Source organism: Equus przewalskii, chromosome 1 (assembly GCF_037783145.1).
Source record: "Equus przewalskii isolate Varuska chromosome 1, EquPr2, whole genome shotgun sequence".
Classification (NCBI taxonomy): Eukaryota; Metazoa; Chordata; class Mammalia; order Perissodactyla; family Equidae; genus Equus; species Equus przewalskii.
The window spans coordinates 28,954,768-29,026,856 of record NC_091831.1 but is presented as its reverse complement, the minus strand read 5'-3'; the positions used below and the strand labels follow the sequence as shown (position 1 = coordinate 29,026,856).

Genomic DNA, 72,089 nt, shown 5'->3' with positions numbered 1-72,089 from the left:
AAGCTTTTGTTAGCGTTATGTGAGCCTCTGGTGACAAGGGCCCTGAAACCCAACTCGACTAAACTCATAAAAGGGGTCACTGTCTCTTTAATTAAAGTTCCCTGTTTGGAGGTTAAAGACAAACCCGTTTGATGGTGCAGGTGTGTGGAGGGGGAGTGGGGAAGAGGGGTGGAGGGGGCTGGAGGGAAATGGAATTCTATCCCTGGAGGGGAGCAGGGAGGGGCTTCACCAGGACCAGACTGGCTGACCATGGAAAGTCTGATGGGGGGCCCTGAGGTCCCCAGTGCGATGAGGGTCACAAGGGGAGAAATCAGCAGGAAGGGGGAGGCCAGGGGCCAGTGCAGCCAGCTCTGACTCCCCTGCCAGCACGCTTTCACATAGTGCCTGCCCTCAGCCTCCCCACCTCCATTGCACCTGTGGACCACTCCTCTTGTACACTCCCCAATTCCTCCTTTTCCACCCTAAAAGTTCTCTGTTAAAAGACAGCCCAGGGCCTAATCCTATCTCCTCATAGAAGCGACTTCATCACAGTTTAACATAAAAAGATCAGCTGGTATCGACCTGTAATTTGGACCCACGCCACGCTATTGGCAGGAAGACAGAATAAGTTAGGGTGGCCATGTTTCAAAAATTCTCTGTGTGCACTCAATCACGGCCCAGGGAAGGCGGGCGGGTGCGTAATAACCCAGGCGCGCTCTCCATTTCCCCTGTAGATCAATGCTAATACCAGGAGGCCCCGGAAGATGGATGGAACCGACAGGAACCTTGAAATCCCGACACAGGGGCTGGTGCCTCAACCGATAAAGGATTTTGCTGCTGCTGGGGCTGGGACATTGAAACCCTAGGAGCCACGGGAGACAGTCTGGTGGGGGGCAAGGAGGTGGGGAAGAGGGAGCAGCCTCTCTTTCATGCACACACTCATGTCCTCACTGACACCCACAGTCACTCACGCAGCCACTGACTGATGCACACTCCAGAGTCACTGACACGCACACCAATGGCTGGCACACACCATCACTCACACACTACCCAGCCGGCAGCACTAACACCTCCCCAAGAGGCCTTGACTCCGAGCGGCCACTCACACAGGTCCTAGCATGCACATGCACACACAGGCACACACACACAAACTCAAACCTACATACCAGAATCAGGGTCTCTGGCACAGACACTCACACGGACATGTTGAGAGGCAGACACACCCACCCACTAGCATCCACACACTGCCACGGTGAACCATAAAGATACATGCACCCATACATGTATACCCATCCCTGTCTTTCCTTTCTTTCTTTCCATCCCATCCCTTCTTCTTGTTGCCTCGATCCTGTTCAGAATCTTGCTGGTTAACGATCAGTTGGGGAGTTTCTCAGGACCCATTGGAAGTAAATCACAAAAACAGAAGCATACCAGACACACAGCCCTGGAGACACACCCAGACAGGAACCCACAAACACAATAGGCTAGAAGGCAGGAGACCTGGGTTCCAGGGACAGCTCAGCCATAGACTTGCCATGTAGCCTTGGGCAAGCCACTCGCTCTCTCTGAACCTCTGTTTCCTCATCTATAAGACAAGGTATTGACTGGGAGATTTCTAAGTCCCCTTTCAGGTCTGAATTTCTCTGTCTGTGGCAGACACAAATCCTTGCAAAAGGTCACACACAAACACAGGCAGCCCCAAGCAAGCACACCCGGCTTTTGAGAACTCAGCCTATGGTGGCCTGAAGCCACACCCACACTGACACATGCAGGACCACATATGTGCGCTCTGCTCTTCCCAATAAGGGTGCCTGCAGCAGGGGCAGCAGCTCCCCATCCTTCCCAGAGCTAGATGTCAGGGAGCTTCAGAACCCACTCTTCTGGGAGCAAAGAATTGGGGCAGAGCAGAGAGATGGAGCATTGCTGAGTTTGGGAATAAGGTGGAGTGGGAGGGCAAGGGTTGGGACATGCAGAGGGGACAGAGAGAGAAGCACAGGGCTGGTTGCCAAGATCCCCCACTCCCATCCCTTGCAGGCTGCTCTGATTCCTTCCTTTTGAGCTCAACCCCAGGACAGGAGCCATTTCCACGGCCTCACACTGACATCTTGTGGCCATCTCCAGGATTGCAGGTATCTCAAGGAAGTACTCAGTCCCTGGCAGAGAAGCACTGCCCTACCTGTAACCCAGAAGACCCTGGCAGGACAGTGGTCTGATCCCTGGGTGCCCTGTCCCATGCTCAGCAGCCAGGGAAGGCACAGGGGACTGACATGTACCTTGAAGAGAGACAGGTGGAAGAATAGGAGGCTGCTTTGGGAAAAGGCTTCAGGGTCACTTGGTGACAAAAGGGACTGGAGAAAAATAAATTGTAAGAGAGCTCCATTCTGTTGTAGAGATGTAGCCCTGTCCTCCTGCAGCCCCAGTCTGGGGTGGGAAAACATGACTCTGAGCCAGGGGGCTGCATTCTGATGGAGGAGATACAACCTCTCCCCAGGGATCCCCCACCTGCAGGCAGAGACTCAGCTCTGCCTCACAGAAGCACAGTCTGATAGGGAGGATTTGACCCCTTCACAGAGAGCCTAAGTCTGGGGGGTGGGGGCTTGAGACATGGCTTTACCCTAAGGGAGCCTATAACCTTGAGGAGGGAAAAACCCCAGCCCCCATCAGGGACCCCAATCTTATCCGGGAAGCAGGCATTTTGATGGTTTGGAAGCTCCCAGCTATTCCAGCCTCCCAATCAAAACCCTAGTCTGGAAGTCTGAAAGGAACATGATTTCTGTGTCTGAATCAGCATCCTAGGGCTGGGAAGAGGGTTGGGGAAGAAGTTTGGAGGAGTTGGGCCCTCCAGAGCCAATTCCATCCATTCTGAAGAGGGATCATGAGGGATGTCACGACTGAAGTCCCCGGCCTATCCCAGGACTTCCCTGGACCAGTTCCTTCTGCGAGAGTCTCCTGCCACTTCTGCCACGGTGTCAGGCCTCTGGAGATGACAGATCACACACACACAAGGCAGAGGCCATTGGTTCCCAGCCTGAGGCCAGGGAACCCTGTAGGTGCTAGGCTGATGAGTTTGTTATAAATTAGAGACTCATTAAGAGAAGGTGAGAAGAGCTCAGTCACAGCTTTCGGGGCCCATCTTTTCGATTTCTTGTTTGGTTTGTTTATTGCGATTGTTCCTGTCTCATAAGCTTATTGCAAAACCAATAAAAATGATCTATTCAGAGAGGGGAGCCGCTCTTTTGACTGGTAAGCTGCCGCTTGGTCCTGGACCCCTTCCCTCCCCCTCCCCATGGCTGCAGCCCCAGCCTGGTTGACCAGCTGTCTTCCGCCGCGGGGTCAGCAGAGGGTGCCAGATTACTGCTCACTAGAAACTGTGTCCACCTGCCATGCAGCCACCCTGGGCTGGCCTCAGGCCTCCAACCTGGCTCCATAACCCCAGTGACTGCTGTACCCCAGCCCTCCAGCTCACCTCAGATGGACACACCAGTCTGAGCTGGGCATATGTCAGGGGTTAGTTGTAGGGAGATGAGAGGCCAGGATGGGGATCCAGAGACAGTCACTGGAGCCTGGAATTTCAGGTGGGATTTTGGCTCAGTTTCCTCTCAATGCCTCAGTGAGGCTGTGTCTTAGCATGGGGTCCCCTACCCTGAGGTAGCCCAAGGGCTGGTGGATGGAGCAGAGGAGGTCCCAGAGGTTCCCTAGAACCTGAAGTCCTGGCTTTGACCTTGATGACGGAACGGAGGCGCCTGGCCTCTTGCACACCCAGCAACCTTGTCACAATTGAGGTCAGGGGTCCAGGAACCCCTCTCCTCGGTGAGATGGTTCTCATCCCATTCTTGTTCCACCAGTGACATCAGTTCCATTTAGTGACTGTAATATTCCTGAGACATTATGGGTTTCCTTAAGCTGCTGGCGCTTGGTTTCAGAGCCTTTTGGATGATGATTGTGGGGAGCGCAGGATTGAGGGGAGTCAGAGAGAAGCCAACAGACTCCTTCACTGACCACACGGAATTTCAGAGTGTCCGAGCCGGGAAAGGCTTCTGAGATCACTCTGTCCAACCGCTTCATGTCTCAGATACAGAATCAGGGTCAGAGACATGAAGTGACTTGGCCAAACTCCCGCAGCTAGTGAGTGGCAGAGCGGGGATGGGAACCCAAGGTGACAGACCCTTGCATCGTTGCTCCGTCTTCCTTTGTCTATCCCGCTGCTGTCAGCGAGCTCTGCCTCATATGTCAGTCCCCGCAGCCCACACTGGTAACAGGGCTTCTTCCCTTCTCTCCCCTCTCTGTAACAGGCTCATTTTGTCGAAAGCACAATCATTGTCTTTCCTCAAGGCCGATGCACAGCTCTCCCCCGAGGGCCCAGAGGAAGGGAAGAACCTTGCACGGAGGCCTTTGGAGTTTCTCTGTCATTTCAAAGAGCTGGCATCAATCGACTCTTCCTTTGTTTATTTTGGACAAGAGGAGAAGGTGGGTAGGAAAGAGCAAAAGTGTTCCGGGAGCGAGCGGAGCATCTCAAGGTCCTGGCACATCTTCAGAGAGAATCACATCAACATTTTTCCTTGATCTCTTTGCATTTATTTATTTTAACAAACAATATAGCACTTACTAGGTGTCAGGCACTGTTCTGTGTTTTACATATTAATTTAATTTTGTATTCATTTAATACATATCACATATTAGTTTATCGAATCCTCTTAATAACCCCATGAGGCAGGTACTACTACTCCCACGTTACAGAAGAGGAAACCAAGTCACACAGAGGGAAGCAGCCAGCCCAAAGCCTCAGATGCAGGAAGTGGCAGCGCAACCACTCAAAGCCAGGCAGTCTGGCTCTTGTCCCCACCCTACGTACCTTCTCTTTACAGAAGCCCCAGCACACAGCTGGTGGGGCCCCTGTGACCTGTGGAGGAAGGAAGACTGAACATTCAGAAGGGATAAGACCTCCCCCGGGACCAGCGCACTGCCTCCTCAAGTCTGTCTCTCATTAACCACCATCCTGGCCACCTCTGCCCTTAGCTCATTTAAAGGCCAATGTTTTATGGTTGGGGTGGCCGAAGGAAGCATAGGCAGCCTGGAGCATGGGTCCCTACCACACCAGCCCCATCTCAGGCAGCCTTCTGCTGGATTCCTGAAGCCAGGGCTCTGGGTGTAGCGCCAAGCACCCACCTCCCAGATGCTCGCAGAGCCTTGCTCCCTCCCACACAGCCGCCTGTCCTGACATCTCTGAGAGGGCCTTTGATTAAAGAGACAAGTGACTTTGCCCATTCTATTGATCAGAATAAATTACTAGGAACTAATTTATGGGCCTCCCCACAGCCGATGACATGGTGGATTGTGCGCTATTGGTCAGTAAATTGGATTGTCAGGCTAGATTATTGGTTCGTATACAGTTATCTCTCATAGCAATATCAGGCAGTCCAGGTAGAGGAGCAAAATCCTTTCTCTGCTGCCAGATGCCAGGATGTCATGAGGCCTTCTTGAGGGCTGGTGGAGAGGGGTGAGAAGGGGAGAGGGGGGAGAGGGGAGGAGAGGCGAGGCGAGGCCTCTGTGCAGGATGCTTATTAATTAGTGCAGCATCACAGCATTAAAAGAACATTAGTGTGGAATCGTCTGCAGAGTGATGGGGAAATGACATTGTGGGCCTCCTCCTGATTCTCCAGCTATGGCTCTGCTGGGTAGAGGCAGGGAGGGGGTTGATGAGCAGACCGGGGGATGGGAAAGATAAAGGGTAGCGGGGATAAGGGTCCAAAAGGAAGGGAAGGGAAAGGAGAGGCCACATTTGCTGGGAGTTGCAAGCAGAGCAGGTCTGCTAAGAGCCAGCATTGCTGAGCCCCACGCGGGGGAAATGGAGCTGCTGTTCTGCTCCGTACATCACAGCCAACGATGAAAAGTTCTAGAGCTGGGATTTCTCAGGCAATTTGGCCAGTGATGCATGGGGCAGTAGATCCTCGCGCACTCTTCCGTGCTTCTGCCAAGCCAGCAATAACAAAAACTTATTTTTTGCCAGGGAAACGGATATGAGTCAGGCAGCCCATCAGGAGTAAGGGGGGCTTTACCACGCCGCTGCGATTTGTACCGCTCCGCTGTTTCCCCGAGCTCTAAAGACCTGCCAGGAGGTGACAAAGGCGAGACAATTTCGAGTTCACAGTCCTGTGTCCTCGAAGCATAACAGCATGCCATCGACGGGGACTCTCAGAGGCTTTGGGCTGCAAAGTCAGCGGTCTTTTCCCCCAGGTCCACTGAGGAGGGGGACATGGGGTGAGCAGGAGAGCAGCAGAGAGATGAGGCGCTGGAGAAAGCAGCAGCCCTTTCCCCAGCTGTGAATTCCTAAGAGGATTCACCCACAGCTCCCTCCTCACACCGGCATGGCATGTCGGCAAGGGGCCCAGGGGCGGGAGGCAGGCTGTGCTGGAGTGCCAAGCTGGCCATGGGGATGAGAGCATAAACATCCCAAGTGAAAACCCTTTGTGCCCTCCTGCCATGGGCTGCCAGGGTCTTTGCCACGCACGCAGACCCTGGGGTGAAGGGTGGGTATGGAAAACCCATTTGGTATTGTTTGTCGCTCTCACTGTTGAGGTGTGAGCCCTGAGGAGGCCTGCACTTCCTCTGAGGCGTGAGCAGGAACACAGATAACCTGTTCTTTGGGCTGCAGGCCTCGGGGGAAATGTTCAGATGGAGCGCTGAGCCCTTCTGACTCCAGCTATCACTCATCTGACACTGCCAGTAACCCTGCAAGTAAATACCCACTGGCAGGGACCCAGGGACACCAGCTCACTTGAGTTGCTACCGAGAACAACAGCAAGGAGGTCTCATCAGCGTCACAAAGATGCCAAGATTCCCCCCCACCTCCCTTGGTGCTGCTTAGCAGACAGGGGGCACGCAGATGTGAGTCCTTGGAAAAGGTCTAGCATTATGGACTAAAAATATTTTGCACATTCCAAAAGATAAAAGTCAGAGGTTTGAAAGGTGAAAAACCCCTTCCTCCAGCCTCTGGATGCTTTTCATGCCCACCCCTGGTCACTTTGCTCTCCAAAAAAGTTACACTGTGGCCTTTAGCCATTTCGGCATGAGTTTGTGTCCTAGTCACTTTCTCTTTCTTGCCTCTCATTGACAAACATGAAATTAGAAGGGGGCAGACCCTCCAAGTTAGAGGAAACAGGGCTGGGTCCAGACCCCCAAGCCCCAAGGCAGTGCCACCCCCTCCTGTCTGGCACTGCTGTGCCCTGGCTTCCATTACAGCAACTGTGCAGAAACAGGCACACAGCCCCCAGAGCGCCCGAGCCTCTGAGATGGAAAAGTTTGCAAAGCTTGGAAAAAGAAAAGTGGGCCTGCTGGTGGGTCCATAAATTAGAGACTCATTAAGAAGAGGCAGGAAGGGCTTTGGGGGCCTGTGCCTTTCGATTTCTTGTTGAGCTGGTTTATTGCTATTGTTTCTATTTCATACGTTTATTGCAAAACCAATAAAAATTATCTATTAAGAGCAGGAAACTCATCTTTTGACTTGTTGGTTGAGGTTTCTACAGAATAACCTTTAACTGGTCCAACATGTCTGCAGGAGAGGAGCAGGCCCATGCAGACACCTCCAAAGGTCAACCAAGCAGAGCGTTAGGAATGCCTAGTCCTTGGGGGAGAGGAGGACACCCCCTCCAGAACCCGAGCCAGCGGGGAACCATGCTGTGCTTCATTCACCTCACATTTAAAAGTTTTTAATTTGTTGAAAGCATTTAAATTTTTGGACTTTTCACCAAAATATGCTTCTTATCTGGGTTCTCTTCGAAAATGGGGAGGTCAGGGGCTGGCCTGGTGGCATAGTAGTTATGTTTGCACGCTCTGCTTTGGTGGCCCAGGGTTTGCAGGTTTGGATCCCGAGAGTGGACCTACACACCAGCTCATCAAGCCACGCTGTAGTGGTGCCCCACACTCAAAGTAGAGGAAGATTAGCACAGAAGTCAGTCCAGGGCCAATCTTCCTCGAGCAAAAAGAGGAAGATTGGCAACAGATGTTAGCTCAGGACCAATCTGCCTCACCAAAAAAAAAAACAGTGGGAACCATACTGGGCCTCATTCTCACGTGGAAACAAGTGTTTCCAGCAGGGAGACAGTATCTTGTCTTCACAGAGCTCGTACCCTCCTGCCCCACACAGTGTTCAGCTTCTTGCTATATATTTACTTGCCTGCCCCTGTAATCATGTAAGTTTGCAACTCCTACTTTAGAAAAGGACTAGGTTGGAAGGGGGACAGCTAAACATTTCATTTATGGAATTACTCTTGAAATAAAGTTTTGTAAAAATGCATCCAAATCAGACTGATAAGATTTCTCTTCCAAGATCCCAGAAGGAAAGCCAGGGTCTTGTCCCAGCTGGATAGGAAGGGAGCTAAGATGGGTTGCATGCCTGTGTGCCTGGCTCAGCACTCCTTTTTTCATATGCATTATCTATTTCCATTTCACCTAAAGGACAACTGAAGCTGGAAGATGTCAGTGATGTGCCCAGGGGCAAAGGATAATATAACCCTCAGCCCGAGAACACCAGTCCTAGAAGAACCCCGTAACCATCTCTCCAGTTTTGAAGAAAGAACAGGAGGTCCACAGTGTTATTCTCCCAGGCCCTGAGAAGATGCCCTTAGGGAAGATTCACAACCAATTGAGGGAAAATCCACCCAACTGTGACTCAAGTTAGAACTTGCCTCCGGAGTTACCAAAACCCCTAAATCTAGTGAAAGGGAACCACAGGGTCTTTAATAATCACTCTGTCAGGTCACGGGATGGTGACTAATGGGCCTAGAGGAGGAGACGGTGAAAAACACTCTAGGAAATAAATTTGGGTGATTAAATTTCAAGGCAGTTCATGGAACAGCAACCTGAGGCCTAAACTAAGCCATCAAGTTACCAAGAGAATCAAGATTTCAATTTAACCACTGCTGCCCAGGAACCAAGCCTGAGTCTGCAAAATCGTAGTGGGTTAGGAAAAGGCAGCCCCCCAAAACCTTTCTGAGTGACTCTGACACCTTCCTAACTCCAGCCATTCCTTCCAAAAGGCCAGCTAGCAATAAGTGGAAGAAATTATCGCCTTTCCCTGGTTATTACATAATTCCGAGTCTTTAAGTAAAAAAATCTCCCCCGAGTAAGGGAGATGGGAGTGGGGGAGGTCCTCCAGTCGGGCGCGGGCTAAAGCGTGCACAAGCCTCTGAGAGACTCTCAGTTTACTAAACTAACAGGAGAAGCCCAAATTCCTCCAATTCTCTGCTCTTTCAGTAGAATGCCTGTACCCTGATTGGATCTCATCCGCCGACAGTCATGGTCTAGTGTCTGGGGCATAATCCCCCTCTAGCTGAATCACACCCCAGGTGCTGTTAAGCTTTACAGGTGAACATACCCTGAGCTCTAAGGTAAGACCCCTAGGTCTGATTCCCTGTCAGATACTATGCATGCCCACTGCTTATAGTCCCCGGGGCGTCACTTTAACTTGGTTGTTTCTTTTTGAGCAAAACCAGGGAGCCAGGGCAGGCCAATGAGACGGAGGAGCCCAGGCAGGAGGGCTTAGTAACTGCAGCTGCTCGTGTCTCGCTCCCTTTCTCAATCTCCCCCTCTCTCGAGGTTTCACCTCTCTCTGCCCTGGCTCCACCAGCTGCTTCCTGCAAATCCACCTGAGACAGCTGCTGGCCCACCATGCTAAATTTCCAGGGGCCCTGGAACCCCTGAGTCTCTTGGCCCAAATGTGGGCAAATCTCAGGCATCCAGACAAGGCTGAGATTGTTCAAAAAGCACTTCACTAGGAAACTGGGGGGAAAGCCAAAAAAGTAAATTACAAAAGCAGAGCAACAGACAGCTTATAGAGCACAGATTCCTTCTCCCAGAAGGACTCCAGTCCCAGGAAAATTTGTTGCAAGAATAAGTGAATAAGAAGGAAGGGAGGGAGGAAAGAAAAGCTAAGGTTGCTGGACACCCACACCCTTGCTTCTCTCTTCCTTAATTCTTTAAGGTCTGGTTACAGAACAAAGATGCTCACAGTTTAGCCAGAGATAGAGGTTAACACCAACGCCATGCCAGATTGAGCTCTTAGTTGCTCTCAGAACCTGCCACCCAAGTCCCTGCCTTGATCTGGGTTGTGTGGCATGTCTGCTCCGCCCTGTGGTAGGGGCTCCTGACCAGGCCCCTGGACAAGGAAGGCACTCTTCTCTCGCCTTCTCCTCACAAAGGCTCCAGGCTGCCCCTTCCAGAGAACTCAATGAATGCCATCTTCTCCCCAAGGCTGCCTCTGCCTTTCCTTAAAGTTAAGATCTTGGTCTCTTGGTCTGGTTAGGTGCGGGGCCTCTTGAGTTGGGGGCTGACTGGCAAGACAGTGGTGGAGCCACTATCTTAGGAGCCTTTTTCCTCTGAGCTCCCAGCCCTGGCAATTCCCTCAGGTGCCCCGTCCTACCCCATTCAGATGCCTATCCAGCCCAAATGAACTTTCTGCATTCTATCACTACAGTGGACTGAAAAAGCACAAATATTTCTCCACTATCAATAAGAACTTAGAAGTTGTTCTCTCAGAGCACTTCCAGAAGATGTGAGGCATATGCTAGTTGATGCCACTCTCTGCCATCTCTAGATCTAGGCTCAGCAGAGTTCCATTTCCACACATTCCATCGCTTATAGGAAATTTCCATCTGGTTGATTCATCAGCATCTCAGTGTCCATTATCCAACTCACCTCCAACCTAATTTGTCATCTCACCATTGCCAGGTAGCTGGGATCTCTTAGTCCAACTGTGAGTTTGGGGTTCAAACCCTGGTTCTGTCACCTATTAGCTGGATAATCTCAGTTATTTTAACCTGAACTGCTTTCTTTCTGTGAAATGGGTTTGACTGTTTGTAGCTCCCTCTCATGGCTGATGTGAGAAATTAATAAAATGACATCTGTAAAACATCTAGCATTTTGTAGTACATCTAGCAAATTGTAAGAACGTTCAAATAGATATAAATATAGAAATACTCCCTTTCCTATGCAAACTGATGCTCCATAGCAACTCTCCAATATCCTTCAGCAATGCCATTGTTTCCAGAAAAGTCTGCCTCCTCAGAGAGACGGTGATGCCTGCAGGAGTATCCTAGATCCATGTGACAGACTTCTCATTATAAATTAATAAATTCACATTCTGGTTTTAGGCATTGGTCTTTCGAGCCTGATGAATATGCTTTTATTACCAGGACAAGGTTCTGTTTCTGGTGGCAGGTAAGATGACTTTTCAGAGCTTGTAAGGCTGAGGGTCAGACCTTGGACCAGAGAAAAGTCTCCAAGTTAATGGCTGGCCCCTGAGAAACCCCCCCCCCGCCCCAGGAGACAGCCGGCCCCCCACCCCCCAAGACAACTGCTCACCTCTGTGTCTGACACCCCAGTTTGCTGCCTCTTCTCCCATTTGGAACTGGTCTACACTGGGCATGGGGGTTCACATATAGTAGGTGTTTAGGACCCACTTGTCTTGTCAGCATATGGCTAGGTAGACGGTTGAGTGGGTCACCGGGAATTTGTGCCTCTTTCTGAGGCAGGGAAGAAGCAGTGGTGGCCTAGCAACAGGGGAATCTGCCTAGCAACAGGGGCAGGAGGCGGGGCCTGCTGGAATCCTGCAGAATGGCTGTCGGAAAGGAGACTTTTCTGGATCTTGTCAAGCTGGGGTCTCAGGCCAAAAAGAGAAAGCAGGGCCAGAGAGACCAGGAGAGAAGCGTGGGAGGCAGGACAGGAATAGAGTCAGCATATTTGGAAACGTTCAAACCCCAACTGCAAAAAGCCTCGTGCCTTTCCCAAAGTGTGCTGGAGCAAAGAGGAGCCCTACCCCACCCCTACCTGAGTGAGCTGATGCCCCAAAGTGGCCAAATTTGAAGAGCATACCACCTTGTCTGCCCTCCAATTTGCAAGGGTCTATGTTACAGGATACGCTTTCACATAGGCTGTCAAGTCTGGGATTTCTTCAACTCAGAAAGCCACAACCCCTCGGAAAGGATGAAGACCTATATTCACTTATAATCAAGCCAGAGGCAGAGTAAGCAACTTTCCAACCCAGTCTGTCTAGGGCAAGGAACCATTAAGAACTCGGGACTGGTCTGGCTTGAATCACTTCCCTCCTTCGCTCCTTTTCACCCATCACAGGACAAGGGCTTGGACATCCCCTCCTGTGAACTTCCAAGACCCTCCCCTGAAGAGAAGAAAAATTGTCATCAGCCTTTGACCTGATTAATAATTAAAACTGCTGAGTCTGAGCTGCCCCTAACAGCGAGGTGCTCCAAAACCCGAGCAAACTTTAACAAATAACCAGCCCGCTTGGGGGAGAGAGGAAGCTTTTTTCACTAGACAAACTGACAATTAGCCGCTATTCAAATCCCCCTCTAGTCTTAGCATATTGGTTCTCCTTTGAAAGTGGCTCGGCATGGGGTAGAATTTTTGGCCTTGAGTTTAGAACTACTGTGCATAAAATCAAAGCAAGGAAGCCAGCAGTTGAGAGAACAGAGGCTATTTGGGGATTAGTGATTTCGGAGTTAGATTTCTAATAACTTGGTGAGTGGTGGGTTAGGAATGTCCTCCAGGAGCATCAGGCAGTCAACACTGTGGGACATGTCCTCACATTGAACTGGAAAGCAGTGAGTCACTACCCTAGAGGGCGGAAATACACAATGGCATGAAATAACTACAACTCAGCTGCACTGCATGGTAATCTGCCTTTTGTAACCACTGCGGGCTGCAACCAACGTTAACAATTTTGGGGTTACATGTGAACCCCAAGTTTGGCTCAAAGTTTTCTCCCCAAAGAGCCGCAAATGCAGGCACCCCCACATCAGCGAACCATTTATGGAGAACAAAGGGAAGAGAGTGGGTGAGATGGGAGAAGGGAGAAGGAGGGGGCATTCAAACTGCTCATTTCCCCCTAGGAAGCATAAGGCCCAGCCATCACGGTGGGTGAGCAAAGCAAATTGGTAATGGGGGATCCAGATTGCATCGCAGAGTCTTGCCTGCTTTCCAGGCACTTACTGAACTTTATAACTCTTTTGGGGGTAAGGCACAAAAACCTAGGGTTTCTTATTGACCAGTGGGGGAGACGGTGTTTGAGCTGGCTTGTCCAGGTCTGCTGCTTTTCCACAATACTGTGCTGTATTCCATCAAGAGATGTTTTCAAATATATTTTTTAAAAAGCGGGGAGGGCTCTGGAAGAGCGTGACATGAACAGCAGCTGCAGGCACTTCAAGACTGCAACAGCCCAGCCTAGAAAGCACTGGAAAACTCAGTTTTTCAGAGATGGAGAAAGCAGAAGACAGAGGTGGGCAGATGGCTGCTCATCCTAGGGACCCTGAAGGGGAGGTGGCAATTCTGTAAGGATGAATTTCCCTTTTATTCTTTTTTGTTTTAATTGAAGTATAACTTACAAACCGTAAAGTGGATGGTTCACAAACGTATGGTTTGATGAACGTATATATGTACTTGTGTAATCATGAGCCAGATCAAATGTAAGGCAAGACCACCACCCTAGAGGTTTCCTTTGTGTCCCCTCACAGTAAATATGCATCTAGCCCACAGAAGTAGCCACTATTCTACCCTGTCTCTAGATAACGTGTTCCTTATTTCTGAACCTCAAATAAATGGGATCATGGAGTATGTACTCTTCTATGTTCACCTTTGTATGCTCCACATAATATCTGTGAGATTCACCTATGTTGTTGTGGGTATCAGTAGTTCATTCTTTTTTCATTGCTGTGTGATATTCCATCACATAAATACGCCGCAATTTATTTATCCACTCTATGGTAGGGACATTAGTGTTACTTCCAGTTTTTGTCTATTATGCATAAAGCTGCTCTGAGCATTATTGTACACATCTTTTGGTGGATGTTAGTCCTCATTTCTTCTGGGTATATACCCAAGAGTGGAACCACTGGGCCATTTATTTACTTAAAAAATAACCTGGACTCAAAGAGGGCAGAGACATGTCTGTTTTCTTCACTGCTATACCCTCAGGGCCTGTCACAAAGTAGGTACTCAGTAAATACCTTTGGAAAGAATATTAACGAAAATGTCAATTTTTCCAAAATTAATGTACACATTTGATGCAATTCTAATTAGATAACAAAAATGTTTTTATTTGGGGAGAAAATTGAATTAAATGATCTTAAAGTTACATGGAAAAACAAATGCTTTAGAATGGCAAATAAAAATGTGAAAAAGAAAAATAAAAAGTGAGATTTGTCTTACCAGACGTCAGAGTGTACTATAAAACTACTGTAATTAAATCAATTTGGTATCGGCATGGGAATAGATAAATGCATCAGTGGAATAAAATAGAGAACCCAGAAATAGACGAAGTGTATATATATATATATATGAGAATTTACTACATGACATAGTTGATATTTCAATTCCCTGAAAAACGATGGATTATTTAATAAATGGTACCAAGACAACTTCCATCTGGAAGAAAATAAAACTGGACTCTGATTTTATACCACATACAAATATAAACTCCATACAGATTAAAGACAAATGTAAGAAATAAGACAATAACAATCTTGAAAATTTAGAGTCTACATGCTCAGTGTCGGGGGAGAGTGGGGGCTTTGTAAACCAAGACTGGAATCTACAAGCTATAAAAGAAAATATAGACATATTTTACCTTGTAACAATTTAAAAAAACCTTTCATATGGCAATAGATAAAATAAGCAGTCAATAGACAAACAATAGATTTGGGGGAAAATATTCATAATGTACAAGACAGACAGATAATTAAAAACAACAATAAACAAAAAGCATTTATAAATGGACAAGAAGGAGACAAAGAACCCAATAGAAAAATGGGCAAAAGTTATTAGAAGGCACCTCACAAAAGAGCATATTTAAATGGTCAACACGCATAGGAAAACAAGCTCAAAATTATTAGTATTCAAAGAGATGCAAATTAAAGTACAACGAGATTATTTTACACCTTTTGAACTAGCAAAAATTAAAAGGAAAGTAATTTCCACTGCTAGCAGGGATGCATGGACAGTTTTTACATTGCTGGCAGAATTGTAAATTTTTACAACCCTTTATAATCTGGCGACATCTTTTGAAATTGAAAATATCTATTCCCTTTGACCCGTCAATCCCACTCATATCCCATAGAAATGAAAACTCCAGTACATAAGGAGATAGATATAGATATATACATGTGTTTGTATGGGTATGTGTGTGTATCAGCATTGTTTATTTGTACTGGCCATTCTCCCCTCATGCCCCCACTCACCCCACAAAAAATAGAAACAAACCAAAACCCATTAGTAGGGATCAGTGGTATGCTAGTAAAACCAGGAAAAAGCAGATTTCTATGGTGTAAATATTCCCACCATGCCCAATTTCAAGCTACCAGCCTGACGTCACCAAATGCCAGACTGGGAAGAGACGTGAACAATCAGCTCCAGAGAGCCAGGGCTCAAGCATAACCACATTTTGAATACATTACAGCACATTTATAGCAACACCTTGGACTATAGAAATTTACTTGGTAGATTTCCAAGCGGTATTGTTGAGGAAGAAAAACGAGAGTCAGAAAAGTGTATGAGGTGACATAATTATATTTTTTAAAATATATATTGACAAAAAACTATATATATTTGTGTGTGTGCATTCTATTTGTATACGACCACATGAACATGAGGAGGGAGAGCCAAGGAAAAAGAGCCAACAAAAAGGGCAGCTTTATACACGATATATGTGTATATAAAATTCTTTTTAATTAAAAAAAATGCAGGTACATTGAGCCTCTGATACATGCCCAGTTCTGTACCAGGCTCTTGGGAATACAGGAACATGTGAGGCATCGTTTCATTCTAACATCTAGCTGGAAATATAAAAGCAAATAGTCACAGGGTAATTTATGATCTCCTATTAGGTGGGAAATAAGTGGCACAATAGAGGGATAAGTAAAATGAGGGTAGCAGTGAGAAAACCCCACAGGAGAGGGCTTTTTTTTTTCAAAGGCCCCAAGGCCCTCCTCGATGCAAGCTTGCTGCCAGGTCCAGATCTCGTTCACCTTCTCGCAGTGGGCCCTGGGGACCGGGATGCTTTTATCTCCCTGGGGAGGTGCCTCTGCCAGCCTCCCCAGCTCCCCCTTCCTTGCTGCTGCCAAGGACAAACACATTTTATTTTAAAGTTTTTGCTCCTTTACTGATACTGATTTACTGCTAATCACCTTGGAAACAGACATGGAAAAACATAAACAACACACAGTTGGGAGAGGCACACACAGTTAAGAGTCACACAGGTGTCACAAGGTTTGGCTCCAGGGCCTGGCTCTTGACTCCTTTCTCATATGGTAACTGGAAGCGCTCACTGGGCTGCCACCCCTCCCCTTTCATTCTCTCTCCCAATCTCTCTCTCTCTCCTTGGGTGGCCAACTATTCATCAAGTAAAACCTACTCTGAGTTGCCATCAGCTTTACCTTGGGGAAGGGTCCTTCCACTTAAGAGGGGTTCTGCTCTCCCAGGCCTCTCTTTTGCTGGGTTTTGGTCTCTGTATAACACACCAACAAACAGGCCAGACAGGTAATCTGTGTGTCTCCAAGCCAAGGATTAGCTAAAGCCCAGTAAATCCCAGTTGGTCTCAACAGCCTTAGTCTTCGGGAAACTCCAGACCCTGATGAATTCTCCACCCGGAGAAGTCACTCAGCAGTCAAAACCCCTCATCACCACCGATACCCTCACCTCCCCAACACTGCAATCTCCTCATTGCCAGCTGGCCACCTTTGTCTTGTTCCTCTGATCTGCTGGTTTAGCCTTCATCCCTAAACTGTCAGGAAACTGGTGAGCATCCTCTGCATGGTTGTCAGTACCATCTCCCATCCAAACACAGCTTTAAGAACTTACTGTGCTCAATATGTTTAATTGATCATGCCCACATTTTGCATTCATCCAGCTTGCCGGAGTATTTACATAAAGTTCTGAATCACACAAGAAAATGGCCAGAAGGCCTGTTTACACAGGAAAATGAAGTACAGTTTTATTAGAAAGTCTGCATTAATGTCAATTCCAGAGGTCAAGTCAAGCTGGAAAAGAGAAAAACAGAGTTGGGAATCTTTTTTTTTTTCTTTTGCTGCAGAACATTTGCCCTGAGCTAACATCCATCCCAGTCTTCTTCTATTTTTTTAGTATGTGGGCCACCAGCACAGCATGGCTGCTAACAGAGCAGTGTAGGTCCAGGCTTGGGGAACAAAACTTGGGCTGCCAAAGCAGAGCATGCCAAACTTAACCACTATGCCACCAGGGCTGGCCCCAGAGTTAGGAATCTTAATAGTCAGATGAGTGTCCACCGAGCCCAGCTGGATAAGGGAACAGGTAGAATGTGGCCAGGGATCAGAGTGGCAGCAGAAGGATGCAAAGAAATCATAGGAAAGTGCAATAAATCAAGGGTAAGCCTTCAGGCTGGGCTTGTGGGAAAGATTTTGTCCGTGAGTTTGGCAGCAACATCTCAGTAGCTGAAAATGGGCAGTAAGACCACACAACCACACCATCGATGAGTGACATTCCCAGACAAGGCTCAACTGCACACTGCCTAAAATAAATTTGTTTTGTTTTGTTTTTAATCTTCATTGTTTTCCTGATTACAAAAATAACTCTTACTCATTGTAAAACTGTCAAAAGTTACAGAAATACATGAGGTAGAAATTAAAGTTCTATCCTACAGAGATAACCACTTTTTTTAAAGATTTTATTTTTCCTTTTTCTCCCAAAGCCCCCGGTACATAGTTGTGTAATTTTAGTTGTGGGTCCTTCTAGTTGTGGCATGTGGGATGCCGCCTCAGCATGGCTTAATGAGCGGTGCCATGTCCCCGCCCAGGATCCGAACCTGCAAAACCCTGGGCCGCTGAAGCAGAGCACGCAAACTCAACCACTCGGCCACGGGGCCAGCCCTGAGATAACCACTTTTAAGCTGAGGTGTATTTATCCTGATTGCTTTCTCTGCATATGGGAACATTTAATATATACGCACATATATGTAAAATTTTACAAAATTAATATCATAAAATCAGACTCAGAATTTAAGCAACCCTAAACCTAGGAATGGTTATGCTGTCCACCTACCCCACCCATGTCTCATTCAAAATTAAAATACTAAACAGTAAATGAATATACGGAAGTCAAAGTTTTGATTTTTCCTTTGTTATTTCAGTACTTTAAAATATATATATATATATTCTTTCAAAACATTTTTTTTCTTTCTTCATGCCCCAAGCCTATGCCTGGTTTGTAAATTAGGCCACTTAACACTATGTATAATACACATTGTCTTGCAACTTTTTTTATTAAAAGAAAAATTTTTTTTAATTGTGTGTGTGTGTGTATGTGAGGAAGATTGTCCCTGAGCTAACATCTGTGCCAATCTTCCTCTACTTTGTATGTGGGGCACGCATCAAGCATGGCTTGATGAGCAGTGTGTAGGTCCAGGCTGGGGATCCGAACCTCGAACCCTAGACCACCAAAGTGGAGCACACAGACTTAAGCACTATGCCATTGGGCCGGCCCTTGCAACTTGTTTTTTTTCACATAAGATATATCTTGGGCATCTGTCCGTGTCAGTATCTAAGCATTATTGTGACTGGCAGGTGTGGGTTCCTCTCCAGAGAAAAACAGGATTCTTCAAACGCAGGTGCCTGGAGCCCAGGGTTAGCATCTTAGGGGAATTTCATGGCTTTAATACATTAGTGTCACAACTACTGACAAGGAAGGTCCCTCCAGATTCAGAATTGAGTTCACAAGTGACTGAACTGCCTTCAATTCACTATGGAAAGAGAGGAGATATAAATAAATAAATTCACTCATTCATTTGTTCACAGCTAGTTCAACTTAGGAGCAGCAAATATCCTCATTATAATTAAGGGTGAAGATAAAAACCAGAGAAAAGTCATGATTACAAGTTTTTCCTTTATGTTATCATTGTTGGAGAATTAGAGTTGGACTATGTCTTAAACTGGTTATTTAACTATTACTTAAATATGGTATTTTGTTACTGATTTCTCATTTTATTGCCCTGTGGACAGAGAATGTTATTTATATCTTATCAGTTCTTCGGCATCTTGTTGAATCCTGCTGTAGCTTAGAACATGGTCATTGTAAATATTGCACATGGGTGTGAAAAGAACATACACTACCCCTGCAATTTTGTCCACCACCCGGGGTGAAGGAAGACACCAGAAAACTGAAGTCCATATTGCTATTGAAATCAGCATTGAGGGACAGGCTTCCAAATATCATAAATCCTGAAATTTGCCTGGCTGAAACCCTCAAAAGCTTTACAAAAAAAGAATTTTTAAATATTATAAATGGATGGGCCGGCCTGGTGGCGCAGCGGTTAAGTTCGCATGTTCCACTTCTCGGTGGCTCAGGGTTCGCCGGTTCGGATCCCGGGTGCGGACATGGCACCGAATGGCACACCATGCTGTGGTGGGTGTCCCATGTATAAAGTAGAGGAAGATGGGCTCAGATGTTAGCTCAGGGCCAGTCTTCCTCAGCAAAAAGAGGAGGAATGGCAGTAGTTAGCTCAGGGCTAATCTTCCTCAAAAAAAAAAAGAGAAAAAAATTATAAATGCCTTTTAAAACTTTCAAACAGAATCAAGATTATAAAGTTGAAAGAAATAATTCCCTGATATTTCCCCAAAGTCCCAATCCCAGAGGGCAGGGGTGGGGCACTGTTAACAGTTTTACGTATTTCCTTCCAGACATTGTCCAGATACATACAATATGTAAATACATATTATATGCCTAACCTTAAAAGGAAACACCATATAGAAATGGGATTTTACTATATGCATACTATTATGCACTTCTCTTTTTTCACAACATATCTCAGGTATCTTTTCATATCAGCATTTATATCTTCTCCATTCTTTTTAATGGTTGTATAGTATTTCATAGTAAAGCTGTTCCACAATTTATTTAGCAACCCCCTATTGATGGACACTTGGGTTGTTTCCAATTTTCTATTACAGACAGTGCTGCTATGAGCAACCTCGTTCACACATGAAATTGCTGCTGCTCGGCTCAGGCCTTTCTCAGGACCAACTGCTCCCTCCCACCGTGTAACTCACTGAAAGCTCTCCTTTGCAGCAGACCCAGGTATTCAACCTGCTTCCCTCTCTTTTGGAGGCTGCCATACCACCACCTATGTTGGCTAAAGAGCAACACGTAGTTCCCTAAGCTCCCTGCTCTGCTAGTGCTCCTGATGACCAGCACACAGGCCTCTTTGGTTTTAAGTGTTTTCTGCCATCACTCCAAGCAGCAAACAGGGAACACAATAAGAACAAATGCAGGGTGGTCCAAAGCTTACAAAGATCTTACTTTAGTAGTCCCTGGCTCTGCTTTCTTTCCATGGAATGCTAACTTCCAAAGTTCACCAACTCCGTTTCTGATCCCCAAACTAGGGAAAGTCACGTTGATTTTTTTCCCATAGTATTCCTTCTTCCTCCACCTGAAAACGTCTTCTTATTTCAAGAGAGCACTCTGTGGCTCTGAGGACCCTAGACTGGGTTCCCTACTCCACAGGTCTCTGTCCTATCGGGTCACTCCTGAGCATTTGCTTCAGTCATAGTTTTTAATTATTATGCAATATCTATAGGTAGGCTGCAACATTCTGTGACTAATAAACAGCCTGAAAATGTCAGAACTTTGAGTCCTAAAGCCAGCTTATCCCGGGTGAGTCACCCATAACCTCCTGGTACCTGTAACGTAAGGCCAGCAAAATGCATGATTTCCCAAGCCCTACAGACACTGGGTGATGGGGGCCTCAAAGAGGGGGCAGATTTCATGAGAGAATTCGATCTGAAACTGAGCTCTGGGTATAAGTGCCTCATGGATTGGTACATCTGTGGACACCTGTTGTTTTGCCATTTGTTCTGCTGAACTGGAGACACCCAGAATCCCCCAGGCTGATCCCCTGACTTTCACACCTGTCCACATCTGAATTTTTCATTTGTGATCTAAGCCAGCAGCACTCTAAGGGCCTCTGGAAAATCAGGCACGGCATTTCTAGGCTCTGCTCTACAAAACAGAAATAAAGCATATTTTCCTGTTCCCAACTACCCAGGAAAGGTTTGTTTCTGCTCTGGTCATAAGAACACAAAGTAAGAATTTGGTGCTTGGAAAGGTTCAGAAAGAGAATATTATGGTAAAGACCATCTGAGGCCCCAACATGGGAAACTGTATTTTTAAAACAGAAGAAAGGAAACACACCAACTAGAATGGCTAAATTTTTTAAATCATAAAAATATCAATTTCTGGCAAAATGTGAGCAACAGTAACTCTCATTCATTTCTGGTGGGAATGGAAAATGGTAGAGCCAATTCGAAAGCCAATTTGGTAGTTTCTTACAAAGCAAAACAGTCTTACCATATAATCCTGCGGTTGCACTCAAAGCTATTTACCCAACTGATTTAAAAATTTATGCCCACACAAAAACCTCCACATGAATGTTTTCAGCAGCTGTACTCAGAATTGCCCAAACAAGAAGGAATTAATATGTTCTTCAGTAGGTGAATGGATAAACAAACTGTAGTGAGTCTATACAATGGAATACTATTGAGTAATAAAAAGGAATGAGCTATGTGTTTTTTAAAAAAGAGAGAGAGAGAAGGATACAAGTGATATTTAGGGCGCAGAATCACTATGATTTGTTGACTGATAACAGATGGATGCTGAGGGAGACAGAGGGGAGGGGTTAACAGGACTCCCAGGTTTCTGGCTTGGGTGACAGGAGAGGGGAGATGACAATACCATTCACTGAGATAAGAAATACAGGAAGAGAGAGCATCGAATTTGGAGGTCAGGGAGGAAAGATAGTAAGTTATGTTTAAGACACATTGAGTTTGAGAACCCAACAAATGTTTGTGCTGTCAAATCCCTTGTCAGGCAACATAACTTAATGGCTGCTACAGTGCCCACAAGGAGGGTAGGAACCAGGTAGAGGTGTCGGCAGCGAGGTCCTATGGAAGGGAGATACAGGAGAAATGAGCAGAGGCTAATAGAAACAGCAGAGGATATCTGGCAAGGTCTTCATTGAAAACAATTAATGTAACAATTAGTGTCACTTTTCATCTAAAACCATTGGTTCTTTTACTTTAAGACAGATAGACATAGAGATACATGTTTCTTTGGAAAAATACATATGCACCTGGTAAAATCTAAATTTCACAAATAGGGGAAAACCTCTCTCCAGAGGCAACTGCTGTTATGAGCTTCTTTACCTATGATCAAGCTGGACATTTAAAAGGACCAATGGTCCATGTTATCAAAAATATAAAATGCACATGTTCTTTGACCCAGCAATTCCCTTCCCAATATATCTTTGAGGTGTACTTCTATATTCACAAAGATGGAAGTATAAAGGTTTTTGTTGCAGCATTATTAGTAGCATAAGTCTGAAAGGGAACTAACTGGTCCGGCAATTGGGGACTGCTTAAGTAAATTATAGTGCATCTATCCAATAGGACACTATGCTGCAGTTAGAAGTCACTTGGAAAGTACAGCATCCTTCCAGAGATAGTCTTGGCATATACATGTAAATAGTCTCTTTTATTTATACAAAATAATAACATAGTATATGTATACACTGTAGCATACACTGTTCTGCAACTTAATTTTTTCATTTACTATATCTTAGAGATTATTCCATACCAGTTTATATTGTTTCAAGTGTTGGGAGTTTTGCAGCCTCAGCATCCATTTTGTGTGGCCAAGCAGCCTGCAGAGGCCTTGACCTGACACTAGCCCTCCCAAGCGCATGCCTAGATAACAGCCCGCAGAATCACAAGTAAATGTAACCTTCCTCCAGCAGCCCTTGTGGTAAACAGTGTCCTCTGCCTCCCAGGGCCTTCCCCTTGTGCACTCACGCAGAGCTTATCAAAACCTGGCTCTTTTTGGTTTGAACTGACAAAGCCTTAGTCCAAGAACCCTAAAGCCCTCCACCCATGAACCCTAGTAAAGGCATGTGTCCCAGGTCCTGCGGCTCTCTCTCTGCCTGCACCCTGCTTTGAACTCCCCGTGTGGCCCATAAAGGCATGCCATGTACTTTCTCCAGGACCTGTGAGAAATAAATTTCTCTATTTCAATTTCCCTTGTGGTCTTTTGTTAACCACCCAACACCCCAGGGCTCTACTTAACCCAGGGCTCTACTTGACAAGTGTTAATTGAACAAAGTCACAATAGCAAGTAACAATAGCTAAACCTCACACTTCTTATTATATGCCAGGCACTGTTCTAACAACTTTACTTGTATTAACTTACTTAAAACTCACAAAAATTTATGAGGCAGGTATTATTGTCACCTCCTTTTACAGATGAGGCCAGTAGCACAGAGAGATTAGGTAACTTGCCCAAGGTCACAGATCTGCTAAATAGCAGAGCCGGAATTTGAACCCAGGGAGTGGGACCCTGGGACCTGCACATTTAACCACACCACATCCTGTATGTCTATCTCAGACTTCCTAACTGCAGCACAGTATTTTATTGTATGGATGTAACATAATTTATTTAACTAGTCCTCTCTTGCTGGACTAATTAGTTCCCTTTCAGTCTTTTGCTACTGACAGTGCTGCAATGAATACCTTTATACATCCATCTTTGTATATTGGAAGGGGAATTGCTGGATCAAAGGAGATGCACATTTTATATTTTTGATAGATACTATCATTGGTCTTTTTAAATGCCCATATGTCTTGATCAGCAATTTCTTTAAGTTTAAGAAACCCTGAGTGAGAATCCTGCCTACTCCCTGTTAATACTCTGAACACCAAAAGCACTCATTCTTTCCAACTCTTTTGGCTCCAAGAGACATTCCCTTTAAGAGAGCACAATCTCACAGAACTATAGCAACAAACAAATGTTAGGGTATATAACAAAACATCTAGGGCAGCTCAACTAGGAGACAGCAGACTTCTACTGCAGGTCTATGTCATTTCCCACCTCACCACTCCTGGGGTTTGATGCTGAGAGGAGAGGAGGAAACATGGGGCCTACATTGCCACATGGAAACTGTGGCTTGGAGAGGCTGTCCCCATTTAATGGGGAATGTGCCCTCGGGTTCTCCCACAGTCCCACTTCTTTACTCACTGAGGCTGAATTCCAGGTGCCATTTATCTTCATTCTTGTGCAAACTGGGCAAACACCACCATTTCCTAATTTGTAGGAATTTGACCCTAAATGGGTCAGTAATCATAAAGTGCTCGGAACAGCTCTGAACCTAGTAAGACCCAATAGGTATTTGCCATCACTGTCATTGTTGTTGTCAAGAAATATTTCTCTGATCTCAACTCTCTGTAAATGATGGGAAAATGGACCTGATTCACATACTTATATTACCTACCAAGGGGCTCTTGGCATAAGTGTGAGACCCCTCTTTGTATCTTTTGAAGCCAGAAATCTAGAATTTCGTGTGAAATCTCTTGATTTTTAAATGTTGCCCCACATCTTTAAAAACTCTTTGGGAGCTAAAAGAAACACATCCTCAGCAGGCCACCTTATCATGCATGGCATAGAGGTTCAGTATCTTGGTAGTGTAGAAGCTTACAGCTTAAGGGTAGTGGTGTTAGGGAATGACTCTGAAGAGTCAGGTCAGAGCCCAGTGAAGAAAGGACTCATGGGTCATGACAGGTGTGTCGAATTCTGGGGAGAGCATCGCAAAAGTGTGAGATTAAATGTATTATCCCCAATAGACTCTCTCCAGTTCCAGGGTCGCGGGGTTTTATGTGAGGGGCAGGTTGGACAAGGGATATAAGATCTTTCTGCCTCTTGCCTCATTCTCTCTTCTTTCCCATTTCTCACTTGCAGTCCCCAGATTACGGAGGACAGGGCAGGAACTGACAGGGCCACCTCAACCACTCTGCCTCATCTAGAAGCCATTATAGCACAGGAGGGGTACAGGCGAGCTTCTTTGGAGGGACAGTGTGCCTCCCTCTGCAAGTCTCTCCCACTCCTGGAGGGCACGGCATTAAAAAGGTGCAAGGAGAGCCTGAGTTATGTCTCCTCCACCAGCCCCACCAGCAGGAGGGGCCAAAGGCAGCCCATTTCTCTTCCCCCAAACAGCTTCTGCTGTTTAATGCCACCGATACACAAAAGCGTGAAATAGGAATATAGATTACAGCAATGACCTTCAAACATTTTGACTACCGCCTCCAGTCGGGGCCACAGAAATACCTTTTACATCACTACCATAGAAAATGTATATACAACGGAAGAAGTTTTGCAAAACAACACACACCCGTATACTATGTGCAGTACACTGATATTCTCTATTCTATTTTTTTTCAGTGTGGTCTGTGACCCATTATATCAATTTCAAAATCCTCTAATGGGTTGCTAACCGTGTGTGAAAAACACTTGATTACAACCTGGAGTCCTTAAAACCAGTATTTCCCAAAGAATCTCTTATATTTCAGATGTACGAGTAATATATACGGCTACCACCACTAGTAAACAAGATGACTCTAGAAGAATGTGGCAATATTTCTTTTCCAGTTATTATTAGTTTCTAGATTTAGCTTCCACTTAATTTCCCACTGATTTTCCAGTCAAGGAAATGATTTTCAGTTTTCTTCTAAAAATATATTTAAGTTTAAAAAGTGACAAAGAAAAATATTAAGTAAATAATAGTATAGGAAATATTCAGGTATGTCAAAAATCAAAAATATGTTACTCATGTTTTAAAGTGGGAAACATCATCTTGTACCTTTCCATAATCAAACAACAAGAAACTTACTTTCCTTAACATCAGATCTGCTCTTGCAGTTTTACTAATTACTCCCAGGAAGTTTAGGTTACATAACATTACTTTATATCACATTTGGCTTTTCCCCAGCCACCCCTTAAAACCAAGCCAGTGCTTTTTCCAAGCACTTGGGCAGTTTTGAGTTCGGCATCCATTTGCAAAGCAATTTGTGTGGATCTTGAGACTGGAGCTTGCCTTCCCTTCTTAAGGTCATCACGTGGTCTGTTTTTCTCTGTCAGGCTTTCAGGTTAATTATTTCCTGTTTCTCTGAGTCTGTTCTGTATCCCCCTTCCCGGGTCACCCTCTGCCCTCCCCTCTGCACACACACTCTTGGCCAAAGGCAGGCAGCTCTGCAGCTAACCCATCTTTGTCTCACTATCTGCCCTAGAGCACCCTCCAACAAAAGCCTTGGAGTTTGTAGCAATCTCAGAGCAGAAGCAGGTCATTATTGCAGAATCAGAAGTTACTTTTAGAGTTTCCTGCATTTTAGCAACATTCTTTGTAACTCACTAACCTTTTGTTCTCTTGGTTCCTGCCTGCTAAGGTACTGCGAGAGCCAATCTGCCCAAGGTGTTTTCTCTCTTGTGACTGCTTGGGATCTCTGGCATCAGTTATACTGCCACTCCCCTCAGGACTCCCACAGTGGCCTTGGGCTCCGAGCAAACTTGATCTGTTGTTCATGTAACATTGTTTCTGCTGCTACCCCATCCCTTCCCATCAAGGCTAGAGTTGGCCCTCCTCCTATTGTCCTTAACAACTCAGGGTGCTAAACTGAGCGGAGCCGTACCCCATAGAAGCTTCATGCATAGAAGCCACTCCCTTCCTGTGGTCTTTGCTTCCTCCTCACCATGCCCAGAAACCTTCTCAAACTAGCCTTTTATGGTCCTCTGATCTTAATTTCTCCAAATTATTTTTCCAATCCTGGCTGAAGTTTTTGTCTTCAGTCTCTAATTCAGTCTTGTCTACTTTATCCATCATCCTCTCCCCGAGCCCCACCCCAGTTTTTCTCTTCCCTTGTCTCCTCACATCCAAATACCTGAGCTCTTTAACATCTTTCCCCTAGTGCACAGCTTCCTGGCCATCTATTTCTGGCCCACTAAAAATTAATGTGTAAAAAGCTCTTACATGAACCATGCGTGCGCATGCATGTGTGGGTGTGTGTATGGTGTATATGTGTACACATTCACAGTGGGAGAAAGGATATAAACACAAAACAGACTGTCCAACACTCTTGGACGGGAAGAGCCTTAGAGGCTCCCAGCAGTTCTGCTTAGTATGTTGAGCATATTTCACCCTGCAACTCAAATCTGTATCATTTTCAAACACAGCTTAAACAAAGAAGAGCCTTGATGCTTATTGAGGATTTAGATAACTACTTCCCTGTTAAGAAGAGATTCTTAAAATTGTGTTTTCATTATGACTCCATCTCCATTTATTGATCAAGGGATTTCTTGCCTCACTTAACTCCATAATCTGTTGCTCAGATTAAGAAAATGTGAAAACTATTGTCTGACAGCACGATTACAGACTTTAAAGGGATACCTTGGAGGCTGGATGATTCAAATGCTATAATCCAAGAAAAGCAACTAATTGATCATGCAGAACATGTTTTTATGCATTACTCTTTTTTATGGACTGAGCATGCAATGAAACGAATCAGATTAAATGTTTTGTAGATGTGCTGTTATAGAAGCAGGAATTTACTAGCGTAGAACATCCAACAGAAAACACTAATACAAGAGATAGGAAACAATACATGTATAAAGCCCTTAATAAACAAACATTTAAGTCATTATTCATTCAACACATTTTGAGCATCTGTTACCCTCTATGTAAGGAACAATGGTAGCTACAGTAACTTCTTAGTTATTAGGAGCAGAAAAATGCCCCTTATTTTAGTATTTCCTTTCTCACGTCACTGCTACCTAGTATATGGCTGTGCATATATGTTTTTTGGATGAATGAGAGACCTGTATGTTCACTGTTTACCTTCTACCCTCCACTTGCCACCTCGTCAGCCACTTTATTCCTCATTAACTCTTCCTCCTGAGGGCTAACAGGGAAGGAAAGGAGGTAAACTTCAGGTCAGTCAGGCATGCTTAGCTACGGAAGCAGTTAAATCTCAGTACAATAAACTTTAAAGACCTGCCTAAATTCTTTTGTGTCATTTAAGATTTTGTTCCATCCAACTGATTGAACAGGCCTGCCAATTAAAGCTTGGACATCCTTGAGATTGATATTTTGGTTAATAGTTACTATAACAGATCTGACCTGTCTCTGGAAGACTTTGCAGTAAGTTAAAGTGTAAGAGTCAGTCTAAAAAACCAAGGAAAGGGAACACTAATTTGCTCAGTACTTATTACGTGAGAAACTGTGAACTGTGCAGTCTACATTGCTTATCTCTTTTATGGTTTACAATTACCCAGAAAAGTAGAATACCCATTTTATAGACGTGAAACCGAGGCTCAGAGACACTCTGATCAATCTTTGTAAGGAAAACCCTGGCTAACAGCCTCCAAAACACAAGCCATTTACAAAGGATTGGTGACTGCTGGTGCCTTTCACTAGTCTATGCCGTCCACACTTAACATGGGTAGTCGAAAACTGACCCTGCTCCTTTGGAAAATCTCCAAGGAATCTGGCTGCAGAAACTTCACGGGTAACTTGTTTCAGCAGCTGAGAAACAAAATGCTTTCGCGGAATCAAAACAGTCTTTATTTCAATGGGGGTGTTTCTTTCCTTCTTAAAAAAAGAGAGAGAAAGAATCCACCACGACACTTTAACAAGAACTCTCACAGAATGGACAAGTCTTCAAATTGGGCTGTGCAGACCACCGAGGAAATGGTGACAGCATTCAGGCACTTTGGCCTAAGATGTTAAAGAGAGGATGTAATGAACAGCTGGGGATTTCCGAGGCACAACTGTGGGACACAGGAAGCCCAACATGTTGGCCATGCTCACCGAGGGCAGCTGCTGGGCTTGGGTTTGATTGTGCAAACCTCGCCCCTCGCCCTCGACTCAGGCGGGTGTCGGCAGCTGCCGCAGCGCACACGGCGACCCGCGCCTTGCCGCCCCCGCGCACCGGCCAAGACAGCAGCGGCCCGGACGCGACAGCGCGCGCCCGGCCCCCCCCCCCACCCCCCACGCACGTGACTGGAGGGCAGTTTTCCTTCTCCCCGACCCTTCCCCAAACCCCGCCTCCGCCTGAGAGTCTGTGGCTTTCTATTGCACCAATACAGGAATGAAGGCCGTGCCAGCCAATCAGAACGTGACTCTTCTGGTAAGGCCCGCCCCTTGTTGGTCCTCAGGTTCCTTCCCGCTCGCACAGGAGTCATTTCCGAAGAGAGGGAACCGCCATGAAGAGAGAAGGGGGTGCCGCCCACCTCTGCTCCGACAGCCTCCCCGAGTCCCAGCAGCAAGACGGCAACCACGCACCCAACTTCTCCTGCCACAGCTCATGCCGCCGTCGCCAGCGGCGCCGACATGACAAGGCGCTGCATGCCCGCTAGGCCAGGTTTCCCCTCTTCCCCAGCCCCGGGGTCGTCGCCCCCGCGCTGCCATCTGAGACCCGGTAGTACCGTCCCTGCTGCAGCGGGAAAGAGAACAGAGAGTCCTGGGGACAGGTACCGTGCAGAGGGCTTGAGGAGGGGCCGGGTCGCGGGGGCAAGGGTATGAGGGAGGACTGCGGACGGCCGCTCTTCCAGTTCCCGCCATCCTCTGCGAGCTCGGGCCTCGGCGTTCCGGGCCAGGCAAACCCCCGCCCCGCCTCCGCGCGGGGGCTTCTGGGAGTTCGAGTTTCCTTCTCTGTAGTTGGGACGCTGCTCTCGGTCTAGTGACTGCAGCCTGGAAGAACCGCCTTAGGTAGAGCGTGATTCTTGTCCTTGACGATAGCTGGACTCGGGGCCCTAACTGCTGAATGCATGCTTAGGTGATTTTCTGTACGTTGTCAGTTCTACTGATGCTGGTGGTGTAGTAGTAGAAACCTCTTCCATATTCTGGGTGAAATTACGTAAGAGGTAATGAGGGAAGCCCTTCCACGAATTACTTTATAGTGCAGTATACACGGTATTCATAATTAAAAGAACATGCAGATTTGGGATGTGATATGTCTTCTCCTTCAGTAACTTTATGTCTCTGCGAGAGGCCAGTTTTTTTGTACAGGTTTTGTGGGAGCTATGTAATGAGATGGGGAGCTTCATCAAATGACATCCTCTGACAATAAAACATGTTTAAATTCTCCACGCACTTGGTACTGTCTTTTTTATTTTAAGTTTAAAATCTTGTAACATAAGTTTAACAGTAAATTTATCTTCTGATATTGGTGGTACAGGTCCACAATCCCTTCTCTTAATTCTGAAAGCCAGAAAGCTATGAAAACCTGAAGTTTTCGGTAAGTTTGGCACCACGTCTTACCTGGCAGCCAAACCTAGCTAGAACTAGTGGAAGGCTGTATATGATCTTTATCCCATTAGGTGTGGGTATTCGTACGTTTTGCTGGGGAAATATTAATGTTTGCTTACAGGGTGCAGTGTTAGACCCCACTGGGGGTTTTATATAATGCATCTAAGAAACCTCCTTTCTAAAATCCAGTAAATGCAGAATTCTAAAGCACATTTGGCCCCAAAAGTTTCAGATAAGGGTTTATGAGCTGTTACAGATAATTTTTTTAACTAGTTATAAGTAAGTAACGCACATTTCTGTGCATGTGAACTTAGGGAACTGTTCCTTCTTGAAAGTTACATTCGTGATTATTTTACAGACTTCTGGTATGTTTTACGCCAAATCGTTTTTCTATCTGGTGTATTAATGGAAAAGGAGCCTGGGGTCTGATACTTTAGGAAAGAGATACAGTGTTACTTTTAGTAATAAATGTAAAAACACGTTTAGTATTGTTTTGAATTAATTAGCTGCTGCTTAATCCTCTCCTATCTCACCTTCCTCAACCAATAACTGAAGGGCATCATCCTCCCCTTTGGAGAACTAGCATTTCTTCATTTACTCTCTCATGGAGTTAATTTGCCTGATATAATTTACTTTCTGAAAACAAAGCATAGATTCTTCCTTAGCCTGTCCCTCATATTCATTTCATAACCACTTAGCTTTTCTACCAACATCTCAAACGAACATTGGAGACTCTCAGTAAACCATTAAAGATGGTCACTGCTCTTCTCATGTGACAGTAAAGTGTACACACAAGATGTGAGGAAGCTTAACCTTCCAGGGACTTCGGTGGTTCAAGTTTTCTCTGAGCATTTTGTGGTGGATAAATGTTTAGGAAAGACTTAATAGTCCACCGCTTGCTCTCTCTCGGTGGAAGGAATACTAGCAAAATTTACCCGAAAGTTAATTTTGTTCTCTACATATATCATCCCTCTTTTTATGCGGCTGACAAATAACTCTAAATACACGAACAAATCAAAATACAAAGTCTGGTAATATGGTCCTGTTTCACTTTGTGTCCTCTATACAATGCAGAAATCCTTAAAAATTAAACCAATTTGATTTTTGTTATTCTTGTTTACTTTCTTCCTTTTCTCTTTGTTTTGTTTGTGTTTTTCCTAGTCAATATGTTATTTTTGTAAATGCCTTAAGAATTCTTAGATAAAAAATTAAAATATTGGAACACTACTTATTTAGTTGTGAATACTCATTCCAGTTTCTGCTGTTACTTAGATTAATGTCTCACTGTAGTGTATAAAGAGAGTAGTGTAAGCTTAGTACTTGATCCTTTCTGCCTTTTGCCTGGCACTCTTCAACTGCCTCCCCAGACTGGCCAGGTCACTCATATTGCCATCTAGCATCTAATCTTGTTATGAATTTGTTCAGGTTTTACTCTGTTTTTATAATCTCTATTATTCATTCAGCAAACATCTGTTGAGCATTATTTTGTACCACTCACTGGAGATATCAAGGACTAGGATCGTGTCCCCTCAAGATCTTTTATTCTACCATGTAGCAGCATGCTTTTCAGTCCTAGGAAGCACTCTCCTGCTTCCCTGGATCCACACTCCAATCGTCTTATTTTCGTACTACAGATTACATAAACCTCAGTTGTGCTTTTATCAGTTTACTCCTATAGGAAGTGGTGAATTATTTTCAATTTTTTATAATGATTAAGGTATTATTGCCATTGTCAGAACTTGATGAAACCAGATAGTGAATCCAGCCTATATTTTATAAATTTACTAGTATTCTTTGCTTAATCTGAATTATTAAGGTTTTAATATTTGCTTGTGTGATACCATATTAGTTATGCTTTTATTTTCAGGAAGCAGTCAATTATAGATTTCTTCAAACCAGCCTCAAAACAAGGTATGTATACTATTAATGCATTTTTTTGTGAGATCTTTTGAGGAAGGAGATGGATTCAATTTTTGAATCTACTCTAAACTCTTAATCTGATTAAACATAGTGTTCAAAATTGAAAATACAATGAAGATGCAGTGTTTTCTACAAAGATAAGTTCTAAACATCATAAGGAAACTACTGTTATGTTTTCTTATATTTAAAATAATATTCCAGTCAATAATGTTCATAGTGCATACTATTTTGAGCCTCTAATACAGTAACTTATTTCATAAATGGAGCCACAGGGAGCTTACATGATGTCATAAAAGAGCGCTTTATGAAAGTAAGGCTATTAACAAATAGACCATGTCTTAATTTCTCCCTCTTATAAAATGTATATCATCATCTAAATATTGATTTGAAAATTTTTGTGGTAGCTTAGTATTTTAAGTATTAATAATAGAAATAAATATTTATGCAAAATGTAATCATTGGTGTTATTTTTAATAACATGCAATTTGTATGTGTTTTAATTGGCTACTTAGACAGACATATGTTGGATTCTCCACAAAAATCAAATATCAAATATGGAGGAAGTGGATTGTCCATCACGGGAACAGAGAAGTTTGAAAGGAAACCATCCTCACCAAAAGAATCCAAACTCAAAAGGATACCATCAGAAAAGGGTTCTATTTTAAAGGCTTTCATGAAGGGTGTTAAAGAGCAGCATAGAGATAGTGGCGTACATGAGTCATGTCGGCCTTGTGTGTCCCTAGGCACCAAATACCCAAAAACAATTTTTGTTCCTCCTTCATATCGTTTGTCAAAAGAGATGAAGCCACTAAAGAGAAAACATCCATCTCCAGAGAGAAGGAAGTCACTGTTCACTCATGAAAATAGCAGGGAGAAGCAGGATAGAGATCGAGGCAAGACCAATGCAGATTCCAGAAAGCAGGCCACGGGTGCAGAAGCTGACATCTTCAAGAACAGCTCCAGAAGTCTCAGCAGCAGGAGCAGCCTACCCAGGCACCAGCCAGGAGAAAGCCCACTGGGAGCTAAGTTCCAGTTGTCACTAGCTTCTTACTGCAGAGAAAGAGAACTAAAGAAGTTGAGAAGGGAGCAAATGGAGCGGAGAATCAACTCAGAAAATTCTTTCTCAGAAGCAACCAATCTTTCCTTAAAATCATCTAGTATAGGAAGAAAATATAAAACAAGGCAAGAAGAAGGTAAACAGAATGATGTCACACCTGGAAAGAGTAACCTTTCAAACTTGGTATGTGCAATAATTACTGAATTATTTTGGGTACTGCTTTATCATATTTAAAATACTAAATGTAACAATATTTAATAAATTGTTGACATCATATTGGTATCTTTTATTAAGGAAATAGTGATACATAGTTTGTGTAGAAGCTGGTTTCATTAGATTTCTTCCAACTGTTCACAGAACTCAGTAAAGCAGTGTTTCTTGCCCTTGATTTTTTCAGAACAAGAACAAAGATCTTTCATAATCAGGAAAGTAAGCATTCTTTTTTTAAGGCAAATATAGTCATTTTAAATTAGGCTGTGTTGCAGCAAGATACTTGAGGATTGGAAAATGTAAAACAGCACGAAATGGTTTAGAACAGAGGTTCTCAAAGTGTAGTCCCTGGACTAGCAACATCACCATCACCTGGGAACTTGTTAAAAGTGCAAAATCTCAGGCCCCAGCCCAGACCCACTGAACCAGAAACTGAAAGTAGGATCTAGCAATCTGCAATTAACAAGCCTTCCAGATGATTCTGATGCACTTTAAAGTTCAAGAATCAGTGGTTTAGATTATATATAAATCTTAAACAATTGAGTATGGGTCTTAGGAAACTTAGAAGATGACTTAGAAAACTATCCAAGTACATCTTAACATCATCAGATTTCTCTTGTGAGAATCGACCAGACTTAAGATTAGCATAAAAGCTGTTCCTCTCTCCTGGAAAGTCAAGTTATTAGCTACATCTGTTTCAAAGAGCTTCTCTATATAGAGAGCAAATAAAGGAAGATCAGGTATCAAGAAAGTGGTATGTTGATAAGATGCATGAGATTTTAAAATCACATAGCCAAAAATAAACCAAACTATGACATTCTAGGAGTGAATGGAGATTGTTGCATTGTAAATTACTGGAAAATATATTTGTAAACTCTAGAGTTCATTTGCAGGGAGTTTGATGCCTTCACCAGCAAGATTTGCTAATGATCAATAGAGGTTAGTAATATTTGGTCCATTTTTTAAGATCTCGGTGTTTGGTGGTGCATCAATACTTAAAACAGAAGTACTGAAGAGTGAGTTGTATCCATTTGATTGGCAAATATTAAGCTTACTATTTCTTTATCAAAATAATAGTACAGTGCTCTAATATCAATCTTGAGTTATTAATATGTCTCTTAATTTGCATTATGAGAACTCACTTTATTTTTACTTTTTTTTTTTTTTTGAGGAAGATTAGCCCTGAGCTAACATTGCTGCCAGTTCTCCTCTTTTTGCTGAGGAAGGCTGATCCTAGGCTAACATCTGTGCCCATCTTCCTCTACTTTATATGTGGGATGCCTACCACAGCATGGCTTGCCAAGCGGTGCCGTGTCTGCACCCGGGATCCGAACCATCAAACCTCGGGCCGCTAAAGCAGAATGTGCACACTTAACCGCTGCGCCACCGGGCCAGCCCCCTATTTTTACATTTTTATGATACAAATGCCCTTCGTTTTAATGCTAAAACTTAAGAACTTAAAACACTTTATTATAGAAGTTTGAATTTATCTCCAAATATACGTGCTTGCTTTACTCAGTCTAGAAATCTGTGTTTAAATGTTAAAGACAAGTTCACATTCTTTACTGCCCCCAACTCCTAATTAATTTTTTCTCATTTTGCTAATAGGAAAATGGACATCTCTCAAGAAAAAGATCCTCTTCTGATTCATGGGAACCTGCTTCAGGTAGAATCAAAATTAAATTTATGAATTTTTAAATAAATTTGCATCTTAATGGCACTGTTTTTTAAAGCAAATTAGTTTAAATATGTAATTTCTTTCCTATAGGTGAAATTGAGTATCTCAGATAGTTGTGAGTTTAGTAAAGTTATATTCAAAGGAAATAGTCCTTGAATTTATTATATGTAACCTGTGGTTTGTCTTGACTCATTCTCTGCCTTCTTCAAGAGTTCCTAACAATGTGTTTCTCATCTTGGTAGTCATTGTTCTAGTTCTGAATCCTTGGCTACGTTAAGAAGCATAATCTTATATTCTTGGAGTTGTGGACTATTATCTGAGGTCTTGGAATTACAGATGCTTTGTATGAAGTTGAAACATCATGATCTAAAACAGTGTTTCCTCATGTTTCAAATACAAAGATCCCTTTTTAATATCAAATTTCTAGGACACCTGCATGATACTAGTTGCTATTTTTAGTATCTGTTGGTTGAGACAATACATACTAACAAATAGCTACTATTAATTCAGTAATTCTTAAGGTATCTGTATCTGTTTTTTAGACTAGAAAATAGAACAATGTAAAATTCGAACACTGCATCAATTTATAACATGGAAAATGGAAGGCCCCCCAGAAATAACAGTTGTTAGTAGTCTGGTGCATCAGAATATTTTTTTCTGCTGTGACTGCAAACTTTGAAAAGTACACTTTGCAAATTTTCACACTCAGTAAGGTACATTGGACATGATGATAATAGCCAATGTTTATTAAGCACTTACTGTGTGCCATGCCCTGTTCTATATACTTTTAATTCATTTGATCCTCACATCCTTATAAGGTGGTTACTTTTAGAGACAAAAAAAACAGAGGCACAGAGAGACAATTCTGCCTCTTCTTCCGGTTTCATGTAAAACTCTATTTTTTGTATATTCTCGAGGTGCATTGCATTTTGACCAAGTGTTAAAAATCAGTCTTCAGCCAAGGCTGAAACCATATTTTTACCATCATAGATGGAGCTTCAAGGATACAGGAATAAATTTTAAATTTTATGTGTTTTTTAAAAATTTATTTAATTTTCAGAATGTTGTTTATTTTAGTGCAAATTTTAGAGAATTTTGACATTGTAGTACAAGAAAAATAATTTCTCAGCCATGAGATTGCTCCTACACTCGTACTGTTACACATTTGTAATACTAAAGAAATGATCACTTTGTGCTGAGTTGAATGGAAGAACAAAATAATTTTAGGCCAGCTCTGCCAGTATAAGGGGCTGCTGGTGGTGGTGTTGCCACCAAGCTATTCAAGTTTGTTTTTCTCTGATAATAACTAAGATAAAAATTCTCTTCAGTTCATAGGTTTGCAGATTTCCTCAGTGATAACTGAAGGGGTTTCGTTTATAGAATCCCACCTCCTGAAGTCTTTGAACACTGTTTGAAAAAGATGCTTTCTGCATATTTTCAGAGGCAGACTTAAGATGGTTGCCTTCACTTATATTTTTCTCATATTTTTGCACATATTCATTATCCTCATTAATAATTATGGTATTGTACTCTTAATAAATATACATTTATACTTCAGTTGACTAGCAACAGAATATAAAGGACATAAGAGGATTTTTCACTCTAGATAACATGAAGAATGCTTTATCTTTATCTGAGAGTGAATAGATATTAATAATCCAGACCTTATGTCTTACTCATATTACTGCTATTATGCTTATTGATTGTGATGGTGATATACATAATTACACAATCATTAGCCACACACAAGTTCAGGGATTTCAGAAATGTTGGTTGAGTAGGCATTTGGCTCTTTGGTCTTCTAGAGCCCTGTCCTTTGGCTGAATTCTGAGGTCCAACTTAATCCATCTCTAGTTTATTCCATAACTTATTAATAACTAATTCCCTATTAATGAACATTTGGATTTTTCCTTTTTTCTTTTTACAAATGCAATCCCTATCTTATCTGAGTATTTTATATGTTAATAGATATTTGAAATGTCATAAAACAAACATTCAGTCTACATATCGTACAAGGGGTACAAAAAGAAATCATGAAATTTTTGCAGTTAATCCACTACCCTAGAGAGCTTACAACGGGAAGCTACCTGCAGTACCAGTTTACCCTCCTCTAGTTCTAGATGTTCAAAGCTCTTAATAAGCTGATTTTTTCCTGAACTTTGTCCACAAACAAGTTTTTCCTCCTGGGTAAGTCTTCAGTTCCTCAACCAAAGCAGGAATTTCTCCTCATTACTAGCTGTGTATAAATGGTCTGACTTCTCTGGGAAAGTGGAACAAAATTCAAACTGGCAACTCTGTAGCTAATTTTTTTTGTAACCCCAAAGTTAGATAGTGTAAGTCCATGCCAAGTCTTCTCTTTTTCTTAGTTATTTGGTTTCTCATCCTGCACTATAAGGGACCCCTTTCCTTTTTTACAAGACATTTAACCCCAGGAAACTGAGTGGGCATAGAATGGTTTTTTCACGTAATAGGAGATATATATATATATATATATATATGAATAAAGATAGGGGCATTTGTTTATTAATTGATTTTTAAATTTTTTATAAATTGAGTTTTTCAGATTATGTATTGATCAAGCTATCCAAATAAGCTTAACTCTTGAGTTGTTTTGTTTTGTTTTTTAGTCAAACTATTGAGGATTTGGGGACATCTGTCCATGTGCAGAAAGAAATTTGATTTTGAGAATACTGATTATATAAGTAGAGAATTTTTTAATGAATAATGAGTTTTAAGAGGGAATTAATGAAACATCACGTTTTTCAACACAATAAGAAATTTTTAAAAACTGGTTAACTCGAATATATGTGATTATTAAAGTCCTTCTGGATGGAGCTCCTGAGACACAGAAAGCTTGTGTTAGTTTCTAAGGGCTGCCATAACAAAGTATCAAAAACTAGGTGGCTTGAAACAACAAGAATTTATTGTCTCACGGTTCTGGAAGCTAAAAATGCAAAATTATGGTTGTCAGCAGGGCCCTGCTGTCTATAACAACTCTCAGGGAGAATTCTTCCTTGCCTCTTCCAGCTTCTGGTGCTTGCCTACAATCCTTGGCATTCCTTGACTTGTAGATAAAACACTCCAGTCACATGGTGTCTTCTCTCTGTGTGTCTTCATGTCATCTTCCCTCTGCATGTCTGTCTCCATGTCCAAATTTCCCCTTTTATAAGGACACCAGTCATATTGGATTAGGACCCACCCTAACAACCTCATTTTAGCTTGATTAGCCCTGTAAAGACCCTGTTTCTAATAAAAGTCACATTCTGAGGTTCTGGGAGTTAGGACTCCAACATATTTTGGGAACCACAATTCAACCTGTAACACAGCTGAAGACTTGAAGGATATAGGGGAAAGAGTAAACAAATACCAGGGAGAAAGACTTGGGTGAGTTTTTTTTAATTGAGAAATTAAAATTTGTCTGCCTTCAACTTGTTATGGTATATGTGTTTTAAGGTACTATAAATTTAGATGTAGAAGTGTTACATTTCTGGAACCAGGTAGTCCTTGGTTTAAGAAAGAGTGTATGTACTTTGAAGGAAAGTGCCTTTGGAATCCTTTCTTTGATACAAATATACAGTTTTTTATGTTTGGGGGAGTGACACCTTTAATTCTGTTTAATAGCTTTGGAATGAAAACAAGCATTTTCATTAGCTTTAAATTTCTTGGGCACCAGTATTTATCAGTTAATAAATAAATGATGATATTAACTCTTTTTCTTCATTCTATATATGGTGAATAATCTCAGCCTAAACTTTTAGAATTTAGACATTTTGTCAGTGTTCTAGACACCCATTGAATAAACTTTACTAAGATAGGAAAATATGCTTCTCACTAATCTGGCAAAAATTAAATTTTAGCAGGCTCTAAGCAGAATAAATTCCCTGACAAAAGAAAAAGGAACTCTGTGGACTCAGATCTGAAAAGCACAAGAGAATCTATAATGCCAAAAGCAAAAGAGTCCTTCCTCGAGAAGCGTCCTGACACACCGCATCCGAGAGAGAAGTTTATAAAACACATTGCACTGAAGACCCCTGGTGGGGTGTTGCGCTTGGAAGACATATCCAAGGAACCGACTGAAGAAGCTGATTGCTCCTCTGCAGGCTTGGCACCTTCAAATTCTGGCCACCATTCTTCCAGGAATAGTGACCAAATACGTGTGGCAAGTACCAAAGAGACTAAGATGCAGAAACCCCACTTATCTTTACCTCAGGAGAAGTCTGCAGTTAAAAAAGCTAGCAACCTTCAGAAAAATAAAACTGCCAGCTCTGTGGCATCAAAGGAGACAAAACTTCTACCTTTACTTTCCCATGTTCCAAGTGCTGGTTCCTCTCGGGTACCGTTAAATGCTAAAAATTGCACTCTTCCAGTTCCTAAAAAAGATAAAGAGCATTCCTCATCTAAAGAGTGTTCTGGGCATTCTACAGAGGCCTCCAAACACAAGGAACACAAAGCAAAGACTAACAATAATAAGGCTGATTCTGACGTATCTTCAGGGAAAGTCTGTGGGGGATCTTTGCGTTCAGAATATGGCACTCCTGCAAAGTCTCCCCCGGCTGCTTTGGAAGTTGTGCCATGTATCCCGAGCCCTACAGCGCCTTCAGATAAAGCCCCTTCAGATAAAGCGAGTTCAGGAAATTCCAATGCAGGTAGCAATGCACTGAAAAGAAAATTAAGGGGTGATTTTGATAGTGATGAAGAAAGTTTAGGTTACAACCTAGACAGTGATGAGGAAGAGGAAACATTAAAATCACTGGAAGAAATAATGGCTTTGAACTTCAATCAGACTCCTGCAACTACAGGAAAGCCTCCCGCTCTTTCCAAGGGGCTTAGACCTCAGTCATCAGAGTATACAGTAAGTATTCTGTGACATTTATCTTTACTTGAAGAGGGAGGACGGATCGATTAGTGGAAGAGGGATAGATTCTTAGAACTTGGTTTAGAATTCATTATTTGTTATGATTCATAATTGTACTGAAACTGGTATAGTTCTTGTTTGATTAATGGGTTTCTCGTATTTTTAGTTTTATAACCGTAAATCAGTGGTCTCCAAACTTTTTTGATCACATACACTTCTATTAGTAAAAAAATTTTTGAGCATGTACCCCAATATATATGTATATTTATGGATTATATACATGTACCACTATACTACTGTATACTTTCTAAGGCATATGCAAAAACAGAATTTTTTTAAAAGGAAGAATAAAAAAGTATTTTCCTATAGAAGTTATGTAGAAGTTACTATAGACTAAGTTCTACTGGAGTTTCTCTAGAAGTTCCATATAAATAGAAGTTCTATTATTTTCTTCCTGCACCCCAATGGATCACCTTGCACACCCTCTGCTTTGGAGACCACTGCTGTAAATGAAGGTAGAGTGTAGAAATGTTGTTAATTGTGGTGTGCAATTTTATTTATAAAGTGCTTCATTCTAATTTGGGAATAAGCTGAATTAAATTCTAATATGTCTGTAAAATTTGGTGGGGAAGGTGTTAATGTTCCATGGTAACACCTAAAAATTAGTAGTGTGATTCCACTAAAATAGAATTTAAAAATAAAGACAGGGTAGCCATGGAGCCCTTGGGTGTTTGCAGTCAATTCCTAAGGCTAGCACGGTTTTATAAGTAGTGCCTTTCCTAATAGATGGTAAAATCAAATTGCCTGCAGTACAAAATACTAGATTTAAAGCATGATGGTGAAAATTCTATTAAGAAAGGTATCCTCCTGGCCCAGGTTATTGAAATAGAAAATATTCTTTAGTACTCTGAATAACTTAAAACATCCCAATTCATCTGCAAAGGTTATGTTATAAAGTATTCCTAAATTTTCTTCTTGTTTTAGGAACACGTTTGTAGTGGGACTTATACAAATACTTTAGAGCGTCTAGTGAAGGAGATGGAAGACACACAAAGGTTAGTTAGCATCACTACCCAGCTAAATTTAACGTACTGCTTGTTTGTGGGACTAGCCTTTAATTTACCTTAAGAAATCATGAGAAATTAGCATGCATTTTGTGCTAGTACTATTTATAACTGTTTTATTGTCAACTATGTTAGAAAATAAGGTGTTCTCATTCATAGGCTGGATCAGAAGATCCAAGTTTTTATAGTATACTGCATTAATTAATAATATAATTTGTTTCTACTTACCACAACTAATATCTGACTGATAGCTGCAATTCTTGATCAAAAGCATGGGTAGAATTTCTTTTGTGTTTTTTTATTGTAATAAAATATATGACATAAAATTTACCATTTTAGTCATTTTGAAATGTACAGTTTACTGGCATTAAGTGCATTTACATTGTTGTGCAATCAACACCACCATCCCTCTACAGAACTTTTCTACTTTCTGTCTTTATGAAATTGACTGTTCTGGGTACCTCATATAAATGGGGTCATACAGTATTTGTCCTTTTATGACTGGTTTATTTCACTTAGCATAATGTCTTCAAGGTTTATCCATGTTGTAGCATTTGTCAGAATTTCCTTTCTTTTTAAGGCTGAATAATTGTGTGTGTACACCGCGTTTAGTTTATCCCTTCATTCATTGCTGGACACTTGGGTTGCTTCTACTTTTTGGCTATTGTAAATATTGCTACTGTGAACCTGGGTGTACTAATCTCTCTTCAAGACCCCACTTTCAGTTCTTTTGGGTATATACCCAGAAGTGGAATTGCTGGATCATGTGGTAGTTCTATGCCAGTTTGAGGAACTGCCATACTGTTTTCCATAGAGGCTGCGCCATTTCACATTTCCACCAGAAGGGCACAAGGGTTCCAGTTTCTTCACATCCTCACCAACACTGGATATTTTCTGGTTTTTTGATGATAAACATCCTAATGAGTATGAAGTTATATCTCGTTATAGTTTTGATTTGCATTTCCGTAATGACATTGTGCATCTTTTTGTCCTTATTGGCCATTTGTATAGCTTCTTTGGAGAAATGTCCGTTCAGATCCTTTGCCTATTTTTTAATGGGGTTGTTTGTTTCTTTGTTGTTTGCATAGGTAGAATTTTTTAAAATGTTTGTATGCCCACTCAGTCCCAAGTTTTGAAACCAGACATGGTGTTTCTACAGCAGGTTACTCTTTTGAGGCAGAAGTTTAGAATTATGACTGATAACCCCCTGCACACACACACACAGAAGTCAAAAAGTTTGAGGATCATAATGACCCTAAGGAAATTTCAGTGACTAGTTGCAAACTGCTTTTGCTAATGAGGGGGGAAATATATATTCCTTATTAATTCAAGGAATATTCTTGAAACTAGCCCAGAGAACTTTGCTAAAAGCCCAACTGGCTTGAAGTTGTTATATACGTTTCTCAAACTTGATAACCATAGGAATTGCAGACAATATTAGATCCATAGTCTGGATTTAGAGAAATTATCTCTGTTGTAGACTCTTTAAATGTTTGATAAATTCATGTAATTCGTGATGTCAAATCTGAAGTTGCTTATTTAAAATTGAATATTGCACAGACCAAAGGTAGAGAAGCTGGTTTGATCTGATGATTGACTCTTTTCTATAGTGATAGAGCAGTACAGTTACTGGTTATTTACTATTGTATTATCTTGTACTTACTGTGGGACTGGGAATAAAGACCTTGGTTAAAATAGCTTTATCTTGGCAAGCAATATAGCCAAGGACTCCAGAGCTAGACTCTGGCTTTGAATCCCAGCTCCTGGCAGTGTGAGCTTGAACAAGTTAGCTTTTCTAAAGTGTGTTTCCTCAGGTATAAAATGGGTAACATAAACTACCACATGAGGTTGTTGTGAGGGTTAAAAGAGTTAATACAGGAGCCGGCGCAGTGGTGCAGCAGTTAGGTGCGTGCATTCCGCTTCGGCGGCCTGGGGTTCGCCGGTTCTGATCCCAGGTGCGGACATGGCACTACTTGGCAAGCCATGCTGTGGTAGGCGTCCCACATATAAAGTAGAGGAAGATGGGCACGGATGTGAGCTCAGGGCCAGTCTTCCTCAGCAAAAAGAGGAGGATTGGCAGCCGTTAGCTCAGGGCTAATCTTCCTCAAAAAAAAAAAAGAGCTAATATATAAAGTCTTTATTACAGTGCCTGTCACATAGTAAGTTCTCAGTATGTGTTGGGTGTTTTTTTGTTTTTGTTTTTGTTTTTGTTTTTGAGGAAGATTAGCCCTGAGCTGATAACTACTGCCAGTCCTCCTCTTTTTTTTGGTGAGGAAGCCTGGCCCTGAGCTAACATCCGTTCCCATCTTCCTCTACTTTATGTGCGGGACACCTACCACAGCAAGGCGTGCCAAGTGGTGCCATGTCTGCACCCAGAATCACAAACCAGTGAACCCCAGGCCGCCAAGAAGCGGAACGTGCGAACTTAACTGCTGCGCCACCGGGCTGGCCCCTGTTTTGGGTGTTTTGATGATAAGGATGACAACAATGATAATGACTACTGCTGCTAGAAAACCTAGTTAACATTATCAGGTTGTTGGTCTACTAGAAGTCAGTGAGCATTAAAGATTAGAGGGGATAATCAAATTAGTGACATTTATGCTTTGCCGTTTCTCCTTTGCTTTTCTGTAAATGAATTGGGCATCATTCTTGAAGTCCTAGCTATAAAGAAATATTCACATCTTTTATACTATGGAACATTATTCTAATGTGGTACTGGTAGCTGGGTAAAAGCCTAAGACCTGAAATTGATTTTCTCTGTTTTAGTGAAGGTAGTCTAGTATATTGTACATCATGATATATTTGGGAGACATGATTTGACCTATAGCGTAACAAAGTTTGTCATCTAACGGTATTTAATGGGAGTTTTCCTTGGTGCTGCTTTTAGATGTAAATTAAAGATTTTTTAATTTTTAGGGTAAACCATTTATTATAACATTCTTTGATTTCTCAGGCTAGATGAACTGCAGAAGCAACTGCAGGAAGACATAAGGCAGGGCCGAGGCATTAAATCTGCAGTCAGAATTGGAGATGAAGACAGTACGGATGATGAGGATGGCCTCTTAGAAGAGCACAGGTACGTATGAAAAATGCTGTACACGCTATTAAGTTTATACATTTAAAAACTTTGTTTTTGTAAAATAAATGGGCCACTGATGGTTGTTTACTTAGTGAATGATCTGTGGTGGGATTCTCATCCATCTGTGATGGATTTGAAAGGCAGATGTTAAGGCCAGGTTACATCTTTTGTCTTTTCTCCTGGTTATTGTTTCTCTTCACACAGACACTAGTGGCTCTGGACTAACTACTAGCAAAAAGTGGGAGGAGCAAAACACGTGTTCTCACGCTAGTCTTCCAATCTGGAATTAACATTGCTCCTAAGAAAAGTCTTTTTCGGACGCAAACTTTACATACAAACTCATATGCAGTATAACTCTTTGGTATTCATTAACTTTTTTTTTTTATTTCAGGGAATTTCTAAAGAAATTTTCAGTTACAATAGATGCTATTCCTGATCATCATCCAGGTGAAGAAATATTTAATTTCTTCAATTCTGGAAAGATTTTCAATCAGTATACCTTGGATTTAAGAGACTCTGGTTTTATTGGACAAAGTGCTGTAGAAAAGCTTATTCTTAAGTAAGTAGAAAAATAGATATTTTATTTTTTCCTGTGTAAAAAGTACTCTAAAAGATTTCTGACTGATGTAATCTTCTAAAAGGTTAATTTCTATTATGACCTATCCAGCTTCCTAATCCCCTTACTTATTACTGTTGCTCTTTGTGTTTTATTATTTATGTGAAGCAGAGTAAGATAGTCATTTGGCACATCACATACCTTTATTAGAATTAAGAGTAGTATAGAATAATAGCAACTTTGAGACTGTGACAATAACAGGACCTTAAACAAGAAGTATATTTCATTCTTAGGTGAAAGAAGTTCAGAGGTGGGAAGTCCAGGACTGGTGTTTCACCAAATAATCTTTCTTCTCCACCATCCTTAGCACGGGTTACTTCAGGTTCTGCTGGAGCTCCAGCCTCTAGATTCAGATTCCAGGAAACGCCACACATTTCTGTTTATGGTTAGTTGGATAGAACTTAGTCAGCATGCCACACCTAGCTACAAGGAAGGCTGGGAAGTGATTTTTATTTCAGGCAGCCAGTGTACCCAGCTGAAAATCAGACTTCAGTTACCAAGAGGAAAAGCAAGAGTAGATGTTGGGATGGGCAACTAGCAGTCTCTACCACAAGGCCCAAACTGGTCTAATTTTTTTCAGTGCATGATGTCTCAAATCCGGAGAGATCTCATTAATTCTGCTCCTGAGTTTTTTGGAAGTATAAACCCAATCTGACAAAAGCAGATCATGTCCTGAGACTTGATAGGCTTCTTCTCAACACTGCTAGCTAATGTAGATTTGCCCACCACATGGATCTGGAGCCAGCCCAACAGATTGGATCAGCTTTAGGCCGTCAGTTGAATTTCTTTTGTGAGTCACCCATCCATACAGGGGCAGAGTCCACCTCTATGCACTGTGGATGGTTTGCTTGCTCATTTCCCTAATTATGTCAGATGTAGTGGTGCTAAAAGTTTCTTGCCATGAAAATTACAGTCATATTGATTTTCCTTTGTTTTTTCAGATCAGGAAAAACAGATCAAATTTTTTTGACAACACAAGGCTTCCTTACCTCTGCCTATCACTATGTCCAGTGTCCTGTCCCTGTGTTAAAGTGGCTGTTTCGGGTAAGAGAAATGTTTGAGGGGTATAGTCGCCTCCTACTGTATTTCTCAATCAAAAACAAACTTTTAAAATATAATCTTCCTTGCATGTTACTAGAGAAAAAACAAACCTAGCACATCAAACCCATGATTTCAGTATGTTAGAGGCAAAAAGAGTCAATATAAAGAGATTATAAAGGAAATGCTAATGCAGATAGTGTGCAGGATAGTCAGTAATGTCAGTTGTGCCTTGAGACATTTCATCACACTGGTAAATCACTATTATAGTTAGTTTTAGAAGAGATCTGGGGCCAGCCCTGTGGCTGAGTGGTTAAGTTCGTGCGCTCCACTTCAGCAGCCCAGGGTTTCGCCGGTTTGGATCCTGGTCACAGACATGGCACCACTCATCAGGCCATGCTGAGGAGATGTCCCACGTAGCACAACCAGAGGCACTCACAACTAGAATATACAACTATGTGCTGGGGGGCTCTTGGGGGGAGAAGAAGAAGAAGAAAAGAAGATTGGCAACAGATGTTAGCTCAGGTGCCGATCTTTAAAAAAAAAAAAAAAAAAGAAGAGATCTAATTCTAATGCTTACATACCTGGGAGTTTTAGCTTTTTTCCCCTCATTTTTATGGAAATAGCTGTGTACATTTTTTTTTTTTAAGATTTTTATTTTTTTTCCTTTTTCTCCCCAAAACCCCCCCGGTACATAGTTGTATATTCTTCGTTATGGGTCCTTCTAGTTGGGGCATGTGGGACGCTGCCTCACCATGGCTTGATGAGCAGTGCCATGTCCGCGCCCAGGATTCAAACCAATGAAACACTGGGCTGCCTGCAGCGGAGCCCGCGAACATAACCACTCGGCCACGGGGCCAGCCCCACCTGTGTACATTTTTAAGATTTGGCTTGTGTACTAGTATTTCCCCACATATATATATATATATATTTGATACACATCCAACTGACTCTTTCACTTCCCCATTCTTTCTTAACTCTTAAATCCCCTTTAATAATTACCTTTTCTTTTTTCTTTTTGCTGAGGAAGATTCGTCCTGAGCTAACATCTGTGCCAGTCTTCCTCTATTTTGTATGTGGGTCCCACAACAGCATGGCTGATGAGTGGTGTCGGTCCATGCCCAGGATCCAAACCCGAGAGCCCAGGCAGCCAAAGTGGAGCACACCAAACTCAACCATTACACCATGGGGCCAGCCCCCTAAATAATTATCTTAATTTTTGTATTATCTACATGGTAACTTTATAAATGTCAGTAATATCAGAGAACTATAATTATTACATGTGAAGTGAGAAGTGGGAAAAGCATAGGGAGTTTCTGTTCTGGGCTTTAAGGTAGCATTTCAAAGAATTTTATATTTAGCAGGAACTAGATATTCCAGTACAGCTTTTCATTCATTTTTTTATATAGCTGGCATTTTTGAGTGCCAATTGTGCCAGGCACTGGAGAGAACAGCAGTGAAAAAATGAGTGTTTCTGATCTCATGAAACCCACATTCTAGTATAGAGGAGACAGACAATAAATATGTGTGTGTGTGCGCACACATTTATAGATATATTGTGTCAGATGGTAAGTGCTGTGAAGAAAAAGTAGGACAAGGTAGCTGTAGAGGGTACCAGGGTGGGAAAGAAAGTTTGCTTTTATAAATATATTTATAAAGTAGTTGATGAAGGCCTTACTGATAAGGTGAGGTCAGAGTAAAGACCTGAAGAAAGTGGTGGAATGAGACTTGCAGAAAAGAGCATTCTAGGCAGAGAGAATACAAGTGGTGCAGACTGTGGGGCAGGAATGTTTGCTTCTGGTGGTTAGGAGCTCACCACTTGGACCCCAGTAATTTTTTTTTTAAACAGTCCTAATTAAATCAAAATTTGCCTCCCTATGGCTTTTATCTAGTGGTACTTATTATCTGTTCTTACAGCTTCCCAGAATCTGCCTCATCTAATAGTCCTTCAGTTATTTTAAAACAACCATCATGACCTTCTTCTCTCCTCACACTAAACATTTTCCAGTTATTAAATTTCCAGTCCCTTTACTGATTATCTTTCTGAATGACCTTTAGCTTGTCAGTGTCACTCCTAAAGTGTTTCGCCCTTCCCCCCATAAACAGATGTATATTCCAGATAAGGTCTTTCTTACCAACAGTTTCCAGCAAGACTCTTAGCTATCTACCCCACCCACATATTTCTGTTTATTTATTTAGTTAGTTACTTGTTGAGGAAGATTGGCCCTGAGCTAACATCTGTTGCCAATCTTCCTCTTTTTGCTTGAGGAGGATTGTCACTGAGCTAACCTCTGTGCCCATCTTCCTCTATTTTTGTATGTGGGACACTGCCACAGCATAGCTTAATGAGCTGTGTGTAGGTCCGCACCCAGGATCCAAGCCCGCGAACCCTGGGCCGCTGAAGCAGAGCACATGAACGTAACCATTACACCACCAGGCTGGCCCCGACACATATTTCTCTTTATTCAAAATTTCATTTGCTGTCACAGCAGGGCTTCATTATTCTCTAATTATATAATATATCTTTTTTTAAACTTACGAGTACAACATTGCATTTATCTGTGTTAATTTTCATCTTGTTTATGTGGGCCCATCATTATAGCCTTTAAAAGCCTAATGATGGCATATAAGCATATCTTTGTGTAACCAGTTTTTTATACTCTTCATATTTATTCTTTGAAAACCAGACTATTAATCATTCATTGAGCCCTTTTTCTGTGTAAGACACTTTGTCTTGTTACTCCTTTTCAATTCCAAGTCCATTTTTCATGATGGAGAGACTTACCAACTCATAACTGTTTTTTAGAAAGTATGTCAGAATTCATTTTAATTCTATAGTCCTAATATTTTGTAAATTTAATTATTAAAATGTTTGCATCTTTGTGATTTTATCATGTGTCTAATGTAGTAAACCAGAAAGACAGTTTACTACTTTTTTTTAATGCTCTTTTTAAAGGGAATTCATATGTGATTGATAAAAGTTCAAGTAAAATGAAAGGGAGATTAAAAAGAAAACATTGAACTCCTCCCAATCTCCAGGGGCTATGAATTTTTGGTCAGTGTTTTCTAGATTGTTCTCTGTATGTACATAGATTGCTGTAAACAATATAAACAGAATATCTGCTATCTTATAACTTATTTCAGATAACAAATTATTGAGTATTTTCATCTCAGTATCCATACATTATCATCCTTTTTAATGGCTTTATAGTATTCCTTTATAGTGCTGTACCATTTATTTAACCCAGTCTCAGTTGATAGACATTAGATTGTTATATACACTTCTTTACACACTTACTTATCTCAAAGTACTGTGTTGCCCTTATAATTCATCACCCCTCACAAAAAGATCATCATCAAAAACGTGTCCTGTGTCCAATGTCTTTGAATGGCGCTGCCCCCTAGTGGCAGAGCATAACAACACAAACATCATAGCCAAGACATTTTTTCACGTAGGTTGATTTTGAAATGACACAAGCCATATGCCTGATTGAAATTAGAGTTTGGGTTATTCCCCCTTACAGTTTAGATTTAAATTTATTATCATAATCCATGGCTCAAAAGACAAAGAGAAAGTGGCAGAAATATAGTATGTTTTCCTCTACAAAACCATTTAAAATTACTTTCAATATGTAAGTATATAATTTGTTTTTGTTTTTGTTTTTGCTGAGGAACACTCACCCTGAGCTAACATCTTTTGCCAATCTTCCTCTATTTTGTATGTGAGCCACTGTCACAGCATGACCACCGATAGACGAGTGGTGCAGGTCTGCACCCAGGAACCAAACACAGGCCGCTGAAGCAGAGCGTGCCAAACTTAACCAGTAGGCTACCGGGCCTGGCCCTAAGTATATAATTTTTTTTTAATGTTTTTTTTTAAGTTGAGATTTTGTTCCAAAAAATTAAAATTAATTACATGCTTCTGCATGTAAATTCCTATGTGTAAAAAAGCTGACTCAATCAAAGCATAAGGACAATAACTTTGCATAAACATTACCAAATTACTTTAAAAATTTTACCAAATTACACTCAGACTGGGCATACTATGTCTTTCCTAGTACTCTTGTAGACACTGAAGATTATCAATATTCTTGATCTTTACCAATCTTGAAGTCAACTAATGATATCTTATCATTTTCCTTTGCATTTTTTTGATTACTAATGATATTGAACATCTTTTAAAAAGTATATTGGTATATTAATTTGCATATTTGTATCTTTTCAAATATTTTTACTAGTTTATGGTTTGATTTCTGTCTGTGATGTGATTCAACCTAGCAGCCTTTTCCTTTATGGGTTTTGGGTTTCATGGCGTCATGTGAACAAGAAAGGCATTTTTTGATAATTCAAATGTTATATTTGTCTAATTGTAAATGAAAGTTGTAAAAACAAGCAGCATGTTAGAATGGTAAAGACCCTGACTTTGCAATCAGACTTGGATTTAAATTCCAGCTCCTCATGTATTATGTTGGGTAGAGTATTTTCATCTCTCTGAGCCTCTTTGCTCATATGTGTAATGTATGACCACTTCATAAGGTTATTGTAAGTATTAAATGAAATGCACATAAAACACCTTTATATGTGCCTGGCAAGTAGTAAATGCTCATATGTTTTCTTTATTCTGTCTTTATCGTTTATCTACTTTTGACAGATGATGTCGGTTCATACAAACTGTATTGTGTCCGTGCAGATTTTAAGTACACTGATGGAAATAACAATTAGAAATGGTGAGTGTATAAATTTACTGTGATTAACAGTGTGAATTACTGGTTGGTGTGTACATGGTCTCTTATATTGTTAAACATCAGGATACTGGGAAATAAAGAATAAAAAATAATTTTTGTAAAGTCTTTAATGAAATGAAACTCCAATCAAAAATGAATATCTGCATTTTTTTAGCTGCATTGAGAAAAAGGGTATAAGATCTTGCAAATGGCAGCCCTAACCTAATATTTACCAAGTCATAGCTTACTGTGCTGAGTAAGTGGAAATAGTTATGTTTATTTATTTAGCCAATTAACTTTAATTAGCTTGTTGGTGAGCAACAGTGTTGTACTAATTATGCACTGAGGAGATTGAAAGTATCCACTGCAAAAATGTGGAAGTTGCTTTCTTACCTTTGAGATCCCTTATAATGAAACAAGTCTTGTGATTTACCTCTTTCACTTGTTTTGAGGATTGGGACTATAGAGGCAGTGAAGACAGTAAAATCTTCCTGTGTTAGCAGTAGTTGGTATTTTACCATTATTATTTCTAGTCTTTTCAAAATGTGTTACTTCCTCCTGAGTTAAACCCTTTTATCCATCATTCTCAGGTATTTTGTTCATAAGTGTCATTTTCTTCACATTTATTTGAAAGACGTATAATTTCTGTATGATCATTCTAAATAACTGTATTCTTACCATATCATTACCAGTTCTTTCTATAAAATCATAATAGTCCATGTTTCACATGCAGATTATCACCTTGCAACTGTGGGTTTGTGAACCTAGGATTTGGAATAAAATATTTTCTTCGTTAACTAGATACCTTCAGTGATTCACCGGTTTGGCCCTGGATCCCATCATTATCTGATATAGCAGCTGTGTTTTTCAACATGGGAATTGATTTTAGATCTTTGTTTCCTCTGGAGAATCTTCAGCCAGACTTTAATGAAGACAATCTTGTGTAAGTTTTATTTTCATAATTAACTCTAAAACATTCTTTTAAACAATTTATATGTAATAACAGTTAATATTCCTTTGATAAATTCAGTATCCATTCTTGATTTTTTAAATCTCTCAAAGTTGAAATGGTTCTTGAATTAGATACATTCTTTTTTTTTTAAAGGTTGGCACCTGAGCTAACAACTGTTGCCAATCTTCTTTTTTTTTTTGCTGCTCTTTTCTCCCCAAGTCCCCCCATTATATAGTTGTATATTTTAGTTGTGGGTCCTTCTAGTTGTGGCCTGTGGGACGCTGCCTCAGCATGGCTTGATGAGCAGTGCCACATCTGCGCCCAGGATCTGAACCAGCAAAACCCTGGGCTGCCAAAGTGGAGTGTGAGGACTTAACCACTTGGCCACAGGGACGGCCCCTGGATACATTCTTAACATCTGTCTTAATCTAAAAGCCATCATCATGTTTAACAGGGCAAAAATAGAAACATTTAAACATTTTTAAACTTTTTTTAGAAATGAGACTTCCCATTGTTATTTAACATTGTTTTGGAGGTACTGGCCAAAGCAATTGGACAAGAGAAAAGAGATATAAAAATTGGAAATGAGATGGTGAAAGATTTATTATTTGCAGAAGTGATTTAATATATACATAGAAGTCTGAGTCAACTGAAAAGCTATGATGAACAAGGAGGAGAATTTGGTATGGACACCAGGATACAAAGTTAATAAAGAGAAATTAGTAACCTTCACATATATGAACTGTAGCTAGTCAAAAGATACACTAGAAGAAAAGACTTCATTTACAGTGGTAAGAAAAATATATGAGGGGGCTGGCCCCGTGGCTGAGTGGTTAAGTTCGCGTGCTCTGCTGCAGGCAGCCCAGTGTTTCATTGGTTCAAATCCTGGGCGCGGACATGGCACTGCTCATCAAGCCATGCTGAGGCAGTGTCCCACATGCGGCAACTAGAAGGACCCACAACGAAGAACATACAACTATGTACCAGGGGGCTTTGGGGAGAAAAAGGAAAAAAATAAAATCTTTAAAAAAGAAAAATATATGAAATACCTAGGAATAAAGTTAAATAGAAACGTGTGTGTGTGCACATGCGTAAACATTACTAGGGGACAAAAAGAAGACCTTAGTAAGTGGAAGAGCATACCATGCTGTCAGATAGGAAAATTCAACGTCATAAATACTAGCGCTCCCTAAGGTAAACTGTAGACTTAATCAGATCCTAATAAGAAATGCCAGTTGGATTCTTTGTGGGGAGGAGAGGAGTTGAGACTATACAAGTGACTCTAAAGTCATATGGAAAAAATAGTATCCAGGAAAGTTTTGAGAAAGAAGAGTTATGAGGCAGGACTGGCCTCAGCAGATAACAGTGTAGGACAAGTGCAAGGGTACAAAGCTCCATCAGTGTAATGAAATAAGTCCAAAATAGAATCAAATTCATATAGGTACTCAGTAAACGCTAAAAGTGGCATTTCAAAATATAAGGAAAGAGTGAATTATTCAGTATCTGGTATTATATCCAGTATTTGGAAAACTGGGTCCCCATCTGAAAAAAAATTTTGCATCCATACCTCAAACTGATAGATTCATCAAAGATTTAAATGTTTATGGTGAAAACATAAAGTTAATAGAAGAAACTAGCAGATTTCTTTTATAATCCTAGAAGAGAGGAAGATGGTTTTATGTATGAACTAACACTCAAAAGCCATAAAAGGAAAGATTAACTTATTTGACCACATATAAAAAAAAATTCCATGACAGTAATCACCATAAACAAAGTCAAAAGAAAAACCTCAGAATGGGGGAGGGGGATATATCTATGAATATATGTATGTATGTCTGTGTATATGTACATATAAACTCTGATCACAGGCTTAATTTCAAATTAATAAGAAACAGATTGATAGCCTATTAGAAAAATGAACAAAGGAAATGAATAGACTGATCACAGAAAAAGAAATAAAAACAGTTCTTAAACATTGTGAGAATATATTCATCTTCACTTCTGAGAAAAATGCAAATTCTTATTACTTGGTATATCTAAAACCAAACTCTTCTTCTCTCCAGTTTTCTTTATACCCCACACTGGATCTCTTGTTGCTCAGTTGTAATCTGTATCTGAAAATATGATGGAAATTGTCAGATAAAGGCTATATTCCATCACTTTACATAGGAAAAATAATGCTTTCCTAGCCCATCCAAAAACCCTAGACATAACTAAAATACTCAAACACCTATATTTAAAAAAATAAAATATGAACTGTTTTATTATTTAACATTTAATGAACTCAGTGTGTGGTAATTTTGCACGTTGTATGCAACAGATTTGAATTTTTTTTTTCTTCACTATAGTGAGCAGATACCATAATAATGAAATAAAGATATATAATGATTGCAATAAGACATAGTAAACACAAATAACATTTAGCAAAATAGGGTTTTCTTTTTAGTTGCTTACCAACTGAAGAGTTGCCTCAGTCAGGTGTGGTGAACGGAGCAGGGAGGAGGTAGCTGTCGTCACTTTTGCTGTGTAGTGGTAGGCAGAGTTGAGCATAGGCATGCAGGGGCGAGCTGGTGAAGGAGTGAATGAAATGTAATGAAATGCCTGTTCCAACAACATGGGCACAAGACTGAATCCTGTTGAGATAGGACCACAACTCACTCTTCTCTCACTAGGGCTCACGTGCAACTTACCCGTTTTTGCTGGTTTGTATATGCATCTTCATAATAGCAAGTCTCTATACAAATAGCAGATTTGGACTAAAAAATATTTGAAGGTTGTTAGTGTAAATATTCAGATAGAAAGAGTAAGATGTTAAAGGATACTAGTATGGTTCTTTTCTTAAACATTATTCTGCTAGATATACAGACTTAAAATTTGAGTCCCAGCCTCTTTCTATTCTATATTGCATCAGTTCTCACATCTCACCTCTTCCTCTACCTATGTCACAGCGGTTCCTTCCTTTTTATTCTCAGTGTCAGTCTAATTCAGATCCCCTTTGCATGCCTGGCCTGGCAATAATCTCTTTTCCCCCAGGAGCTTCCACCTCTAAAATCTTTATTCTTTTCACTGTTGGAAGATTCCTTTTATGAAATAGCCTTGAACTTCGTTCTCCCTATTCTCAAACCTTTACACTTCATTTTTAAGACTCTACAGTTTGTCTCTGACCTATTTTCTATTTTCTTCTGACCAAATTGATCTGCTTATTGTTCCTCCACATTAGCCGTTGTTGCATTGGCCCTTCCTCATGCTGCTCCCTCACCTCCATCCTCTGACTGCTCACCAAAATATTACCTGTCTCACTTTTTGAAGCACTGTTTATTAGAGCAATCCATCTTAGGGGATGGGTTAAATAAACCATGGTGCTTTAATAATAATCATCACAACTACAAACACATATTGCTTACTATGTGCCAGGCACAGTTCTAAGGGCTTAACATATAGTACTTCATTTAATATCACTACAACTATTAGCTAGTGTTTTCATTCCCATTTTACAGGTGAGTCAGGCACAGAAAGGTTAAGTAACTTGCCTTAGGTTGTTACAGCTAGAGAAGGACACAGGACTACCAAGCAGATATTTTTAAAAATAAGAAAGTGCTTCACATATAGTTATGGAAATATCTCCAAGATATGTTAAGTGAAAAAAGAAAGGTTCACAACAGTATATAGTATGCTCCCATTTGTATTGCAAGTGGAGGGGGCGTATATTCATATTCATTTGTATGTACATAAAATGCCTGTGGGAGGAAGGACTAAAACTAGTCATGCTTGTCAGTGAGGAGGGGAAATGGGTGCTGGGAGGACAGTTCTTCACAGCATACTGGGTGTTGATACCTTTTGACTTTTTTTTAACCATATGAAGGTATTATTTATTCAAAAAATTAAACAAGAAAGTATTGTCTATTTTTTGAAGGCCAAGTTCATGTGTCTCCTCTTCCACGAATCTTCACTGATTACCTCAACCAAAATGGGGATGCTTAGAATTGTTTCTTCAGGGCTGGCCCTGTGGCTGAGTGGTTGAGTTCGCGCACTCCGCTGCAGGTGGCCCAGTGTTTCGTTGGTTCGAATCCTGGGCACGGACATGGCACTGCTCATCGGACCACGTTGGGGTGGCATCCCGCATGCCACAACTGGAAGGACCCACAACGAAGAATATAATACAACTATGTACCGGGGGGGCTTTGGGGAGAAAAAGGGGAAAAAAAACAAATAAAATATTTAAAAAAAAAAAAAAAAGAATTGTTTCTTTATATTGCCTTGGCAGTTTCTTTAGGCCAGTCATGAGGCCTTTAAATATTATGAGTTCTTTGTAGTGAGAGCCACCTTCTCTACATAGCTCTCTGACACCAAGAGCCACGAGGATAGTGCCTTATAAAAAGTAGCGTTCAAGGGAAAACTAATCCGTAGAGAGGGAAATCAGATTGGTATTTACCTGGAGTGGGAGATAGTGGATTGACTTGGATCTGGCATGAAGGGACTTTTGGGGGTAATGGGAATATTCTATTTCTTGATTCAGATGCTGGTCACACTAGTATATATACATTTATCAAAACTTAAAATGGGTATATTTTATTGTATGTAAATTATACCTCAATAAAACTTACTTTTCAGTATTTCTTAAAGTAATTATTTTGTGCCTAATTTCCTATTGCTTTATTCACTTTTTAATAGTTCTGAAACACAGATGACATTGGGGGAAAAAGGAAGTGAAGATTCATCTTTTAAGCCAATTTTTTCAGCTCTTCCTGAAACCAACATTTTAAATGTAGTTAAGGTAGGAAAAAACTCTTTTGTATGTCTTTAGCACAGAGATGGAACTCTTTAGTTTTGTGCTTAATGTTTTAAAACAAAATCACTAGTGTTTTACCAAGTGATTTCCAGTCTCTGAAATTTTTTAGCAATAATCTTTGTGTTAGAGGTTGTTTTTATTTTTGTTTTAATATTAGGAGTGAAAGGGAACTTTAGATTGGAGTTATGTAATTAAAATAGTTCTAGGAATACTTTTACCAAAAACCTTTTTGAAACTAATATTTTTTGAAACCAATAATTTTTTAGAGGATGTATGACGAAAAACTTATTACTTACAATGTAACTTAGTGATCAAGAATTAGTAACAGTGTTAAAACATTTTTAGTGGCTGAATCAAATCAATGATATTGAACTGTTAAGAAGAAAATCTTGAAAATCAAAAATGGAGAAGAAAATATTTATCCAGTCACCTAACTCAACTGTTAGCATGACTGTTTCTTGCCTTCTTTTTTCTAGACGGCTAATGTTTTATTTTCTTTATAGTTCTCTTTTGCATTTTTTGTCAAAAAGTTTCTGTAACTTAAGCTCTTCAAGTAAAATGTATCTCCTTAAGTTGTTTTGTCTCTGCATTTGTTTCACAGTTTCTAGGCTTGTGTACATCTATACATCCAGAAGGTTACCAGGATCGTGAGGTAATGTTGCTGATTTTAATGTTGTTTAAAATGAGTTTGGAGAAACAGCTGAAACAGATTCCTCTAGTGGACTTTCAAAGCCTCCTGATAAACTTGATGAAAAACATCAGAGATTGGAACACAAAGGTAATGTGACTTAAAACTTTAGTATTGGGTTTTTTTGGTATAGCATCACAATTTGACTTTCATAGTGTATGCAGAATTAATAGTTTCTAAGCTCAGTTAAGATCTTTGGCAGATGAAAAATAAACTGAGGAAGAGACTGTCTTTGTTGGAACTGTATTATTTAAATTTGTGATAACTGAATCTTTTCTAAAACCGCAGCTATTCTTTCAATAAAAAAAGTGTGTTTATTGGGGATTTGCTGTGGGCCAAGTATATTATAATGTAGGTGCTAGAGATACAGCTGTGAGAAAGATAAAATCCTTGTCCTCATAGCAGTTTTATCCTAGTCAGTGGGTTAGATAATAAACAAAGTGTAGGTTATAGTAGGTCAAGTTCTAATACGTGCTACAGATTAAAATAAAGCAGGACATGGGTATAGAGAGTAGCAAGGCAGGGGTGCTCTGCTATTGCAGATGAGGCAGTCGGGGAAGTCCTTTCAGAAGTGACCTTTGAGCAGAGACCTAAATGAAGTGGTGGAATGAGTCACGTATACAACAAGAATTTGAGTTGAACTTATGCAGCCATATATAATTTTTGTTAAGTTTTTAAATATATTTTTCAGCCTTTTGTGGTGGGAAATTTCAAACATGTGCAGAAGTAGAGAGAAGAATGTAATGAACCCCTAAGTACCTATCACCCAGCTTCAACAATTATCACAACATAATCAATCTTGTCTTGTCTGTTACCCTCATCCCATACTTCCTTCCCCTACTCAGGGATTAGTTTGAAGCAATTCTGTTAGACTTTAAATACTAGAATAGTTGAGGATCCCTAAAATGCAAGAAATCCCAGGTCAGGAATATGTTGATCTTCTGCAACTCTCATTGTACACCTTTCGGAACTGGTATTTGTATTTAGATTACTTTTTTCTTCCAAGAAGTACTGTTTAAATACAGATACAGATGTGATGTAGCACAAAACATGAATGCCAGATGAAATTCTGATAAATGTATCTGGTTAGTCTGTTGTAGAGTTTAAGACTGAATCTCTGTACTGTGTACATTTTAGCAGGTTCTAAACTCCACGCTGTTTCTAAAAATGAGTGTTCTTATTGTAATAACACTTCCATTAGGGCAAGAAGAGATGTGGATAATCTATTAGATGTTTGACTCCATTGTCTTATTTGAAAAATCTTGTTCATTCTTTGTTTTCAGGTGCCTGAACTCTGTCTGGCCATAAGTGAACTCTCCAGTCATCCCCACAATCTTCTGTGGTTGGTACAGCTGGTGCCTAACTGGACGTCACGTGGAAGGTACTGAAAAGTGAGAATTAGATATTAAGAAAATTTTATAATGTTTACATGAATGGAAAGCTTTTGGGACCTTTATTTCCTTTCATCACTCCTTGACTGTTAGACCAGAGTCTTTTATTTCATATTCAGCTGTGGGAAAAGGCATTGGCATTCTGATTCTGACACTTAACTTAGATCATTTTGTAATATTCTTGATTTTTAATTTTAGCTTATCTGATAATTTACATGGTACATACCATGAAAGTGAATGAAATAGCATTTTCTTTGCTTTAGTAAAAATAAATTCCAGCAGTAAGATAGATTTTCTATCAGTAAATCAGCAAGGTCAAAGATAAAGGCTCTTTAATGATTTGCCTGAGCTTCAGGCAACTCTAGCTTTATGTAGAAATATTTTACATGAAAATTATACTGTCTTGTTAAAGCTCATATCTTCTTGAATACCCTTCTCTTGAAGGATTAGCTGTTTCCAATTAGAAGAACTCCTTTTGGCTCCTTCATTTGCTTCTCAAGCAATATTGATTAAAATACATTCTAAATACTTTTAAATTCTAATTCCAGGCAACTGAGACAGTGCCTCAGCCTAGTGATTATTTCAAAGCTTTTGGATGAGAAACATGAAGATATCCCCAATGCCAGTAACCTGCAGGTATAAATAACATTTTTGTTCTCTTTTAATAAATGGAGAGTTGGTGAGGTGTAGGGAAAAGTGATGAATCCTGAGTCAGAATCCTGGGGTTAGATCTCAACTCTCGGGCATAATACTATTCATGTATTCTTTTTTTTTTTTTTCCTTTTTCTCCCCAAAGCCCCTCCAGTACATAGTTGTATATTCTTCGTTGTGGGTCCTTCTAGTTGTGGCATGTGGGACGCTGCCTCAGCGTGGTTTGATGAGTGGTGCCATGTCCGCGCCCAGGATCCGAACCAACAAAACACTGGGCTGCCTGCAGCAGAGCGCGCGAACTTAACCACTCGGCCACGGGGCCAGCCCCTATTCATGTATTCTGTAGAATGGTACTTAACTAATGAGATCCAGTTTCTTCATCTGTGAAATGGAGGTGGTATCGCACTCTCTACCACAGAGGATGGTTGTAGACAATTAGATGAATTAATGTATTAAAACTTCTGGGAAAATCATAATATGACATTTTTTATTAAATTAGTTCACTTCATCAAGGTTAGCAATTTTATCAGAAGAGCTTAAAAGTGGTTGCCCTCCATTGCTTGTTCAGTCATGAATTTATCATGTATATATGAGTGTGTAAACATGTCCTATGGAAGCTTCACTCCAAGAAGTCCTGAAAGCTTTTTACCAACATTAATGACATTAATGGGGCTACTCACAGTTGGATTTGAAAACTTAACGTAGAATCTAATCTAGATGTGGTGTTCTTGTTTAAATTGCAATTCAGTACATGATACTCTATTAGGTCCTAGAGATAAAGAAATGAATTAGAGGCTCTGCCCTTGAAAACATAATCTAGTGGTTGAAACAGAATAAACCAGCCCTTGTGGTCCAGTGTAGTCCACAGTGATAGAAGTATATGCACAGCGTGCTGTGGGACAGAGAGATGGAAAGGGACGGCTGGTTTCTGCATTAGTAAAGTTGAGGTAGATTTGATTCCAGATATATGGGGACCACTCCTGAGCCACCAGAGTAATTAGCAAATAGCTCTTAATCCTTTCAGTGTATTTACTGCCATCAAAAAAGAATTCTTTTCAAAATTCAATAACTTCTGCTCACAGGGAGATTCAACTTTCAAATAATTTCACAGAGAAAGCACTCCCTTTGACCTCTATTGTTATGCCATTTGGTCTCCCCCTTAAGCTTTTGTCCTCAATTACAAGTACTAAATATTTCATTTAAAATCCCTTTTAAGCAATTGAGACTTTTTTTTTTTAAAGATTTTATTTTTCCTTTTTCTCCCAAAGCTCCCTGGTACATAGTTGTATATTCTAGTTGTGGGTCCTTCTAGTTGTGGTACGCAGGACGCCGCCTCAGCACGGCCTGATGAGCGGTGCCATGTCCGCCCCCAGGATCCGGACCAGCGAACCCCTAGGCCGCTGAAGCAGAGCGCGCGAACCCAACCACTCAGCCACGGGCCTGCCCCAATTGAGGCCTTTTAAGTAAAGGAGAAATGGATATCACTGGACTATAAAGAAAACTAAAGGGGCAAAATTAAAGAAGGCAAAATGAACAGAGGACACACTGAAGAAAGGTAGCCTAAGAAAGAGCAACTGTATTCCTTAGCAATATTCAGTATCTCCTCTTTCTTTTGATAGGTATCAGTCCTACATCGCTATCTTGTGCAAATGAAGCCTTCTGATTTGTTGAAGAAAATGGTCTTGAAGAAAAGGACTGAACAACCAAATGGCACTATTGACGAGAGTCTTCATTTGGAACTTGAAAAGCAGGTATCCAGGGCTAGGTCATCTCAAAAGAGTACATATGAGCATAACTTCCTAACACTGATAGCATAGGCATTTCTGGAATTAGAGACTAGATACATTCTAGCAAGCACAACTATAAAGTGAATGATATTTTTTATTTTTGCTGTCATGAAATTATTCAGGAAAACTTGAAAGTTGAGAATTGAGGTAAAATGATGGTTTTTGGTAATTAACACTGGGAGTATATTTTCTGGCCCTTTACTAGTGCAGTCCTGAGGTAGTAAATGGAATGCACTTGAGTTAGAAATCAGAAAGCCTGGGTTAAATGCTTGGCTTTTCCCCATTTACCAGCTTAGTTGACTTTAGCAAATCCTTAATCCTTCCTGGGCAGCTTTCCTAATGTGTAAACTGGATTGTCATCTATGCCAGCTAATTCATGGATGTTTATTTTATTCATTTTCCTTACAGGCATATTACCTGACCTACATTCTTCTTCATTTAGTTGGTGAAGTTAGTTGTTCCCATTCTTTTTCTTCTGGACAACGGGTGGGTAGTTTTTAGTGATTTTTTTGTTTTTAAGAAGTGTCACTATTGATGGAATGCATGAACATTCTTTATATAGGAGAAAACTTAGTAAAAGTTAACTTTGGATTTGCTATAGAAATCCCATTGTACACTGGATAGAGGGAAGTAATAGTAACCTTGCAACCATATCATTGACAAGAATTATTTGTCTGTAAATGTTCATTCTGGAACGAACTTAGTAGAATAGAACTTATTGGAATAGAACTTAGCCATCACAACTTGGCAACAGTGTAATACATTAGTAAGATATCAAGGTCACTAAATACCAAATGGGCCAGCTCTTAGCTGGTATCTTCTCTTCTCCCAGTCTACTTTTTTTTTTGTTTAGAAATATTTGCCTTCAAAATTAAACTGATGATGTCAGGCTACTTCAGATAGACATTTCTTTTTTGTTGTTGTTTTTCTGCTTTTTTTCTCCCAATCCCCCCGGTACATAGTTGTGTATTTTTAGCTGTGGCTCCTTCTAGTTGTGGCATGTGGGACGCCGCCTCAGCGTGGCCTGACGAGCGGTGCCATGTCCGCACCCAGGATCCAAACTAGCAAGATCCTAGGCTGCTGAAGCAGAGTGCACAAACTTAACCACTCAGCCACTGGGCCAACCCTTTTTTTTTTTTTCCTGCTATATCTGATGTCTCCAGATAGACATTTCTGAATTATCTCCCATATTAAGATTTTCATTTTGAATTATTCTATTCTTCCCATAGTACCATGATCCATACTCCTGGGGAAAGTTCTTGTTTAATTCCTCATGTTTCACACCTTAGGTAATCCAACCCCGTCTTAAAATTTAGTATCTTAGGCATAATGAAAAGGACACAAGACTGGTCCGTGTGTTTTTATAAACACTGTAGTACATACAACCTATGTTTGCTTTTCTGATTGAAACCTAATGTAGTCATCTATCTGTAATGTTCTTATATGGTCTTCACATTTTTTTTCTGATTAAGAACGATCATTATTGTTTAAAAATTCAATTATTATAAAACCATATAAGGTAGAAAGTGAAAGATTCCTAGAATCCATTGCCCTCCTGTAGACTTCTCCATAATGTATGCATATTATATGACTCCAACAAAAATGGGGTCATACCATTCATACTATTTGCCACTTGTCTTTGTATTTTCACTTTAATATGTTAGCATTTCTGTCTAATAACTATAGTATTTGAAAAGCTTTATTGATGAACATTATCCTTTTTGTGATTCCACACAGTGCTAACGTGAACATGCTTATTCATATATCTCTACCAACCTATGCAAGCATTTCTATAGGGTAAATCCCTAGCAGTAGAATTGCGAAGTCAAAGGTTATAAATTTTTCAAATTTTACTTATTTTAAGATAGCTGTCGGAGGCTGGCACAGTGGCGCAGCGGTTAAGTTCACACGTTCCACTTCAGCAGCCCAGGGTTCACTGGTTCGGATCTCGGGTGTGGACCTACGCACTGCTTATCAAGCCATGCTGTGGCAGGCATCCCACAAATAAAATAGAGGAAGATGGGCATGGATGTTAGCTCAGGGCTAATCTTCCTCAAAAAAAAAAAAAAAAAAAGAGCTGTTATCACATTTCCCTCCCAAAAAGCATCCATTTATATTCTCACCTTAATATAGTCAATCATACTATATGTATGAGAGTGACTGTTTTGGACTATACACTTCTAAAACTTAAGACACTTAATTTTTCAAGGAACTATTATTAAAGTTTATATTCTTCATAGAGGAAAAAGTAGGTTAGCTGTTATTTGAATATTCTACTAGAGAATGTGTTAAAGGAAGGACTCTATTTAAATTTCTGGGCATTATGTCACAGTCTGAGCTCTAGGGTTAGTTTTCATTAATGTGCCTTAATACATAGCAAAATAACGTGTATTTTTCTGTCTATTTTTTACGTTAATCAGCAGTAAACCGTAATAGTCTCTTGGTTGCGGCAGTTACTGCTTTCACTGACAGGCCTGCTGCTGTGCTGGGTGGTCAGCGTCAGAAATTGCTAAGTGGAGAGTGAGAGATTTTTAAATGGTTCTTAGTTGTTTTAACTGCTTAATCTCCTCTGTTAATTTGTAATGCTTCAGAGTTCTTTTCATCTCTTGTGTTTGTTCTGCACAGAAACACTTTGTGCACCTCTGTGGGGCTTTGGAAAAGCATGTTAAGTGTGATATTAGGGAAGACGCAAGACTATTTTATAGAACTAAGGTAAGTGTGGGTTTTTCTTACATATTGTTAGCATTTTTGTTTAACTTTGGTTACATAATATTTGAGGAAGAGAAGCATATAAGCCTCTCTTTAAAAAAAAGAACATATGAGATTAGAAATATGACTTTCTCCTTAATAACAGAAATCATCTGAGTGTTTTTTGTTTTTGCTAAGGAAGACTCACCCTGAGCTAACATCTGTTGCAATCTTCCTCTTTTTGCTTGAGGAAAAGATTCAGCCTGAGCTAACATCTGTGCCAGTCATCCTCTGTTTTGTTGCCACCATAGCACGGCCAATGAGTGATGGAGGTCTGCACTCGAGATCCAAACCTGTGAACCCCAGGCTGCCAAAGCAGAACATGTGAACTTAGCCACTAGGCCAAGGGGTCAGCCCCAGAAATCAGCTTTTACTAAGTTCTTCTAGCCAGAGTGAAAGTGAAAGGAAAAAAATCTCAAAGCAAATACATTTTTCATTTTAGTATACTCTCTATTCTAAAACTCCTGACACCTAAGGAGAAAAGTGCTTCCAATACTAATGAAACTTACTAGTTTTTTCCCATTGTACAAATTAAGACCTTTGTGCTTAAGTTAGCTTCAAGGGTTAAAGCATTGTTTAAATAAATATATAAGTTTTAAAACAGTGGTTATAAAATTTCGTGATGGTTGAAAACTTTTGTTCATAGAGAAGAATTAATTTAGCTGTTATCCTTTGAATATTCCATTAGAGAATGTTTTAAAGGAAGGACTTTTCAAATCTCTGAGTCCTACATCACCCAGTCTGAGCTCTAGGATGGAAATAATTCTGCAGCAAACTTGCTTTTTTCTTAAAGGTTTAGTATATGCAAAGACAGTAGAAAAGCTGAATATGTGAGTATGGAGTTAGGAAAGGAATTTTAATATTGATAAAATGATTTGAAAATTGTTCCTGAAACATAAAATTAAACACCTCTTCTTTAAAAACTTTTTTGTCTAAGGATTTTTTTTTATTCCAAATCATCTTTTAGCTTTTGTAATGTAAAGCTGATTCTTTTTTGCCACTTGTGTTTGGATAGTCATTGAATGTGAAGGTTCAGCTTTGTAACTTTATATCTTACGTTAGTTAGCTGTAAAGGGTCGTCATTTCAACAATGTCCGTTTGGATTTAGTATCTGTATTTATTTTAGTAGATTTAAGTTAAGTACAGAAATGAGCGACTAATGAAGTTGTATCAGATTGCAGAGTTTCAAATATATTTAGGGGATAGCTCTTTGCCTTAGAGTGGAAATCATGGTTTCAGAAGCACATTCTTTTGAACGTTGATTAGAATTACTGGCCCGTAGAACTTGGTGGTAGTGGCTACTGCTGACAGACATGCTAAAAGGGGACCACCCAAGGTTTTTGTTTCTTAAAGCCAAGAGCCGGCAGAGATTGGTGCGCGGGCTCTTCTTACTTGGAGTGGAGAGTGACGGAGAGGTCTGAGGAAATTGCTTCAGGGGATGGTCCTGCTGAAATAGATGAGTTGCATGCCTCTCCACAAGCCTCTAGTAGAAAAGGTGGTGATTGTTTTGGAGAAACTGAATCTGCTGAACTCTAAATGAAGAAAAAAAGCAGACCTTGCAATTTACTTTCTAAACTTAAGGCAGCTATAAAATTCCTGACTGACTTAAAACATTTTTCTCAAGCAGCTATGTTCAAGAGCTAATTGAGAACCTCTAGAGTGGTAGAAAAGTTTGAGTTTCGCACAGAGACTTGCTAAACCTCCAAATATAGGAACATACCAGATATGGATTCATAGTACTGTGCAAAATCCTAAGAAGGCATAACAGTGAATTTTGGATCTTCTGATAATGTGGAAAGGAACGAACGACAACCATTTTTTGTGGCCTTGAGTCTTTCAAATAGAAGCTGGGAAGGCAGGGAACAACCAAAGCCTTGAGCCCTGTAACAAAGCCCACCCGTCAGCTTCTCTATCTGGGTGTTCAAAAGCCAGCAAGTTGAAAATGTAAGTGTCTTGAAGGCAAGGAATATGTTTTTCTGGATGATCTTCAGTAACTAATGGGAAAATGGAGTCCTAAGCATTCAGTATTTTAGATTATGGTGATGAAGAAAAGTCTTATTAGTCACTGTGATTTGAAAACCTCTCCAGAAGATGAGTTTATTTTATCTTTCTTGACAAAAATCAAATTGAGTTGTTGGGTGTGGGCCTGTCACAGCTATCAGATCTTTTGTATCGAGCGTTAAATTGATTTTAGGTGAGGATGTTTTGATCTAATCCCTTTTCCCCTTTTTGATATTTTTTAGGTGAAAGACTTGGTTGCCAGGATACATGGAAAATGGCAGGAAATAATCCAGAACTGTCGGCCTACTCAGGTGTCGTTTTATTAAACAATTTTGTTTATTCTTAATAATTTTGTTAAATGATATTTCTCCATATTTTTGAATAAAGTATGACAGAGCATTTGCTTCTAAGTATCTTAAGATAAACTGAAAATTCCCCTGTAATAGTTTATGTATGTTTTTAAGGTTTTTTTGCTTTATATTCAGTTTATTTCCAGAGGTGGTTGAGCCCATTTTAAAACGTTACATTGCATCAAATGGAGGTTATTTCGTGAGGAGCATTTTTCTTAACAGCTTCATTAAAGACATAAAATTCATATGCCATGTCATCCATTTAAAGTATACAGTGGTTTTTAGTATATGCACAGAGTTGTACAACCATTACCACAATCTAACTTTAGAACATTTTTGTCACTCTAAAAAGAAGTCACATACCCGTTAGCAGTCACTCCTCATTCCCCAACACCTGTGCTCCCATCCCCACTCCCCCCAAGCCCTAGGCAACCACTAATCTACTTTCTGTCTGTATAGATTCGCCTGTTCTTTACATTTCATATAGAAGAAGTCATATACTATGTGGTCTTTGATGAGTGGCTGAGTGCCTTCTTCCATATAACATAAAATTAAGTGAATCCGTGTTGTAGCATGTATTTCCTTTCTATTGCCAAATCAATATTGTATGGATATATCACATTTTATTATCCGCTTAGTAGATGGACTTTTGAGTTGTTTCCACTTCCTGGCTATTATGAATAATGCTTTCATGAACATTTGGATACAGGTTTTTGTGTGAACGTATGTTTCAAATGAAAACATCTTGAGCATATACCTGGGGGTGGAATTGCTAGGTCATATGGTAACTCTGTGTTAAATGTTTTGAGGAACTGCCGGACTGTTTTCCAAAGTGGCTGCACCATTTTATATTCCTGCCAGAATGTGTGAGCTTTCTAATTTCTTCACATTCTTGCCAACCTGGTTATTACCTGTCTTTTTGACTGTGGCCATAGTAGGGGGTTGGAAGTAGAATCTCATTGTGGTTTTAATTTGCATTTCCCTAGTGACTAATGATGTTGAGCATCTTTTTATGTGCTTATTGACCATTCATATAGCTTCTTTGGAGAAATGTCTATTCAAATCCTTCGCCCATTTTGTAATTGGGTTTTTTTATCTTTTTATTATTGAATTCTAAGAATTCTCCATATGTTCTAAATACAAGTCCCTTATTGGGTGTATAATTTGCTAGTATTTTCTCCCATTCTCTGTGTTGTCTTTTCACTGTCTTCATGGTATCATTTGTGCAACAAAAGTTTTTAATTGTGATGACGTCCAGTTTTATCTAATTTTTTTCTTTTGTCTCTTACGCTTTCGGTGTCATATCTAAGGAGACTTTGCTTAAGAGGGGCATTGTTTAAACACCTGTTATTAAGTTTGCCATCCTGCTTGTTTACACACTAACTGATGTAGGATTGTCTAAAATGATGCTTCTCAAATTTTAATGTGCATAGGCATCAACTGGGAACCTGCTGAAATGCAGATTTTGACTCAATAGGTCTGGGGTGGGACCTGAGATATTCTTCATTTCTAACAGGTTCTCAGATTAATACCAGTGCTGCTGGTCCAGAGCCAATATTTTGAGTAGATAGGGCCTAGAAGTTGTTTATGTTTTATATCAAAGTAATAAGAACGCTGAAGATTAGTTAGGAAAAGCACTCCCAATATTTATGGCGTTTTGACTCTTTTGCTGTTGATGTCGTTTGTAAGATATATATGCTTTTTTAGAGAAATCTTTGAGAAATCTTAAGCTAGTGTTTTGTTGTTTTTTATTTTAGTTTCTAACTTCAATAAACTATTTTTTAGCTAGCCAACTTTGCTGATGTGTCATTAAAACAGAAAAGAATGTAATACCAAAACTTTATATTAATCAGCTTAACATTTTACCTAATCTTCTTAAATATGACCCTCCACATGTTAGTGAGGAAAACATCTTGTACTTGTTTTATACTTTTTTTTAATTGTTAGACTACAAAGTGTAAAACTTGAATCTGATTACCATAAATTTTCAGAGAAATGTTCAATATGAAGATTATTACTTTCATTATCAAAGCCCATTGTCTGATGATTAGTAGTTTTATAAGGATTAATGCATAATCTGATTTTCTTTTATCCTGTTTTTTTCACCCTTCCCCTTTCTAGGGGCAGCTTCATGACTTCTGGGTACCAGATTCTTAACAAGATTTACAGCAGCAAAAATATGAACCAAGAGAAATTCAATGAAAGCTCTCCTGGAGGAGTAGAATGGATTACTACAGAATCTAGTGGAATGCTAAGAAAATGTGCAGCAAATGTGCCACTTGAATATCTAGTATGAAACTGGTAATGAAGAAATTGCCATTTCTGAAGCAGATATGAAACACAATCTGCTTAATTAAGGCAACTGGCCTTTTAAAAGAGCAGAATCCTGTAATGAGAGGGGAGGGGTAGAAGCAGCTAGTAGTTGCATGTGTAACCTGCCCCTATTAACTCCTTTTGTTAAATTGTAAGCCAGTTATCTTTTTTTTTTCTTTTTTTTGTATTTGTGGCACTTGGATTATCACACGAAATATGTAAGAAAGAGTTTGGACCAACTTGAGGAGTTGGACGTGCAAACCAAGAACAAGTTCCAGCTGGATTTAGTTTTCCCTCTTGGTTATGTTAGGACTCAAAGGGAAAGCTTAGAACTGAGTTCAGTAACAAAAAGGATAAATCTCTTCTGTAACTCTTATAAACCACAGGGAGGTTTCAACCCATGCATTTTCCTTCACTGTTCAAGATTATAAATCTGTTACTGTTTTCAAAATACATGTAAACAAACAGTTGAAAAACAGAAGTTTGGTATATTGTCAGATCCCCTTACGAGGATGAGGTTAAGCTATAAAATAGTGGCTCTGATTTTATGCCAAAACATTCATATGCAGTTTGTTTTGGATTTCTTTTAAGCGCATTTTTTTTTAAATGCTGGTTAAATCTTAGAATCTTGGCTAAATGTTAGCATTCTGGCCCTTGTAGCCATATTACAGAAGTCTATATTGTAAAAGCTTAACAATCTGGACAAGTTTCCAAAAACCTTACTTCCCTTCATATATAGCCTTGGCAGAGACCTGGATGGCGTTTATTCTTTGGGACACTGTGTGCACGTGTGTATATGCACACACGTGTGTGCTTGTATTTTAAAGTTGCACTTGAAAACCACAGCTGCTCTAAATTCTTAAACACTGGAAAGCCATCCTTTGGTTAAATGGTGGAGGGTTAGTAGAAGTGCGCATGCTGGTCTTAGCCCAAGGGCCCTTTGAAGCCTTTGGTAGTTAGAGACGCTTACTAGCTAACTGAAAAATTCTTTTGTTGGCTGAGTGTCCCTTTTAGGAGGGTTTCTTGAAGGAGAACGTCAGCTTCTTTCTTCTTTCTTTCAGTACTGGCTTGGGTGAACTGCTCTCCCGAGCACTCTCATGTCTCCGGTTGTGGGGGAAGAGGATGGAGGGAAAGGGCATTGGACTTCATGTGTATGGTTTGAGAGGGGAGGAAATAAATTTTGAAAAATAGCTTTCTACCTCTAAATTGAGGCTTAGGAGTAAAAAGCATTTAATCTTAAATTTATCATTTAAAATAGTATCAGTAACTTTTGAGCCCGTGTCAAGCATTGAGCAGTTAGAGATTTCATACAGAAGACTAAGTTAATCTAGTTCCCAAGAACCCCAGCTGAATGAGGCTCCAAGAGTCAGACCAACAGAAGTTTTATTTTGTGTTAAGTTTACTGGTAAGAATACTATTATCTTGATACTACCTCTCAAGGGTATTGTTAGAAAATGCCACTTATGGTTAATGAGATAGATACAAAGAGTTATATTTGACAGAAGCTTGAAACTCTGGCATCTATCTGCCCAACAATGGGAGCTTTCACTCTCTGTAATTTAATACTTTGTAGATACATTATTTGTGTGTAATTTTATAAGTGTTCATATTTTTCTCATTTTGCATTGTGTAAAGTGTACAAAATCTCAAAGTATAAAATACTGCTTATATTGCTTGTAATTACAGTGTGTAAATATTTTCTAATCGTGTACATTGACAGGGGGACAAGTGGGTTATTCAGGTTTTTTTTTTTAAGTAACCCTTTTGTATTGCAGTTTCAACAGAACTACCCATCAAATATAAAACCACTTTGATAAATTTTTATTTAACAATTCCAGTAAGAAAAGTTCTATTTTTAATTGTCTTTCTTCCATTAGAGAAAAATACTTCATCTGTCCCTTTAAAGTAAATAGCCAAACATCAGTTTGGGCCCTTATATTTATGACTCTGGTAGATGTCTTCGTCTCCAGGTCATATTCCAGTCAGTATTTGCATTTGGGTTCTCATAAAAATTTTGTGATTCTCTTTTAGCAGAAGTAGCCCATGGTTTTTCTCCCAAAGCAAGTATTATCCTTCCCCCTCTTGAGTCTCCATGCTTTGTCTCCCTCCTGCTGCTGTTGCCCAGTGAATGGGATGGTAGCAGGGGAGAAAATGTTCATTGCACAGAGAATGTCAGGCCACCTTTGGGACTTGGCAAACAAAGCTTGCACTGAGTGGTGGTGTGTTTGGCAATATTACTGTGCCAAAATCACCGTGTCTAATTTTCTGGATATATATGTCAAACTTATTACCCTTATTGCAAGCTGAAAATTAAGGTACTTGTAAGTGTTTATGCTTTTGTGTGTAACTGTTTGCCTTTTCTAAACTGCTTTTCTTGTTATCCAAAAATATAATTCTGTTAGTTATATCATGTTAAGCAAAGAGGCTCTCCATGCACAAAACGCATCTCTGTAGCAGTAAAGTAACAGCATTTATACATTTTCTGTCTGTCTCCTGATGGCAGTGGTGCCTTTGTCACCTTTCGGAAGGTTGGCATTTTGTTTTTATTTTGAAGTACAAGTAATAGCTTGCTTTTGACTTCACAAAAATCTCCCCAGATGTAAAAGATAGAAAATGGCGTGTTGTCATCTAGGCTCAGTTGGAGCACTTGCATTTTTATTTCTGTCAAAACAAGTATAGTTGGTGGGGACTGGCCAGTATTAATGTGTGGAGTCTTTAAACCAAGAGTAATTTTTAAATTAAAAAAAAATAAAAATGTAAGAGGTGACCCATTAACACTGAGTTGGAGAGTTAGGGGAGGACTGTCCTGGTTTGTCTCTGAGGAGGCACGGTTAGGGTGCAGGTGGCTGTGCATGTAGGCCACAATCTGTGGTGGTGGTTTCTTGCTCATTTGCAGTGTGGGTGCACTTCGTCATCTGTGCATTCGTTTCCCTGGGCAGTCCTGTCAGCCAGTTCATCCACCAGCTCTTAGGCAGTTGACAAGTAAACGCAGATTGCCTTTTTCTTTCTTTTTTTTTTTTTAAGGATTTTATACTACATCTTGTTTAAAGTCCTATGAATGTATGTGTGTGTTATTAAAATGGCTTTTTCTCAGTTTGAACACGTGTTTGGTAATATTCGTTTCGGAGTGGGGATGGTTAAGTATCTGGAATGTCCTGTTTCTTCCCCTGCCCCATCTCCTAATTTTTAAAACTGATTTTTTCCTTTCTTCCTCTTGCTTTGGATTCTCCAATCAGTTTTTTAGCCTGATGTCACCTGTTTCTGGAATACAGAAAGGCATAGCTATACACAGTTCACTTTTCATATAACCTGATTAATAATTTGCTGTATACTTTGCTGTCAGGAGTTCAGTAATCTCATTCTTACATTGCCTCATTCACTCTGTTCATTCGACAACTATTGAGTACCTGCCACATGCTTGGCACTCTTGAGGATTCAGCGAGGAGTCAGTGATGAACAACATAAACAGAGCTCTCATGAGTCTTACTTTCTGGTATCCAGGTGAAAATACTTTCTATTACTGGGCAAAGAAGACTGGAAAAGAACACCCTTGTCCTGGCTCCTTCATTCTGGAGCCCAGGGCTAAGAAAGGGGAAGCCATACAATGCCAAGACAGGACTTAGGACCACCTCCATCCTGCCAGGCAGATACAGCTCTGGGTATGCCAGCTGGGGGCAGACATAGGTTGACACCTCCTCACAGGATAAACTGTTCTTATGGGCTCATGGAAGGATAGGCATGGTTGCATGGAACCCGAGGCGTTGGGTTCCAGAACCATGCCCATATTTCTTTCTCCTTTCTGACAGGCTGGTTTGGAAGAGACTGCCTGTGAGCATTTTTTCCGACAGGGTGGTGGTGGGGTGGGGGAGTGACAGCCCGGGCAAAAGCAGAGACATGCCTTAAGTACTTACTGGGAGGCAGGCAGCACATCCTTGTACAAGTTAAGGGCCTTAACCTTGCCCTTAGTCTTGACTTCAGATCCCAGATTCACTATCCCAGCCATTTGATCTTTGGCAAGTTTCTTCACCTCTGTGAGCCTTAGTTTCTT

At 40.6% G+C, this 72,089-nt stretch overlaps 1 protein-coding gene and 1 long non-coding RNA gene across 6 annotated transcripts; one reads left to right on the top strand and one right to left on the bottom strand.

Annotated features, from left to right (window-relative positions):
• Positions 1 to 11,120: 11,120 nt before the first annotated feature.
• On the bottom strand, positions 11,121 to 11,522 carry LOC139083757 (uncharacterized). Its single transcript, XR_011540757.1, has 2 exons — positions 11,338 to 11,522; positions 11,121 to 11,234 (listed from the first exon to the last, which is right to left on the bottom strand). It is a non-coding gene; the product is annotated as an uncharacterized lncRNA (long non-coding RNA).
• Positions 11,523 to 28,999: 17,477 nt separating this feature from the next.
• On the top strand, positions 29,000 to 71,141 carry SLF2 (SMC5-SMC6 complex localization factor 2). Of its 5 annotated transcripts, none has more exons than XM_008534264.2 (20): positions 29,000 to 29,352; positions 31,998 to 32,041; positions 32,563 to 33,290; positions 34,926 to 34,983; positions 38,856 to 39,847; positions 40,835 to 40,905; positions 43,868 to 43,990; positions 44,385 to 44,552; positions 45,551 to 45,653; positions 50,299 to 50,374; positions 51,173 to 51,314; positions 55,995 to 56,097; positions 56,714 to 56,890; positions 58,084 to 58,181; positions 58,740 to 58,827; positions 60,462 to 60,593; positions 61,038 to 61,115; positions 63,255 to 63,341; positions 65,621 to 65,689; positions 67,850 to 71,141. In XM_008534264.2, the coding sequence occupies exons 1-20, from the start codon at positions 29,213 to 29,215 to the stop codon at positions 67,883 to 67,885; spliced, it is 3,513 nt and encodes a 1,170-aa protein (XP_008532486.1). In that variant the 5' UTR covers positions 29,000 to 29,212; the 3' UTR covers positions 67,886 to 71,141. The 5 variants fall into 5 exon arrangements, with proteins under 5 accessions (XP_008532486.1, XP_008532485.1, XP_070414886.1 ...); XM_008534263.2 differs by having other exon boundaries at positions 38,853 to 39,847; XM_070558789.1 differs by having other exon boundaries at positions 29,026 to 29,352; positions 38,853 to 40,365.
• Positions 71,142 to 72,089: the final 948 nt, after the last annotated feature.

What these genes read in the sequence shown, in the direction of transcription:
- SLF2 (XM_008534263.2), top strand. Translation starts at nt 29,213, where the DNA reads ATGACAAGGCGCTGCATGCCCGCTAGGCCAGGTTTCCCCTCTTCCCCA. An exon ending in CTCAGTCATCAGAGTATACA is followed by an intron (nt 39,848 to 40,834) that starts GTAAGTATTCTG and finishes TTCTTGTTTTAG; the next exon opens with GAACACGTTTGTAGTGGGAC. An exon ending in ATTTGGAACTTGAAAAGCAG is followed by an intron (nt 60,594 to 61,037) that starts GTATCCAGGGCT and finishes TTTTCCTTACAG; the next exon opens with GCATATTACCTGACCTACAT.